At 53.9% G+C, this 69,243-nt stretch overlaps 3 protein-coding genes across 6 annotated transcripts; 2 read left to right on the top strand and 1 right to left on the bottom strand.

Moving 5' to 3' along the window:
• The first annotated feature begins 13,638 nt into the window (after positions 1-13,638).
• RGS19 (regulator of G protein signaling 19) lies at positions 13,639-29,195 on the top strand. The gene is made up of 6 exons (XM_050314147.1): positions 13,639-13,706; positions 25,253-25,392; positions 25,555-25,691; positions 27,566-27,640; positions 27,749-27,983; positions 28,557-29,195. The coding sequence occupies exons 3-6, from the start codon at positions 25,591-25,593 to the stop codon at positions 28,743-28,745; spliced, it is 600 nt and encodes a 199-aa protein (XP_050170104.1). The 5' UTR covers positions 13,639-13,706; positions 25,253-25,392; positions 25,555-25,590; the 3' UTR covers positions 28,746-29,195.
• Positions 29,196-32,403: 3,208 nt separating this feature from the next.
• On the bottom strand, positions 32,404-46,078 carry TCEA2 (transcription elongation factor A2). Of its 4 annotated transcripts, none has more exons than XM_050314145.1 (11): positions 45,877-46,005; positions 44,394-44,591; positions 43,434-43,496; positions 42,796-42,901; positions 41,645-41,735; positions 37,097-37,230; positions 36,286-36,342; positions 35,430-35,584; positions 34,932-35,078; positions 33,294-33,365; positions 32,404-32,712 (listed from the first exon to the last, which is right to left on the bottom strand). In XM_050314145.1, exons 3-11 carry the CDS (start codon positions 43,485-43,487, stop codon positions 32,704-32,706), a joined length of 825 nt encoding a protein of 274 aa, XP_050170102.1. In that variant the 5' UTR covers positions 43,488-43,496; positions 44,394-44,591; positions 45,877-46,005; the 3' UTR covers positions 32,404-32,703. The 4 variants fall into 4 exon arrangements, with proteins under 4 accessions (XP_050170102.1, XP_050170103.1, XP_050170101.1 ...); XM_050314146.1 differs by having other exon boundaries at positions 44,434-44,591; XM_050314144.1 differs by lacking the exon at positions 44,394-44,591 and having other exon boundaries at positions 45,877-46,041.
• Positions 46,079-61,653: 15,575 nt separating this feature from the next.
• Positions 61,654-66,008, top strand: SOX18 (SRY-box transcription factor 18). The gene is made up of 2 exons (XM_050314137.1): positions 61,654-62,277; positions 63,942-66,008. The coding sequence occupies exons 1-2, from the start codon at positions 61,875-61,877 to the stop codon at positions 64,790-64,792; spliced, it is 1,254 nt and encodes a 417-aa protein (XP_050170094.1). The 5' UTR covers positions 61,654-61,874; the 3' UTR covers positions 64,793-66,008.
• The last annotated feature ends 3,235 nt before the right edge of the window (positions 66,009-69,243 follow it).

The following is a 69,243-nucleotide window of genomic DNA, read 5'->3' as shown; positions in this document are numbered from 1 at the left end:
ATTTCCTGTGATAATAATAGTTTCTGGTTACCACAGGGTGTCACATATTTATTACAAATTCCAGTTTCTAAGAACTAAACGATTGTGCCTCGGGCTGCTCTTCGTGTGAAACTTGACAGGTTTGGTTCACATGGCTTGGTGAAAACAATCTCAGCTCTCAGACTTCCTCCATGGGTTTATATTCATTCTCCCTGTGTCTTTCAGTTCTGGCAGCCACCTCGTCACATTTGAGCCATAATATCTGTGTTTAATCCACCTGGAGTATAATTTTGACCTGCAGTCGTTGGTCACCTTGTGTTAATCTGCAGTCAGCTGTGTTTTACACTGAGGGTTGAAACCAGGAGCTAGACTGCAGGGTTTATTCTAGAATACTGGAGAGACTCCAAGGAACCTGTTTCAGTAGCAACAAGCTAAATTCAACAGTAGTTTCTGTTTTACACAGACTGTTTTCAGAAGTTCTTGGTCTAACTCTGCCTGGCTGGGCTTGTCTGTCGTGATGACATCCTAAATGTGAGACCCCTGTGTTTGTGTGATAGGGCTTTCTGCAAGAGCTGTGGCTTCCCAGCTGCCATGAATGCTGCAGGTACATGTCAGCAGCAGCAAGGGATGAGCAGAAGAACTCCCTGACTCCCAGTTTTAACATGGGTGCTGAGTTTGCAACCTTCAGTCAGCTAATTAGCATTTGTGGCTTCAGTAAAACGAGAACTGCGCTACTCGGGATCTTCCCAGGCCTCTTACAGGGATCAGCTGGTTGATGTATGTGAAAGGTTAGAATATATATAATGCTTTTTGAGCAACACATGTGTTGGGCTGTCTTGATCTCTTGAGCAATTGATAGCCAGTGGCTCGTACCTTCTCCGTTGCTCTCAGCCAGAAGCAATCAGCACAGGCAAGGCAGCACAGAGCATCTCGGGGCTTTTTATACTTGGCAAGGTCATGGCAGCCTCTCGTGGCTTTGACTCATGCCCTCAGCTCACACTGCAGCTGGGACGGCCCCTCAGCGTTTGGACTGAGCCTGAACCACAGTTCCAGGAATGCTGCCTGGCCCGGCTTCCCCACTGCTCTGAACTGGGGAGCTGTGCTGATTTATTCTGGCCAGCGCCTGCCTGCCCAATTCCTTCCTTACATTTCAGTTTGGTTTAGGTCCCAGCCTGTCTTGGAATTGAGGAGGGCTACGAATCTCTCAGGATGCACTTGACAAGCTGACACGATCCGAGCTACTGAAACAAAACACCAGCCTCGACAGACTTTCCCTGTGATCCCTGAGCATTTGCAATCTTCCTGTTTTACTTTGTAGGCAAAATTATTCCCTGTTAAGTTACGTTTCTGCTGCAGGTATTCTGCTTGCACCCAGAGACAGGTTTTCTCAGAACTTGAAAACAATGTTCTTTAATCAAATGAATTGGACTTTGACTCTCATGAGTGGCAGGGACTAAGTACACTGTGCCTGTAATGCCCCATCTGTCTTTTCTGAAGCTGTTACAGAGCACAGCCAGAGGACCTTTGGGCTCATGAAACCTGCACTAAAAATAGTAATTACTGGGAAACAAAGGGGACAACCTGACCCCACAGCTGGCAGTCTTAGTACAACAGCAGTGGTACATAATTGCCTGCATATTTCTAAACTACACTTGAGCAGCTTCCAGGAGCTTCCAAGCAGAGATGCATGCACAGCTCTGGCAGATGGTTTCTCCTCACAGGACAGAGTGCTCCTTGGACTAGCCAGGCCCCATCCCAAACATGGAGCAGGCTGTTTGGCATGTTGCAGCTCAACTACCTGCAAAATAGCTCAAGTGGACCAGACCTGACCCTTTTGCCTGACAGCAGAGGATTTGAACAGAACAGTGAAGCTCTAAATAACTCTGATGAAATAAGACTGGGTCATTTTAAGAGTGGTGGTAGAAATCCCAGTGTAGATGAGGGTACCATATTATATCAGCAGTGAATGGATGTCCTGCAGTTCAGGCAGAGAAAATGGGCTCAGTACAAGAAATGACAAAGGTTTGACTTTGCGAGGGTTAAAGGACAGGTCAGCATCAAAGCCACGAGCATCTTCAGAGCCTGACAGCAGCACTTTTATTCACTGGCTGAAGTAAAGAAGCTATTGGCACCCTTAATTAGTACTAATATCAGTTGACCTCTTCTAGCCACTCCCTCGGCCAGATGGCCTTTATATTTTTTCATGTAATTAATACCAGCTAACTCAAAAAACCTCTGTCCTCATACACAAACGTAATTCTGTAATCTTCCTCCTTTTCTCTCCTTTAGGCTGCTTTGCTACTCACATCTGCAATAAAGATGACTTCAAGACAGAGAGGCTCACACACACACTGGAGGACTATTCCTAAACCAAAAGCATCCCTCTGTTCAACACAGCCCAGGAGAGGGCAAGGTATGTGGTATTCGCCGAGCCCACTGCTGAGAAAATGAAAACCATGCTGGCCTCCCACATCTTCATGATGGATAACAGGTACTTCAGAAGCCAAGCTCAGCATAGACAAAGAGCAAAAGAAAGAGGCCTGGGTTGTCAGGCTGCTCAGAACTGCAGAAGCCCAAAATCACCTTGAAACCTGAGACTCTGCTCTCGGGAGCTGGGACTAAGTTAACCATCAGAGGATCTCTCAGCAGGGATCAGGCTGTTAGCAGTGAGAGAGAGGGCTAATGAATGCAGTGTGTCAATCAGACTTGTTCAGCCTATCCCAAAATGTCACTTTTCAGATGCTCTCTGCGTGATTAGAACCAGGGAGAGCAGAAATAAAAAGTACATTTCATTTTTCACTGTGTGCTTAAGTTTATCCATTGCATTTCATGGGGGGACACTCTCTAATTCATATTGTGAAGTGGCATTAAACGGAGGGAAAACATTTCTGTAAGTGTTTGTTTAGGGAAAAATTCTCTTTCCTTACCTTAGAGAAGAAAGGAAATTTGAAATGGAAGGTCATACCACAGTTCTCTGGTCCCTTATACCAGGTTTGAGCACTAGTGGATCACTTAGCAGGACAAATTCAATCCAGATCATGCCTGGGCACACAAAGAGGTTTCTGTTGAATTATCCAGAGTCCATAACACAGCGTTTGTGCTGGCTCTATGCCGGCAGCAGGAAGAAAGACAATATCTAATCTGGCATAAAGCCTACCAACACAGACTTCATGTCATAACTTCTTGAACAGTTTTGAATGGGATCAGTGCCTTGGGTTGTGTAGTCTAGTATTTTGTACCCAGGAGCCCTAAAGCTGGGTTTTTCCTATCATTTTTGCCGTGCTTAAAGTGTTCCTCCATAAAATTTTCACCTATTATGAGAGACCCTTATCCCATTTGCGTCCTTGTTGTAATCCATGGCAGTGCTGTACTACATGTAATGCATATTTGCATTTCACAGCCTTTCGCAGTTGCTCCCGAGGTTCTGCAGATCTGTATGTAAATGTTGTGTGTACATTTTGTGTAATTGTGTGTAAATTTTGCAATGCAAACATCCCAGCTGTTTGCTCGACCGGGCCAACAGATGCACACGAGCTGTCATTTGCTTGTGCAGCTCCTCTATTGTTACCCTCGCAGCCATGGGAACTGTCAGGGCTGACCCCTCAATCCATCTTTATAATGTTCATTAGTGGCACCTGATTTCTGAAGGCACCTTCTTCTCCATGGCTCCACACTTCAGAACTTGAGTTGGAAAGACTGTGCTTTGCTCTCATTCCCGGAAGGTGCTGTTTTCTAAGAAAGCTGATGGAGTGCCAGGCTTGCCATTCCCTGAGAAAACTTGGAAGAATCTACTCTCTGAGCTGTTTTACCTGCTGACACTTCTCATCCAGTCAGTTCTACCAAAGTAATCCTTCTAATTTACTGCCACAGGCTGGAGTTTGTGTAGTCTTTGGGAGAAAACTCACACTGGAAAAGTTGCTTATTTTAGAACCCACAGCCTCGAGGAAGATATTTTCCCCTAATCCTAAACTAAATGATATCATACTTGGCTAGTGCTGTAACCATGGTACTGAAGTTATTTATGACTCTGAAATTAATGCTATAGTTAGCAACACTGGAACAGGGTTTCTTCTATGCTACTGTCCAACTGCCTCCCTCCCCTCAGCCCGAGGCTACACTGGAAAGCAAGACAGAGTGTCTCCAGAGGGTCTTTAATTTGCTGTAAACAATGTCAGCCTTTGCTGATTTCCAAAACTTGGCAACACACAAGTGGATATGTACAAAGATGCGTCTTCTAAGCAAAACAAAGCACTTGGCTATGTTTTTATTGGTCTTATTTTGTGAGGGGATTTATTTGGGTTTTGTTTGTTTTAGTTCTTAAAGTAAATGTTAATTTCCGCGAAAGGACCTGGAACCCCAGTGCACGGAGCCAGGGCTGGCAGGAGGAGGGAGAGCTTTTTTTTTCTTTTTACACTATTCAACAGCTCTAACATTGGGGAATCACCACGAGGGCAAAGAGGAGAGCTCAGCTTTTATGCCTGGGTCACTCTGCAAGTCACCTCATCGAAATGGATACGTTGTGTATACAACATGTCTGGGGACCAAACCAACATTATTCCAGTTCTGATCCCTCCTCAAAGATCCCAGGGAAGGTTGGGAAGAGTCCAGCAAAGTAGAACAGAGGAAACATAGAAAACCACACCATGCTAAATCCCTCCTGGTCAAAGATCAGGCAGCTCTCCACTTCCACGGCACTGCTCAGGATTGCTCACAGACATGTCCTGAGGCTCAGATGACAGTCTGGGGACCAAGACACCTCTCTGCTCTTGGAGGGGACTCATGCCAGCAGCAGGAGCTTCTGCATGCCTCACACAGTCAGGGATTGAAGAAAAACATAAAACAAGACTGCAATAAAAGCACTGAAATAGAAACTTAAAGGGCAAAATGAAAAAAAAATTAAAAAAAGTAAAACAGGAGAGAAAGGAGAGACAGAGTCAAGAAGTATGAAGAAGTTGACAGGATCCTGCTCTGGGATGCAAGGGCAGCCCATCCACTGATCCATGACCAAAGGCAGTCTGAGTGAGTTAAGCTCAGGTTACAGTGTAGGCAAGTCCCTTCCTCAGTGCCTGTTCTGGGACAGCAGACTGAGAGACAGATACAGCACAGCATTCCTGGACACTCATGCCACTATCACGCTTCCATTTAATGTAACTACCTGACTTCATGTCAGATCTGCCACCTGAATTAACCTTTTTATGCTGCCTCAGAACACCAGTTGACAGAGCAGTCTAATTCTGCTTATGCCAAGAATAAGGAGGAGCCAAATAGTTACCCCTGGATTTAGGGCCTTCCAGATACTCTGGCCTTGGGCCCTTGGAAGAAAGAAGAAAGTCTCAAGGCCTTCACTGAGAAGTAGATAAGGAATTCTGGGAAAATTTATTGGGTGAGAATGTAGCATTTATTTGGAGTTTCAGTTTTATTTTGGTTTACAGTCTAAACTTCCAATTCCCAGAGCCACGATTCTCCCATTGCCTTCATGGGATTTATAGTGGAGTCACTTGACAGGGTTTTGATATGTCTAACATGTTTCTTTGTTTTTTTCCTTTTTAAATTTTTTCTCCTTTTGATGACAGGCAAAATCTGACATCCTGCCAGCAAACTGCCATAGGCACTTTGAGATTGGAGGCATTTCTCCTGCCCCAAAAGAGCATTAAAAAAAACCTGGCTGATAACTTGGACGGGGTTCAGGTATGTTTGTGCACATACCAGCAGTTTAAAGTGATTTCTTTTACTATCTTATCTGTCCATTTCTGGTTTTAAAGGGGAGGAAGTTTGGCAGGCAATGCACTCTTGGAATGCACTCAGTAAACCATGGGCAAGAGAAGTGAAGAGCATAAACAGAAATAACCATAGGTACAGCAGCTGGGAGCCTGACTGCTGCCTTCTATTCCTGGCTTTACCCATGACTCAGTTGGTGACCTTAGAAAGCCACTTCACCTCTCCATGCTCCAGCTTTCTCACAGGCAAAATCACCCATGTCACAGGTCACCCCAGGCAGAGGGAGACTCTGTGTCTCCCAGATGGGTGTTTTTTGGAGGAAAAGCCTCATCCTACGGCCTCTGCCAGACCCAGACCCTTCCACCACGCAGGATCAGGCCGTGGTGCCTCTCTGCCCGAGGGGAGCTGGCAACTTTACCCGAGTGCATTTTGTGAAGGAAAAGCACTACAACAAAACGTTGCTAATTATAGCATGACAGCCTACAACACATTCCTGCTCTGGACAGAACTCTGCTATCAGCCAGCTTAATTATACAGTACCTTTGCCCAACTCCCTCATCATTAATTGTGGCCAAAGCACTGAGCAAAGCCAATTTGCTGCTTGCTCTCCGTTTCTCCTTATCCAAGACCAGTTCCTTGACAGCTAGACCGTGAGACTGTTATGCCAGGCTGTTTCTGCTCCCCTGCCTGTGCTTCCCCCCCAGCAGTTGTAAACATGTCTCTCCACTTTGTTCCTGCCCGCCTGGAGCAGATTCCTGGGATGTTAATGCCAGATACAGCCCTGCTCTGGGACGGGCAGTCCCATGGTCGGAGCAGGATGGAGCTGTGCTGAACCTGCAAACACCCTGCAATGGACAGCTGGAAATGCAGACCCTGCTTTTGCAAGAAAGGCTTTTTAGTGGTGCTTGGGAGTCTCCCACACTGGTCAGTCGGAGGGGTGTCCCTCCATACATCTCAACCCCAAGGCTCTATCCATGGGGCAGTGCCAGGAGAGCCAAATGCACGAGCAGGAAAGCCAAAGCAAAATTCCCAGAGCCCACATAGGCTGTCAGCCCCTCTGCGTGCATCAGGACCAGCAGCAGCACAAAGACATCCTGGATCAATCTAATTTCTGTATAAAAACAGGAAGCTGCCCCTCCCTTCGCCAAAGCAGAGGAAGAGCTGCATGGCTTGTATCTGTATCAGCGAGAAAAGGGGTAGGGAAGGAGCAAACAGCTCCTTTCATCTTATCCAGGAGCGTGTCAGAAAGAGAGGCCTCAGTCAATTTTTAGGGATATTTTTAAATCTGTCCCCAAGACAGGCCTTGGACAACAGTGAGAGGTTCTCTGCTCCAACAGGGTGCAGATCAGACCAGCACAGACCTCTCCTGACACCCATTTCCAGCAGCAGAAGCAAATGGGGGGTTGGCAACATGCAGCAGGGCAGGGATGCCTCTCCAAAACACTCAGGGCACTTCATGTGGGGCCTCTGTTTCAATTTTAGTGTGGGCTCATGGCAGCTGAACCCCAGCTGATGGTTCTTAGTGACCCAAAGGAAATGAATCCTCACACACAAGCCCGACAACCCTCCCCTCCTCCTCCAGCTCTCACAGCAGGGAAAGCAGAGATTGGTTCAAGACTGAGAAAAATAAACCCTTTCCCTTCAGAAACAGCTCTTCCCACACTGGATCAGGCATTGCAAGGCAGAGGGGAGGTTCTTATTTTTGACTCCTTTAATTCTGTAAGGAGAACATCTTAAAGAGTGCAGGGATGCCTCTGCCCCACATCCATTACAGAAAGACAAGGGGGAAGTGAGAAAACACCTGCATTCTTCCTTCTTGTCTCTATTCCCCTCGATTGAAGTAAATCTCCCAACTGACACAATTTGGGAACTCTCATCTGAGCTAACATTTCCTCAGGGCACAGCACCCTGCTCTCCTTTACTCCATCATCTCACACGCAGCATCTTACTCATGTAAGATGCAAATATAAATCCTGCAGCTTAGCTGTGTTTGTCCTGGAAGTGCATGCATGTCAGTCAGGCTGTAATCACAGCTTTACCCATTTCAGTGTCACCCGATCAATGAGAAATGAGGGTTGCGTGGTGTTAAACCACAAACCACGTACAAAAATCATTGTTCTGCATGTCGGAGCTGTTCTCAGCTTAGCATGCAACTGAGAAACCTCAAAGTCATGAGCAACTTTTCCTGACAACGAGTCCTGGACCTGTTTTCTCTGTTCAAACGGAAATATCAGGATATTTGTTCACACAAGTCATAACCATTGTTTTCTTTGTCTGCTGTCTTGTAGTCAGCAGGTCATGTACACTGGTGTTTACATATGTCCACAGAGGAATCCACCTGCAAACAAAGAACTGCAACAGAAGTTGTGGTTTTGTTATTACCGCTCCAGACTGAGATGGTGTGAGAAAAACACTTTCCAGTTCAGACAGAGGAAATGGAAAGCACTAAGATTCATTACTTTGCTATTCAACAGACCAGATTTCTAATGAACTCTGTGTACCAAACGATTTAGAGAGGAGGAAGCAACAGAGAGTTGTTCTTCATGCCAGCAGAATAAAAACAGGATAATGTAGTTCTTGGGGTAGATTATACGGCTGAGAGTATCTTCCCTCTTATGCAAATTATTTTCTTTTCATTAAAGACACTTGACTTCTCAAACCTTCCCCTCAGATACGCTCTTCCCATCTCTAATCATCAGAATCACCTTCCCCCTGCAGCCCAAGAGTGGAGACTTTCCACTAGTTTCCCACACACCTGCAAGAGCAGCAACACACTGGATTTGGTCCAACTTTTTCCATTGTCCATCCTGTGGTCAGGGAAAGCTGCCCAGACCTCCTCTGCCTGCCTTAATTTCAGCCAGAAGTAACAAGAGGAGACCAGCCACCTCAGTTTTGCCCTTACTGTCACCACTTCCAACTTTTTTCTGACATACTTCATAACAAGTGTTCAGCCACCTCTCAAACACTGATGAGAGTTTGAGAGAAAGTCTGTAGCTCACTGAGAGGGTCAGGTGAGAACCATGGTGATAATAAGGATTTTAGTGCCCTCCAAGACACTACCAGCTCGTGCCACTCAACAGCAGGGCTGATGATTTGCAGTGATTCCTTCAAGGAGGGCATCTCTACACCACCACCAGGCAGGTTTGGGGGCCTTTGGACCCATCCTGGAACACCAGCATTAGCCCATTTGGCCAAGACTTCTGCTAAGCTCCTTCTCCCTCCCAGTTTGGCACTGGAAAGCAAACAAACAGCTCTGGGAGCTGCAGAATTTGCAGAGTCTGGCTTTCAGCAGGCTGGCATCTCCTGGGGGACCGACCTGGGTGCCTGAGAGGGCACAAAGTGACTGAAGCTTTTCCCACGGTTTGGGCACTGATCAAATGTCAGCTCCATGCGGATTCTCTGCTGTCTAATAAGGTCTGACAGCATGTGTTGGTTTTTCTCACAGTTGCAGCCCTGGCAAGGTCATTCTTTGCCCAGCTGTTTGTAATGGCAGGAACTGAGCTCTAACTAGTGTCGGGTTTTGATAAAACTGGCCAAAGGGTTAAAAAAAAATTTTAAAGAGAAGAATTTGGAATGAGTGGGCTGATATACAGTGTGATTGCATAAGCTCTGGTACATTAGAAAATCAAAGTAATTGATCTTCTTCCTTCTAAATGTGATAGAATTTGGAGCTGGGCTGTTCCTGGTAGTGCAAAATCCTCTTTTAAACTTTGCTCTATGACCTGCGGAGAGCAACACTCCAGAATGTCAAGCTGTTGCTTTATCTTCAAGCCTGAGTACAGGAGATACAATCTTTGCACTTCAGGCCCCTGTGGAAAAAACATGACCCCAACCAGAATGACTCTTAAGTCAGCATGTGAGCAGCCACGGGGAGCCAGAGTGATAGGCAGGTTTTAGCACACCTGATAACTAAGGTAGAGATCAGGATGGGACATGTGGCTCTGACACTCCCCAGGAAGCTTTGAGGCTTTAATAAAGTAAGTAAAGGCTATAAAGGGTACCTATAAAGGTATTTCTCTAAAGGGAATAACTTAGCTGTGGTGGGACTGCACAGCTCAAACCAGTTGTTCTGCAAAGACAGCTCCACGACTGTGGTGCACAGGGAGGATTTACAACCCCGAGCAGGGCTGGTTCTCCAGAGCAGCTCTGCTTCCTGCACCCACACATGCCAGCAGCCCCTGTGCACACACAAGAGCATCACCTCTCTGTGTCCTCATGTGCCCTCAGCAGACAGGAGATGCATATTCAGGGACAGGATGAACACGATGTTTGCAATCTCACTGTGGGCTGACAGCACAGAGTTGCTTCTCCTTGACCTCCCACTTGGACCACAGTAGCTCCCTCAGAGCCCAGTCCCAGGTACATCTCCTTTGGTTACACCAGTCCAAACACGCTCTGCTGCTTGGAAAGCTTCAAAAAGCCCAGATAGTTGATGGGAGAAAGAGGTTTTTCTAAAGCAAAGCATCTCTGCAGCCTTGATCCATCCAGCTTCATCACCTGCTGGACTCTTAAGGAGCACAGAAGCTGGAAACACCCTGGGAGGGATCAGCCCATTCTGCTGCTGCAGCCAGGCTGATATTGCAGAACACTCTGGAGATGGGATTGAGCAACTGTTGACAGGATTTCTCCATCAAATAGTGCTTTTCAGATCTGTTGGGAGCCTTGGTGTATCTCAGTCCTGACACAGGCTGACTCCTTTCAGATATTCATCAAAAGAGGCTTCCTGCTTCTGAGCATCCTGCCTGGAATTACTGGACTTCTTCTCTTTGAAGAGAAAAACAAGCTCAGCAGGTGTTTGCCTTGTGCTGTACTCACAGCTCCCTGCTGCCTGTGGCAGACTTCACCTCTGCTCACCCAGCACCTTCTTAGAATCATGGAATCAGAACGCAACAGAATTGCTTGGAAAGTCCTCTAAGATCACTGAGTCAAACCCTTACCCCAGGACAGCCAAGACTACCACTAAACCATGTCCCCATGTGCCACATCTACATATCTTTTAAATCTCTTCAGGGATGGTGACTCCACTGCCCTGGGCAGCCTGTCCCAATGCTAGACAACCCTTTCTGTGAAGAAATTTTCCCTAATATCCAACCTAAACCTCCCTTGTGCAACTTGAGGTTATTTCCTCTGGTCCTGCCACTTGTCACCTGGGAGAAGACATCAAACCCCACCTGGGTCCAGTCTCCTTTCAGAACCTGGCAGAGAGTGAGAAAGTCTTCCCTGAGCCTCCTTTTCTCCAGGCGGAGCCCCCCAGTTCCCTCAACTGCTCCTCATCAGATTTGTGCTTCAGCCCCTTCCCCTTCTCTGGACACACTCCAGCACCTCAGTGGCATTCGTTTCATCAGGAGCTCAAAACTGAACGCAGGATATGAGTTGTGGCCCCAGCAATGCCCAGCACAGGGGGTCAGTCACTGTCCTGGTCCTGCTGGCCAGGTCTGAGACCACCCAGCAACGCCATCAGAAAAGTAGGGAACGGAGAGCCCATAGAGTTCCTGCTGTCAATACCGACGATCTCCGTTCGGATGCGCCTGTCGGGTACCCGAGGAACGCGGCCGCAGCTCCCGGGATGATGCGCGGCCGCCCCGCGCTCCTGAGCCGGAGCTGCTCCGCTCCGCGGTGGGTCCGCCCCCGACTCCCCGGGACCGGCGGGAGCGAGAACCCCCGAAGCGCCGGGGACCCCCGAACCGCAGGGGATCCCCGAACCGCAGGGGATCCCCGAACCGCCCGGTCCCCCCGAGACCCCCCCGGGGCCGCCGCCGGCCGCGCTCCCGGCGGAGTCGGGCGGCACCTGCGGGCAGGTCCCGCTACTGCAGCGGCGGGCGCGGGGCTGGGACCGGCGGGACCGGTCCCGTGGGGAGCGGGTGCGGTAACGATGTGGCGGAGGAGAAGGGGAAGGGGGCTCCGGGCAGCCCTCCGCCCCCACTCGACTGCCACCTTCCAGCTCAGACACAGCTCGACCCAGGCTGCCGCTCTCCCCGCCGGTGCCTCCGGGCGCGGCGGGATGCTGCCCGTTCTTTCCGGGAGCTCCTGCTCCCACCTCAGGGTGGAGCGGGGGGAAAAGCAGCTTTCCAGACCCGGAGAAGTGTTCTCCCTATTGATCGGATGATTTCCAGCTGCTAGAAAAGACGAGAGGCCAAGCTGCCGCACCCTGAGCGCCCAGTGCTGGCTGTTCACTGACAGCGGGTGGTTTGGGAGCACCAAGCATTTGTTCTCAATCCATACTTTTTTCTTTTCTTTTCTATTCTTTTTTTTTTTTTTTTTTAAGAAAAATATGTTTTCTTTTCATCATCTGAAGGAACAGACTAGGTGGAGAATCATAAGGAATCACAAGCCCTAATCATAAAATCCTGGAACCCTAGAATGGTTTGGGTTGGAAGGCACCTCTTCTCTTTCCAACTCATCTCTTTCCAGCTCATCTCTTTCCAACCCCCTGCCATGGGACACCTTCCACTAGATCAGGTTGCTCCAAGCCCTGACCAGCCTGGCCTTGAGCACTTCCAGGAATGGGGCAAATGTCCATGAGGATTTCTAAAAATCCCAAGCACACACTACAAAGCAGTTCCTGAAGGCGTGGGAGCCTTTATGGGCATTCGTGAGCTTCCAGTTAAATGAATCGCTAAAGAAAATCAGGAGAGCTGGTGGCCCGGTCACACAGCAGGAGGGGGCAGCCTGGCAGTCACAACTGCACACTGGAGCTGCTCTGAAGCTTTCGAGAAGTTGCAATCAGAGGAAGGACCCTGCTTTGTCCACAGAGGTCCCTGGGCAGGCCCCCACTGGGTGAAAGCTGTGTAGATCCCGCTGCAGTGAGCTGGCTGGGTGAAAAGAGGAAAATCTGGAGAACTGGACTGGGCAGGTTGAAAATGTGGGAGGTCTGTCCAACCCTGCTGTGCAGAGGTAGCAGGGCTCAGCTCAGAGACACTGATTGCATGGGTGAGGGCTGGGGCGGTGTTTTCAGCACAGCAGTCACACTTGGGGCCTATTTTAAACACATTCCCCACGTTGCAGAGTGCACGTCTCGAGGATTGAAATAGACGGTGGTTTGATCATTGCCTCTCCCAGGGAAATGGTTTTTAATGAAGTTCTAAATAATAAAGTGGGATAATTTCCCTGGCTGGCAAGATCATGAAATTTTTATGCCTCCTTTCTCTCCCAAAGTTGTATCACCCTTTATTTTTAGTGATGTTTAATCACTCCTTTTGAGGAAAAAAAACCACAACAACTGAGAAACCACTGATATAGGGAAAGCTGCTCCTGGGCAGGGACCCTTAGGTGGGAAGCAGTTTGGGGGCAGCTCCACAGGCAGCCCTTGCCCACATCCCAAGGATGGGCGAGCACCCCACAGGGGCAGAGGGGACCCCCAGTGCTGGTGCAGGGTGACAGTATTGGCTGCATGATGTTGGTGCCTGGTGCTGGTGCTGGGTGTCAATATTCGGTACTGGGTGCTGATGCAGGGGGCCAGTATTGAGTGCATGATGCTGGTGCCTGTTGCTGGTGCCGGGTGTGATCACTGGGGGCTGTTACTGGGTGCCAGTACTGGGTGCATGGTGCTGGTGTGGGTACTAGAACCAGGTATATCATTCTGGTCCTGTGCTCCACTATTTGACACTGGGTGCTGGTGCAGGGTGCGACTACTGGGTACACGGCGCTGGTACTGGGTACCAGTTTACACGATGGGTGACAGCAGTGGGTGCCTGAGGCTGGTGCTGGGTGCCCATGCGGGCACCGTGGCTGTGCGCGGTGTGGGTGTGGGATCGTGTGTGTGTGTCTCCCTCTCTCTCTCCCCCTCTCTCTCGTGTGTGTGCGTGTGCTGTGTGTGCCGTGAGGAAGTGCCAGGGCTGCAATCGCTTTCGGAAGTGGCCGGCGGGGCCGGGCCGGAGCCTGCGCAGTGCCGGCGCCGCCGCCGCTCCGCTCCCGCTGCCGCTCCCTCTCCCTCCGGTGCCCAGCCCGGCGGCAGCGCAGCGGCGGCGCCCGGGGGCGGCGGCGGCGGCGGCGGCGCGGATGCCCGGCCCGTGAGTACCCCGCGCCCCGGACCGGGGATGCCGCGGATGGGGCGGGGAGAGGAGGGGGGCACACAGACGCACACACACACATACACTCACACACACACACACACGCGTGCCCATCGCCCCTTGCCTCGCCCGGTGCCCAGCCCAGCCTCGCTCCCCCGGCGGACCCCGCTCTGCCCACCCCCTCCTTCTCTGCGCGCTCCCGGGCATCCTCCTTCCTCCTGCACGGCTTCCCCCACCCCACCCCCCCAACACGCACCGAGCCCCGCGGAGGATGGAGAGCCCTGCCTCTGTGTGTGTGTGTATGTGTCTGTCTGTCTGTCCGTGCGTCCGTGTGTCCGGCTGCTGCCTGTCACCGGCCCCGTGTGCGAGCGCTGGGGCGGGGGGATGCTCCGTGGGGACCGGCCGGCGAGGCGGGGGGGACCCCGAGCTCCGAGCAGGGAGCGGGCACTCCCCGCCGCATCCCCCCGGGGGAGGGCAGGGCTCCTGCCAGGAGAAGGAGGAGGAGGATGGAGAGGGGGAAGGAGGGGGGCACTCTCCAGCCGCAGGGCCGGCTGCACCGGGGTTTGCCCAGCCCGGGGCGGAGGTTGCAGGGAGGATCTCCCCCGGAGGCCTCCCCGGCTCTCCTGCACCCACAGGTGGGTGCCAGGGCGGCGCCGGAGCATCCACGCAGGGATGGCCAGGCAGGTTCGCTGCCCATGCAGCTCACTGTTCGCCCATGCAGAGGGTGCTGAGCCTCCTCAGGGCAATGGGGAGCCCTGACCTGGCCGTCCAGGGCTCGGGGAGCACCGGGGCTGGGAGAGGTTGGCTGAGGTCAGGGCAGGCGTGAGCTCAGGTCCCCGCCGTGTCCTCCAGCAGTGGCATGGCCAAGAGTTGGCCAGAGGGACCTGCCTCGGTGGTGCCTGGGACACGGCTGTCCCCCACTGGGACGTGACATGCAACCATCACCCAACACGAGCCCATCACGTGGGCAGCGTCGCGGGATGCCACGGCTTGGCGCCGTGTTCCCGCAGCCGAGGGATGGAGAGGTCCAGGCGCGGCCACCGGAGCTGCTCCGCCTGTGGATCGCTGTGCGTGCGTCCCTGGGCACGGAGAGGTTCCCTCGGGAAGCTCCCTCTCCCCGCCACTTCCATGAGGCTGCTCTGGCACGGATCCATGGCCTTATTTAAGAAACTAAACAAAAAGTGTGAAGCGAGTGGGAGGGATTCCCCTGCTTCGAGGGGAGTTCATTCCCCTCTGCATGCATCTCCATCCCTGTCAATAGACACACTCATCCCGTGTCACGCTGGATGAGCGAAGCCGTGGCACTTGCTGGCCTGTTGGATATGGTTTTCTTTGGGAAAACGGGTCGCCCCAGTGGGCACATATTTCAGAGTATCTCCCAAGGGAGAGCGCCACATCAGATTTCCCTACAAGGATTTTAGCTGCTCCGCATCAGCCCTTCCCCACAAATGACTCAAGCCACTAATCAAAATACAGTCGTGTTCTTCAGCAATTAAACAAACTCCACCTCGCAGGATTATAGTGGAGAAGCAGGAGTTTAGTGACAGGAATACAACTCAATCAGGGTGCAGGCCCGGCTTGATATTGTTATTAAAAAAAAGAAGGAACCGAAGGCAAATAATCGGATAATTCGACTCAAACCCAGAAAGGGTAAGGGAGAAAAATACCTTGGTGGGGTAGTTAGTGCTGAGTCTGCCCAAGGTGCTGGAGCAGCACATCCCAGCCGCCTCTGGAAGTGCATCATCTCCCATCTTTGCTGAGCTTTGGTTCTAGACTCACTTTTATGATTGGTCTTGGGCTCCAGCATCAAGTTTCAGCTGGGCTGGTATGAAGGGGGTGCTCAGGGCTCTTCCTTGTGAGCAACAGGTCCACACTGGCAAAGAAGCAACTGTGTCATTCCTCAACCTCTGTGGAGTGTGAGCTTGAGCTGGTGTGGCTTTTCCTCCTTTTTTTCCACATTTTTATCCTCTGGGTAAAATATAATTTTGGAAAGTCAGCTGAAGGGGAGGTAAGAGCCACGCTTGGTGCTGGTGTCACTCCTGAGCCATCCTACAGTCTACCCTACCTTTCCCCTCCTGCTCCTCCTGCTCCTTGGATCAGTTCCTGCACCACCTCCCTGGCCATGCCTGAGCACCCCAAAAAAAAGCAGAGTGGCCAGGGCAGAGCAAGGCCAGCAGGCATCACTGCTGGCATGCCACATGCTCTCAGGGTTTGGCATGCTGGGCTCTGGTGTGGAATAACAGCAGATTCCAGGTGATCCAGTGCCCATGGCCTTCGCCGAGACATCCTATTGCTAAGTTCCTTATTCATCTGCACATCTCTCTGCATTTCCTTTACAGAAGCTGTTCAGAGAGGGGGAGATATGAAGACAGGTTTTTATATACACTATTTCATAGCTACCTCCTATTCTGGGGAGAGGAAAAGATCTTGGACCTTATCAGTTGTTATTTGCATCGCCCAATGTGTTACAACACGGGTTTTGCCTGTAGGGAGTACAGGATAGGTGAAGAACACCTGACATTTTCTGTGGTGTGAGAAGGGAAAGAACTGAACTTGCAGGGACTCCAAGCACCCTGTCACAGACTGGGAAGCAGCTCTGAGGTGCCATCACTGCCCCTGCTCTGGCAGCTCAGGGAACAGGCATCCAGCCCCACAGGCATCTCCCTATTCACACCATTCCGGTCCAGCGCCACACAAGCCTCCTTCAGCTCATTCCTATCAGTGTTGGGCTCAGCCAGCCCATCTCCTTCCCCAGCTGCTTCTCCATGGCTTGCCCCATGTAGCACAGGGGTGGTGACCTGCAGAAAGCCCCGAATCCTCACTTGCCATCCAAAAGTGTGATGGTAACTCCAATAACCCCACCGGCTGGCTCTCCCCTCTACACCCACAGGTTTGAGGACATCCATAACTTTTCACTGGGATAGAACATCTTAAATCCAGCTGTGCATGCTCTGTAGGAGGCATTGGCTGTGCTGGTCCACGAGGCATGGGGTGAGTTCCCTGTGGCACTGCCCACTCTGCTCGGGAGCTGCTGGGACCTGGGGACAGAGGAACTGGTGGCTTTGGGGTAAAACTATAGTGAAGGCAGAATCCTGGCTCTGTCTGGATCCTGACTGCTGTGTAAAACAAGGCAGCAACCCTGGAGTTCTGATCGACCTTTCACCCTTCTGCGAAAGCACTCCCTGGGAGCGTGGAGAATTATGTTATTTCTGTTATTTTTGGCAGGAAATCCACTGGGTTCCTTCTTCAAAGGGGACCACTAACAAAACCCCTGCCTGTGATTTTTCCCCCTCCCCAGTCACTGTGGTGGGCATGGAGGGTGATGCCCCAGCCCACCCCATCGGCTCCTCCGGGTCTGTGTGACCTCAGCCATCCCAGATTAGTGTACCAGGAGAGACCGGGGAGCAACTCTGCCACTCACCCATCCTGCAAAAGCTCCTGCCCTTGGCCATTTCGTGGAAGCAGAGATTTAACCAGGGGGAGGGTGGAGCAGCAATGAAAACAACAACAAAGACCTTTGGGGTTCAGCTTTACCATTCATCTTAGACATGGAAAAAAGGGGGTTTCCTGACAGCAGGAAAATGTATGGTTGAGTTTTAGAACAAGCCACCCTTCCAGTTCTCTAACCACTTGGAAACAGCCTCGGTTGACCTTTTCAGGGCTCTTAACTCCAGCTGTGGAGACCTGCTGGGTTTGGGGGCCCAGGTTTGCCACACTCCAGACTCGCTTGTCAGCACTTGCCTACTCTGAAGGCAGAAACACTGTGGAGGCTCAGGCAACAACAGGGTGGGCACAGGGGATCTACACAGCCCCCAGCATCCCTGTGGATGGCCATGGCTCTGGGTGCAGGGGACAGGCTGTGGGTGCATTGGCAGCTTGCTCCCAAAGCTGGAGGTACTACTGGTTCTGTCTAGAGGGGTCAGCAAAGGAGTTTGGGGTGAGGGCTTGGGTTTTCCAGTTCCCCCCAGCTCCTGCAGGCTTGAACCCAACCAGGGCTGCAGTTTCCTCTGGCAGAAGGTGAATGCCCAAGTAGCATTTCAGGGCAAAGGGCAGGAGGAGAGCAAACAGGTACATATTGGCATTAGCAGGCAGGAGTCCTGGAAAAGGAAAGGAAAGCTTCACGCTAGCCTGGAAAAAAACAAGGAAAGATCCTGCCTGAGCACCTGGTGTGGGTTTCCCCACAGGGAGAGAGCTGACAAAGGGGATTTGGGGCCAGGGAAATGTATTGCTGTGATAGCAGTGCATGTTCTCTGACAGTACTCGAACCCTGTAGCATCCCCGGGGCTCGGGGAAGGGCATCTCTCACTGGCATCCCCTGCAAGGCCCATTCCTTCCATCTGAGCCCAGAATGCCTGCAATGGGCATCCACCATGGCCAGACTCCTGCACCCCAGCCGTTTTCTGCAGCTCTGTCTGGCAGCAGTGGGATGCAGCAGCTGCACTGCCTGGCACTGCCCCAGGGCCAGGGGCCACCTCTGTGACATGAGGCCACACAGGGTGACAGTGCTTCCTTCCTCCCCGCTCTGCCAGCTCCTCCCCAGGGTGACAGAGCTGAGCCCTGCCATCATTCTTCCCCTTTGGTTGGGGTTTAAAGAACCAGGGCAGCCGGTCTCAGAGGACACAAATTGCTGACAGTGCTCCCTGTTCCTTCTCACAGCCGGGGCAGGGCAGAGCCTCACTGCTGTCCTGGCACTGTGATCACAGCACAGGGGTCACTTGTGACCCTTGGGATGCTCCAGAACTTGAGACAGGGCATCAGGTCACCAGATGCCCATTACCCTGGGTATTTACCTGCAGGATGGTCTCCTAGGAGGCTCATCCTGCAGTCCCCACTGTTTTAACATAGGATCAAAGTCTGATGCGGGAGGAAGTTTTCTGGTGCAAGTGAAAGCTCAACTCTGCAAGCTCTGGTCCGGGGACCCGTGGTGGCACTGGGGCTGGGCCTAGGCACTCACCAGAGAGGAGTGACACCTGCCTGAAGGCAGACCTCAGAAGGCAGCAGCACCTGCAGCTGCCCAGGCAAATAAACCATGGTGGGCAAATGCCCCGGGGTGCAGCATTTGGGAGATGCTGCCCCTTGTCCCCAGCCGTCCTGCTGGTATGGCCCCGGCCTGGCCGGTCCCTCTGCTGGTTGAGCCAGCTGCTGGTCTCAGCCCTGCCCTGACCACATCAATGCCACGCAGGGCCACGCTTTGGGCAGGGAGTGTGGCTGGAGAGCAGGGCCAGACCTGTCCTTGGCGTGGTCAGACCCACCTCCTGCCTGTGCCAGCACACACTCCCAAACCACCTCATGCCCAGATGGTGCCTCCCATGCAGGGCTCCGGATGCAGCCGGCGGGATTTGGTCTCATGCTGGGGCTTGGGGGGAAAATCAGTTGCATTGGGAGGTCTGGGAGCCATGGTAAGTGAGCTCTTTGGTTCAGCATTTCCCTGTGTCCCTCCTTTTCATCCCAATCCCACCTTGATTCTCCATCTGGTTCCTTGTTTCCTTGAAAGGTGCAATTCCTCGTAGTATCCTCAGTCATCCTAGCACCCCTCCTAGAACCCTTATCCTCCAGATTACCACTGTCCCATGATCCCAGGGGGTCGTGATGCTGCCCACACTGCCATGTGCTGAGATAGGAACGTGCAGCTCCTGGTCTGGCAGCACCCCATGGACAGAGAACACCCCACCACCCACCCCGCTCAGCTCTCACCCCGGCTATGCCAATGCCATATCCCTCCCTTTTCTCTCCTCTTCCCCCCCATCAGCCACCAGGCTTCATCCAGACTGTTTAGCCCCTGCTGAGTATCGATCACTGATTTCTCCTTTCCCATGGATCATTTCTGAAGGCGGAACAGGCGTCTGCCTTAACGCCACAATACCTCTACTAATAGAAACATAGTTGTCAGGGCTTGCAGGCTTGCCTTATTAAACCATCCAGCTGATTGGGGCGGGTGCTATTTTTATGCTATAAAATAATCAACTCTGTTTCAGTGCCAAAGTTGGGGTCGGGGGGTGGGTGCTGGCAGCGCTGTGCTCGTCGTGCCACCCAGCAGCTGCTGTGCCAGGACAGAGCCACAGGTCTGTTCTGCTCAGCAGGTGCTGGAGAGGCTCATGTGGTCCTTATTGGAGGGCTCATGGTGGGATTTGGCTTGGAGGATGCTTGAGCAGAAGTGCACTGGGAGCAGAGGAGATGGTTGGTCTGGAGAAGGACACCATCCTGGCAGGAGAGGCGCCCATGGGGCAGTCAACCCTCACGGTGCAAAGGACCAGGGAAGATGTTGGGACACACTGCAGCATCTCGCAGTTCTCATTGGCAGGACCTGCCTTCCCAGTCTCTGGGAATGGCAGAAAAATCACTGCAGGGCAGAAGATCTCTCCAAAGGCATCCACTGGCTGCCGACACCTCCTCCACCCCGTGCGCGGGCACATCTGCGGCGTTATCAGTGCCACGCGCTCTCAGGGCAGTGAGGACATGGCAGGGTGCACCCACATGAGCATCACCCACCCCCTCATCCCAGCAGGACCCAGGGAGCCCACCCAGCCACTGGTGGGATCGCTGGCACTTCCACGCTGGTAGTATTGGGGTCAGCCCAGCCCCATCCCGCAGAGCCAGGGGGCTCAAGCCCTCAACCTCTTTAATCTTTTTTCGAGTAGATTGCTAAAGGGGGGGTTGAAAACGAGGTCTAAAAATAACTCCTAAAACTTCCTGTGCTGCTGGCAGGTGGCTGGGACAGGCTGTGGGGGCGGGAGGCAGCTGTGGGGCTCAGCAGCGGTGTCTCAGTGGTTACCCCGAGGGTAACCCCGGCTGAAAGGTCCTGGGAGGTGCCAGCCCCCTGTCACCCACCCTGACTGCCTGCTGGGCTGCCTCGCCTCTGATTGTTACTCGGTGGCTGGTTTCAGCCAAATTTGGCAGAGATCAGAGGTGCTGGGACCTCCTGGGAGAATGCCAGGGAGGGGGTGGGGAAGCTGCAGGCTGGGCTGAGCCCTTATTAGACACTGGAGAATCCAGCGGCGCGCGGGCGGCTGGGGAGGCCAAGCTCTCCTCGCGCTGATCCAGCGTGGCTGGTCTCACAGGTGATGGGTGTTTGCAGCTCCTCCCAGGCATGGAGAGGGGCTGGATCCGGCATTGCTTCCCACTGAGGCATCACTGGCCTGTGACAGGGACTTGGCCAGGGATGGTGTCTCTGCTAGCATTGGGGGTGTGTACATCACCCCCACCCAAATGATCTCTGTGGGGGTCTGTGATGAGCAGCAAAGCTGCCATCCCAGTTTTGACCCATAAAATATGAAGGGATATTCCTGGGGTGAGGAATGGCCAGAGGCAGCCAAAGAACAAAAGGTACAAAACTACCCTTGGTGCCAGTGAGCTTGGGGTGCCAGAGGCTTCCTCATGGGAGCGTGGCTGCATTCTGGCAGCCCCCAGCTCTCAGAGCTGGCCCTGCCTGGCAGCAGCAAACAGATTCCTGGAAAACCATCCGGGAAATAAATGAGGTTCAGGTGCCCTGAGAAGCAAAGCCCAGCTGAGCACCAGGTGAGCACCAGGTGGGCAGCAGCAAGGGCTGAGAGGTGATGGCAGAGGAAGGAGCTGCTGAAGCAGAGGGTGACTTTGGGGTGATGAGGACGTTTCTATCCAGATGCTGCCGTTGTCCCCATCTGGACGTTTCCGTCTAGATGGGATGGAAACGTCCAGATGGGGACAACGGCAGCACAGGTGCCTTGGGTTTTGGGTGCCAGTGGTTGCAGACTTAGAAAGAGAGGAGATAACAGCCCGAGTCCCTGGGAAGGCAAGGGAGGCAAGCGGCTGAGCCTAACAGAGCACTGGGGCGAGCTGATAGTGGGCACATGCCACAGCCCCAGGGGAGTGTGGGGGAGGTGCCATCGTCCCCCTTCCTCTTTCTCTCGTTTTCTCCCCTTTTCCACCTGTGGTGAGACCGTGGGAGTGAGGGGCAGCCGCCAGCAGAGACCACAAGGGGTGTTGATCGCTGGTGTGTGCTGGGACTGGAGCGTCCTCCGCCCACAGCAATGCCGAGGGTGAATTTAATCAAGAAAACAGAGGTTGGGCATCTGATTTCTCTCTCTTCTGTTTCTTTTTTTTTTTTTTTTCCTGAAGAGGAAAAAAACCAAACAACTTTGTTTGTGAGTCACTCTTGGCGGAGGGAGCGGGGCTGCACTCTGTGCGGCAGGCTGGCACATCCCACCTCACACGGACGAGGCTGCCGGGAGACACTGCCGGCCACTCTGACTCAGCCCACCCTCAGGCACAGCCCTTTGCCTCAATGCCCACCTCGCTGCCGGTGTCTGCACCCCACGGGCAGTGCCATAGGCACCGGGGACACCGGTGGGAAGCACTGTTGCTTTGAAGTAGCCTCGGCTGGTCACCAAGAACCAGCCCATGTCCACCCTGGGGACATATCCTTGCCAGTCTCTCCTTGGCAGAGCTGCTTCCTTGGTCATGGGGTTGTTCCAGCACCAGCATGCCAGGGTTATCTCTGAGATGCCGCTGTCAGTGCCAGTCCTGGCTGGGAAGCCCTCGTGCCTGTGGTAGCTGCCGGATCCATCCAAGGGCTGGGAAGCAGGAGGCTGACCTAGCAGCAAGAGGCTGAGCTGGCTCAGCCACTGGTGGGACCCACTCCTGCCCTGTCAGGACTGGTGGCCTGTGATGGAGCAGCAAGGAGAGCAGCCGGGCTGGGCCGGGGCTTTCCCAAAAAAGGCCTGAACTCTACAGTTGAGTTTGCCACTTCCCTTACCACTCCCTTTCCTGTGAGAGGATGTGTTCGGCCGCTTTTCTTTTCTCTTTCTCTCTTCTTTTCTCCCCCACCTCCCTGCCCGCAGATCCGGCGCTCCTGGCAATGCCACACGCCCCCTGAGCTGGCCGGGGTCACCCTGGCTGGCACCCGCCGCCACCACGGGATGGCCAGGCTGCAGGTACGGACACGGCACGGCAGGTCCCCCCACACTGCCCTGCCCTCCCAGCACGGGGGTCAGTGCAGGCTGTGCTGGGGGTGCCCCTGCACCCAGGTGGGCACTGGTTTGTGCCCCACACTGCAGAGGTGGGGGTGGCTGGAGGGGGATGAAGCACTGCTCAGGGCTCCAGCCCTGGCCAGGGTGCTGGGGGAATGTGGGGTGCGTGGAGAAGTATCATCCTCAGGGCCAGTATTTGCCATCACTTTGGTGTGGGCTGCCTGGGCACCACAACGCCACAGTTCCCACTGCAGCTGGCACAGGGTGACTTTGGCGTCTGCTTTGCCTGAGGTGAGCAGGGCACAGCGTGCTTTGTGTGCAGGTGAATGGGATAGAGCTGTCCTGGCACCTCGGCAAGGCCATGTGGGAGGTTTCCCTTTAACAGCGATTTTGGGGAAGGTTCGTCTTGTCTGATTGTGTGGTGGGGTCCCGTCTGCATTTGGCGAGAGGACAGTGTGGTGCCAGACTCGTGGGCATGTCCCAGGCGCATGAGTTGGCACAGCCGAGGGAAACTGGGACTCCCAGGCTCATGGGGGCCTCAGGGAGCTCAGCGAGGGAGGCTTTTGGGGCGTCCCTTCTTCTCTCTGTGGGGAAACAGTCGCCTTTTTGTCATCCTTCCTCTTTTTGCAGCCTCGTGCGCATGCCCTCGTCTTCCCTCCGGCACTCACAGGCTCTGCCACCCGCCAGGACTTCCCTATCTGCTGGCCCTGGCAGCCCCACGGGGGTGGCTGGCACCAGGGCAGCTGGTAACAGTCCCATGGCACACGGCCCCCGCCGACGTGGTGAGGTGGGGTGTGTTGTGAGTGTCGAGGGGGGCACAGACGGTGCTGGGAAACCATCCCTGCAAATCTGGAGCGTGATGCCAGTGCCCTTCAGTGCCAGTCAGAATGTGCTGGCATTGCCCTTTAGTGCCAGTCCAGATGTGCTGGTGCCAGCATCGCCTCTTGGTGCCATGGGACAGAGTTCCTTTGAAGCCCCACAGCTCCCTCCTCCCTGTTCCCTGTGGCACAGCCCACGCAGTCGAGATGGCCCTGGGTGTGTGCCTCGGCATCCACGACGGGCTTATCCTGCTCCTGGCAGGGTGCTGAGTGCACCCTTCGGCATGGGGAGGGGAGGCTCCATACAGAGGGATGGTGCCCAGTCCTGCTGCCTCTCCAGGGTGTGTTGGCTCAGCCCCTTGCAGGTCAGCTCCGGCCACGGAGTGAAGCAAAGTACCTGGGAGTCCCCCAGAGCAAAGCCACACGCTGGCCTCACATGCCTGTACCTCAGTCACTCCCAGTCCTCCCATTGCACACCCAAGGGCCATGGCAGAGCCAGGGTGGGCTGGGAAGGAGCAGGGTTTTCCCAGCCTTCAAGGTTTCCTCCTGCTCAACCCATTCCCACAGTCTCGACACCAGTTGCTGTCATTGGTGCCGCAGCCCCGGCAGCACCGAGTGCCTTGGGGTGAGCTGTGGAATGTGGGAGGGCAGCAGGAAGGAGGGTGCCAGGGGTGGAAGAGGGTTGGGCCAGGGGGAGCAAAGGAAAGGGAAAAAGCGGGGAGTTAAATGGACCTGAGGGCAGCAGAGGGTGAGAGGGAGCAGAGCTGCTGCTGAACTGGGCGACAAAGTCACAGCCATCCTGCCAGCACTCGGGGCTATAAATAGGGACAATTGGAGTGAAACACAGACTCTCTCCTTTTTCGTTCCTGCAGGAGCACTGGGAGGGTTTGTGAGGGCCCGGGAAAATGCTGCTGGGTGATGGCCATGCTGGGACAGGGGGGGCCACACTGCCAGGACTCAGTGGGGGTTCTGGGGACAGCTCTGTCCCCAGCTGGGACCCACACCCTGGCTCTGTTCCCCTGCTGAGTCCACAGCAGGACTCAGACTTGAGGTGATGAGACCTGGGGCAGCTCAAAGTGGGGATGCTGGGGCTGAGATGTCTGGGGGTCTGCCTGCCTGTTGGCCCTGCTCCCATTCCTTCCTTCTGACAGGGAACAGACTGATTGCTGCCCATCACCCTTGGCAGGGCACAGAGAGGCAGAGCCAGCTGTGCCCGTGTCCTCACCACTGCCCACGCAGAGGTGGGTGCTGAGCCCAGTGCCCAGCATTGCTCCTGCCCAGGAGCATCCCTGCTCCAGGCTGAGCAAGCAGTGCAGGCAGGGGCCATAGGATAAGGTTTGGTTTAACACTGGGAGCTGTGAAAACTCCCCACCACCACCCCATTTCCTTCCACTCACATGATGTCGTGGAGTAGCTCCGACTTCCCCATCCCGTGCCTGAAGGCACCAGGGGGTCCAGCCACACTTCCCCACAGCACGAGGCACGGCCAGGGATGTGCAAGGCCAGCACTGAGCCCCACACCCTGCCCAGCCCCACTGCTGCCTGCAGCAGGCCCCACAGCATCCCCAAACCGTGGGAGGGGATCCCAGGCAGGGCAGGGGTCTGGCAAAGCATCTCCCTATGTGTTTCCTCTTCTACTTTCCTTCTGCCTTCCTTTTCCTGTGCTTTGCCTGCTGCCCTGCCCCAGCTCGCCACCTGCCCAGGGCTTTCCTTGGCACGGAGCAGCCCCTGAGCGCTCAAGGCTGGCGGTTCCACTGAAGTAACGTGGTTCCTCTCCCCACAGGCTCCATCCAGGAGGCGGCAGGGACGTTAGCCGGGGGGTCTGGGCACGGCTCACCCGCAGGCTGGGAGGAGTGGAGAGCGGCACAACAGCCCCCAGAGCACGAACCGACCCCGTCCACCGTGTATGAGGCTGGGACGCAGGTGAGGGTGACTGACCCAGGGCCGGGGTGGCAAGCAGGGGCCAAAACTGAATCAGAGCAAGTCACTGCACAGGGGTGCCCCATGAACCTCTGTGTGCTTGCACGTGGTGGGGGCTGATTGTGGACAGCTCGCTCACCTGCTCCCTGCCCTCCTGCCTTCCAGTACGCAGGACCCGCGTCCGCAGAGACACCCCTTCCGATGTCCCGACATGAGACTTCTCCGACAACGGTGCAACCCGCCAGCAACCACCGCCCCAACGCCTGCTGCTTCTGCTGGTGCTGCTGCTGCAGCTGCTCATGGTACGTCCCACCCCAGCCCAGGCTCCTGTGGGGCCAGTGAGCATCGCCCACCCACCTCGTCATCCTTAATTCAGGGGTCCCGTAGGCAGCGGTGATCACAGAATCATAGGAAGGCTTGGGTTGGAAGGGATCTTAAAGACCATCCAGTTCCAGCCGTGTTCCATGAGCAGGGACACCTTGCACTGGACCAGGTTGCTCCAAGCCCTGTCCAACCTGGCCTTGAACATTTCCAGGGATGCAGGGATTGCACGAGTGTTGCTGCTCCTCTGTGCTTTGTGCAGCACCAAGTGCTTGGACGTGGCTCCTGCCCAAGCAGGCAGCCAGGTCTGAGGGAGATGGGGTCCCACAGCAGCCCCCACTGCTGGATTCTCTGCAGCCCAGGTGTAGCACCCATGCCATGGGCAGTGGGTGCAGGAGGGCAGCTGGGATGGAGCCAGCCCCACTCACTGAGCCTCCAGACTACTTGTGTGCTCATTGGGTTGGGAGCTGAGAGCAGAACAGGCATGTGGTTAGGCAGGTGTAAACTCCAGGTGCCCTGAAGCAGATGGGCATCAGTGGAACTGTGGCATGGGGCTCTCCCCAGCACAGAGCCCCAGTGAGCCTGAGCTGAGCCTGAGTGCACCATGACTCCTATCCATCAGCCAAATCTTTTAGAATACATAGAGCAGAAAGCAGCAGTGGGACCCCATGGTGCTGCACTGGTGGTCTCCAGGAAGGGATGTCTCTAGTCCATGTGAGCCCTCTGGGAAGCTCTGCCTTGGAGCAGAAGGTGCAGCATCCAGCCCTGCCCTTCCAGCACTACCCAAAGCCAAGGATTTAACCAGCTGCTTGCCTCCAGCTGTATCTCCTGTCCTCACTGAGGATCCACAGTTCCTTATTCTCTGGATAGCCCATCTGCTCTTCATCTTCAGCATCTGCTTGCTTAGAGATTGCTGATGGTTGCGGGCTTTGCAGCAGCTTTGGGCTTTATGGCCATTGAGAGCTGTGAGGAACAAACCCTGGAGCTGAACCCTGTGCATCTCCTTCCTGGACACTGCCCTGGGCTCAGTGGCATTTGGCCAAGGGCAATGTCCCTTCCCTGTGAGCAGAGATGGGACAGAATCCCAGGGAGGTTGCATCCTGTATCCCCTTCCCAGAGCAAGCAGTGCCGGGTGGCAGCCACGCTGGGGCTCAGGCACAGCAGGCAGCGAGCCCTGGGGGTGGCACAGGCAGGGACATGCCTGCAGCTTTGCCCACCCCAGCCGCCCACGCTGGGGCAGAGGTTTGCACAGTCAGTCCTGTGCGAGCAGCGAGGGACGGTGTCGCAAGCAGGAAGGGCTGTGGTCAGTGCCGGGCGCCAAAATTCAAGGGCCTGAGGGAAGTTGGTTGATGGCCGCTCTCCGCTTGTGCCACTGGCCCCCTGGGGGCTAGGGGCAGCGGGGACAAGGGACACCAGCATCTCCCAGCCCCACCACCTCCATCCCACGATCTGCCCTCGGGCTGAACCGGTGCTGGGGTGTCACCAATGGACCCTTGTTTATTTATTGGTGTGACAGTTCACAGCGGCTTTGCCGTGGGCTGATCCGGCACTGACCTCTGCCGGCTGCTGCGTCCACTCCGGCTCGGCTCAGTCCTGGCACACATCCCTGGCACGCAGCCCTGGCACGGGGCCCAGGCGGAGGAGCGGGAGCGGGGCCATGGCATTGCCGGAGCGCAGGGACACCCTCTCATGGTGACAGCAAAACTGCACGAGGGAGCCAGGGTGGCACCGGGGCAGTGGGTGAGGGGAGGGGATGGGTGGGGGATGCTGGTGCCCACAGAGGAGATTCAGGGGTCAAGGTGGGGGTCTGTGAGTGCCCCCAATGCCCCTGACTACCTTTCTGTCTCCCCGTTAGGAACGAGGACCGGGAGCGAGCATGGAGGGCATCCCGGGAGACCAAACTGGAGACCATCCCTAACTGTGAAGCGTGGTGAGTGCAGGGGCAGTGCCGTGGAGGGGGGAGCAGCATGGCACCGTCCCTTCTGCCCTCCCTGGCCAGCTGTAACGCTGTGTCCTTGCCTTCCCCTGGATCTGTCAGTGCCAAACCCACGCCGGAGGAGGTGCAGGGCTGGGCACAGTCTTTCGACAAGCTGATGAAGAGCCCGGCGGGGCGCAACGTCTTCCGGGAGTTTTTGCGGACTGAGTACAGCGAGGAGAACATGCTCTTCTGGCTGGCGTGTGAGGAGCTCAAAACCGAGTGCAACAAGCACACCATTGACGAGAAGGCCAGGATGATCTACGAGGATTACATCTCCATCCTCTCTCCCAAGGAGGTACGAGGCAGAGCCCCTGAGGGGGTGGCTCGGACTAAAATGAGGCTGGGGAGGATTCTTAGGGAGAGGGCTCTGTCCCAGCTGCCGCCACAGCCCTGTGACAGTTTGGGGATGAGTTTGGCAGGGTAACGGCAGTAGGGAGAGGAGCCTTGGCCCCGCAAAATCCTCAGGACGCAGCCGGCCGTGGGATCACAGGCCAGGTTGTGCTGCAGGGCCGAGACCTCACGAGGGCACCATCGGGCCGAGGAGATGCTGCTGCATCCCGGCCTGCGGCATCGCCGAAGTGGGAGCACCCAGGGCGGGAGCACCCCCACCCGCCTCCCTGTGCCCAGCTGGGGGACAAGGCAGGGGACCCAGAGAGCTCCCTGGTCCTCCCTGCAACCTTCCGTAAACCACCCCAGTTCTGGGGCCAGTATCACCCAGGATGGAGCTCACCGTGGTCTTCCCACGTCTGGCACACAGTGCTGTACTGATACTCAATTTCCCACGAGAGCTGGTGCAGGGGTGGGTGCTGGGTCTGGGGGCTCGTCCTTGGGTGTCCCCCAGCCCCCAATTTCTCTCCCTGCCGCCCAGGTGAGCCTGGACTCGCGGGTGCGGGAAGTCATCAACCGGAAGATGCAGGAGCCGTCCTCGCACACCTTCGACGACGCACAGCTCCAGATCTACACGCTGATGCACAGAGACTCCTACCCCCGCTTCCTGAACTCTGCCATATACAAATCGCTGCTCCAGAGCGTCTCCCACTCCTCCTCGGAGTCCTAAGGGCGCCCACCGGCCGCGGGGACACTGGTGGGGACACAGTGGCTGGGGGGCCTCGGTGCCTTCTCACCTCCGCCACCCTCCCTGCCGGCCCCCACGAAGTTTTTAGCTTTTTACCTATGAACTGTCTCCCCGGTGTCTGGGCCATGCTCCAGGACTGTCCCCGAGGCACAGCCCGGGCCAGCTCGTACTACTGAACCCCTGCCCCGTCCCCACCGCTGGCCGGAGCAAGCTGGGGGAGCTCATGGGAGAGCGCCTGGGACTCAGTTTCCCCCGCACCCTGTTTTGAAGAGGTCACTTTATCCCATCTCCACCACACCTCGGGACACGGCACATCCCCATTTCCCACCTGAGACCCAGCTGGGGACTGAGTTGGGTTTTTTTTTTTTTTTGAGGTGGGGGGGGAGGTCGATTGTTTTGTGTGTTTTGTTTTTTTTTTACTTTTAATTTTAAATGCTCTTTGGGTTGGCTTTTACTGGGGGACTCGAGGGGCGGGAGGGGGGTTTGACAAGTGTGTCTGTACATATAAAAACTTGTCAGGTTTACATCACTCGGTCTGTTTTAGGTGGCCCAAGGGGTGGGGGGCAGCACTGCAGCCTGTGTTCCTGTCAGATATGGATGGAGCAGAGGGCAGGGTTCTGAGGGGCCAGAAAAGACCGTGGGGATATGCTCAGCAGGTGGGCAGGGGGTACCCTACAGCTGCCTCCCCCACCAGTCCCCGTCATACATCAGCACTGCTCCAGCCCCAGAACATCACATGCCATCACCCTAAATCCAGAGCATGCTGCATCCTTGGTTCAGGGACCTGAGAAATAGGGAAAACACCTGTGCAGGTGTGGTTTGCTCTCCTGCAGAACCCACAGGCACCAGGAGCCCTGAGTGGCTGGCCCACATCTGCCCCACCTGGGGGGAGAAGGCCAGGGATCTGCCCTGGTCCCTTGGAAGCAGCTTGGCACCAAGCAGTGACCTGGGCTCCACCCAGGATGGGAAATGGCACAGGGAAGATACAGAATATCCATGTGTTTTTGTACAGCACAAGGAATGGTTTACTGGAGCCCCAGCACACAGGATTCAAACACGTCCGTCCCTGCCTTCCACGCTGAAATGAAGCCAATGCAAGGGTTTTGATGCTGGTCTTTTGCTTTTCCTGACCCACCACAGCAGTTTCCTATTTATCCACCCATTCCCCTCCTTCTCTCTTTGGCCCTTCCACAGAAAAAAGAGTACTGGTTCTTTTTACTGAAGATATTTTTTAAACAAACAAATTCTTTTAGCTTTTTTTTTTTTTCTTGTGGGGTGGTTGTTTTGTTGGGGTTTCTTTTTTTTTGGTTTCCTTCCTTCCTCATGGCATGACTGTGTGGAAATTCATGTCAGTAAATTTAGTTTTCTCTGCCAAGCTGGAAATACAGTTCAAGAAAATGTATTTTTGAGAGAGACCAGCAATGGTTTGCTAGGAATGTCGGTATTGTTGTTATTATTGGCAAGTTTTCCCCCACCAGTGCCCAGTCTGCACCCCTACAGCATCCCCACCCTGCACAGGGAAGGCTTTAGTTATGAGTGCCTGGTTTATTTTGTGAATAAGGAAAATAGTCTCAAAATGGGGCCCCAGCTTTAGGGTTGAAGGTTGAACATCCCTGAAGCTGTTCAAGAGCATGGCAGGGGGGTCAGTCCTTCCACACTATGGAGGTCTTGGCCCAGGGAAGACCCCGCTGCCACCAGATAACCTAGTTTTTCTCCTGCTCCCAATCCCAGCACTTTTAGTCACCTTATAAGCAGATCTTTACTTCCGAAACACCTCTTTATCCAGTGGCCTTGCCCTCCCTGGCTCTCTGTGTTATCCCAGAAAATGACACTGTAAAATGACACAGTACTTTTCCCTCACTCCTGCTTGGGACTCTCCATGCCTAATTCAGGATTGTCAACCAGCTGTACCCAAATTCAACCCAGCTCCTCACAGGAACACAAGAAGAAAGGCAACAGCCACTGGTAAAGAGCTGCCTCCTGCTCCCAGCACACGAGCCAGTGCCGTGGCCAGTGTGGGTTTAGGATCCTGAAGCTTTTTTTCGGCATCACTGCGAGGACGCTGCTCCCTCCCAAGCCTGGCTCGAATAATCCCATTCACCACAAGACTCGTGAGGCTTAAAGGAGTTGTCAGCGTCTTTGAATCTTTTTCCTTCTTGGGAGACTTGGCTGCACCCTGTAAAGTGAAAGCCCTGAGCGAAGGATGCTGGTGGGATCCCTGCCTCCGGAGCAGCGCAGCCCTCAAAGGGGCTGTGAGCACGTTTTCCGCTGCTTTCATGTGGCCACTTACTCCTCTCCAAACATCTCCGAGGTCTCTGCTCAATGTCTGCTGTCTGGCGTGCTGGGAAACCAGTGGAAATACTTGTTTTTCATTCTGAGAGAGGGAAGCAGTGCCATGAGATGTGACTGCAAATGCTCCTGCCCTGCTGGCCAGCTCAAGAGCTGCGGTGCCCAGCACTGCTCCCAAGTGCCTTGCTGGGGTCCCCCAGATTGCTGCCTCACCCCAGGCTATGAAGGCTATGAAAAGCAGGGAAGAAGGATTTTAAGTCTCTGTGAAAGCTCTTGTGAGCTCACATGGAATTTCCCCACCAGGTTCTAATTACCTCCCAGAAGGAGCCTGATTCCCTTCACAGTAGGTCCCCTTCACAGGGTCACATCTGCAGATGCGGCACCTGGGGCTGGCTTTGCTACTGGATCCTTTCCTTATCTCACCCCTTCCAAGTACCAGTTCTGAGTTCACTTCAAACCTCTTCTGTTTCTACAGCCAAGTGCTAACAGCTAATCCCCACCTCCTCCAGATCCAAGCCTCTGGAAAATCTCCTGTATTTGCAGTATTTTCACTCCTCCTGAGCCTCTTCAGCAAGCCCCTCTGAAAATCTAGGATGCTTTTCTGTCATCAAGCAAAGAGCAGAGCACAAACAAGCAGGAAAGTGCCTGGGACTCCATTTGAACCCTCCCACTGGCCCCTGAATCCCCTCCACCTTCTTTACTGATGGCTTCTCCCTCCATCAAGATTAACTGTTCCCAGGATGCCAGCATGATGGCTGTGGGGAGCAGGCAGCCTTGGGGAGCAGCCTTCTGGGAAGCAGCAGGAACAGCAAAAGGCTGCTGGACCTTCCCTGTAACTGCCCTGGCCTTCCCTGCTCCCAGTCTGAGCTGAGGGAGCTCTTGGCTACAAGGGTCTCCTTCTGCAGACAGATGGAATCCCAGGAAAAGCTTCCTCCCTGTCCTGCTTCCACAAATCAACAGTTTGGGGTGGGGTTTTTTGGGGCTGTTGTCACCCTCTTTCAGTCTCTTCAGGCAGCACATTCTCACCTTTGCTGCAGCTGATGCTGTTGGCCTTTAAAGGCTCGAGATGCCAAGGAATCACTGCAAAATCAAGAGAATGCTGCCAAGGTGGAAAGCAGCATCTGATCTGTGCCCCAGAAGCTGTGTTCTGTCAACAGTACTGCCCACCCAGCCACCCCAGGGCTTGGCCCAGGGGTTTAGATTCGATGAGCTGACAGGAACAAACCTTCACGTGCTGAGGATGTACCTACAAGTCACATCTCACTTTCTGGTGCTCCAATCAGTCCTCATCCATCATGTCAAGCTCCCACACGGTTCCACACCCCGAAAAGCAAAAGTGCTGCGCACACAGTTGAAATAAAAAGTCAGAAACTGACAAAAATGTTTAATATTAGTTTTGAAGAGGAAGTGACCGTACTCGCTTGGATGAGAAAAATAACGACTGGGCGTGTTTAGTGAGCTCTCCTGCCAACCTGTCAGCCCAGCCAGGGCTGTGGCTCTCCGCGAGGCCCCCAGGCCTCCCCGCTGCTGCTCTCTCAGCGCGTGACAATGCAAACTCACTGGGACACAAAACACAATTGCCGTGGGAGCCGGCGCGTGGAGGCTGCGCGCGGGGCCGCGCTCGGCTGCCGCTCTCGGGCCGTGGCACATGTCAGCAGAACTGCAAGAGAAGGGAGTTGAAACCCCGGTTAGAAACCTCGCTGCCGAGGGGAGCTGCGGGTCGTGCTGCCTAGAGGAAGGTAAGGATCCAGGTGAGGGGCTTGTTTCAGAGGCTGGCAAGGGCTCGGGGGGTTCTCAGAAGCAGGGGCCAAAGGGTGCTCCTGTTTGAATCTCTCGGCTGTGGCTCTTTGGCACTTTGTAGTGGCGTCATTTCTGCTCGCCACCGAGCAGGAGATTCCTGCTCATCCCCGAGCTCTGTGCGCAGCGTGGAAGAGCAGTTTTGAAATCCCGAGTGTCATCACCACCATCTCTCAGAGGGAGCATGGAAAGCACTGTGAAGCTGATCGTGGAAGAAGGGGTGTGATGAGGGAGCAGGGAATGTGGAAGTGAGACTTGCCCCCAGCTGGTCTGCAGAGATGGGATGAGCCCAGGAGCTCTTGCCCCTCTGCTGGGAGGGAAGATCACTCGCTAGAGCCAGTGAGAGTTTGGCAAACACCTCTGAGCAGCAGCTGAGTGCCTGCAGCACGGTGGGTGCAGCCCCCCTAACACCCCTCAGTGCCATTCATAGCCTTGGTGCGCTACCTTCCAGCGATTCCCACACTCGTTGCACACGACGAAGGTGGTCATGGGCTCATCGGAGCTGCGGGTCTGCACCTGGGGAGGACAGGAGGGAAGTGAGAGCCCAGCATCACACGTGGCCCCTGGAAGGCACAGGGAGCTCCCCCCCTCCCTCCAGCCTCCAGGGATTCATGCTGGGGTCACAAACTCAATGTGACCGAGACTTGGGAGGGGAAAAAGGAGCTTTCCTGTAAAACAAATCTGGTTGTTCTGTTATTCACAGATAGACCTGTACATACATCATGACCCCTCTACAGCCTGACACTCCCTGAGTGATGTGTTTTGGGGCAGCAGAATTCCCTCCTCACTCTCTCTGCTGCCCATTCCTCGTGGGTGGATCCAGAGATGGATGTGTCCAACAGCCAATCCCTCCCCAAACTGTCCCCCAGGAAGGGACATGGCCAAGCAGTGAGATGACAAAACCCTCAGCCCCAAAACCGTACTCCACAGCCACACATAAAAAAGCACTCAAGCCATTCCCATTTACAGACCAGTCCTACATCCTGGCCTCACAGGAACACACTCTGGGTTACCAGGTTCTGCACATTTCCAGTCTGGTTTGTATTTGAGCCATTAAGGAACTCCAATATTTAACCCAGATGTGATTGCTGCCTCTGACTGGCTCTTGCCAGAAACACATACTTTACTAAATATCAGATTTTCATGGCATTTGAACCCCAGAAGGCAGATCTACACTGAAAACACTGGCACTCCTGCACAAGTCAAGCAGCAGGACTGTGCCGAGGGGTAATTATGGTCATCTACGTGTGTAATTACCCAATATGTCACAGTATTTGCATGATGCAAATTAAACATTCTTGCAAGCATGCTGAAAAGCTAAATTCTGTAATTCTCCCCCAGCACTACTGCCTGCCTTCCAACGTGCTGATAAACACCAGTTCATCTGCTTGGGTCTTAGAGCATCTCATCACCCACTGGTGACTTCACTGGAAAACCAATAAAAATACAGAAACCCTCCAGATATTTCCATTTAGAAGACACTGTTGTGTCCTGCCCCAATACCAGGCAGTTGGACTCCAGTTATCTCCTGATGCCTGGCACAAACATGGGAACTAAGAAGCACTGGGGATGCACAAGGCTACCAGCAGCTGGCTGTAGAGAAGAAAAATCCTCTGCCTGCTCACATCACTGCTTCATGTATTCCTTTTGTTTCACCTGTTTCATGCTGCTTGATTTTAGTTAAGTTGGGATTTGTCCAACTGCAGGTTACCTACATTCTTAATTTGCACTTTCAATACCATGTCTGCCTTGGTTTCTGCAGACTCCTCTACGCTACCCACTCCTTTCTCGTCTGAGTCCCAGCATTCCCAGCACCTGCTTTCAATGTAGAGCACCGCTGTACTTCTGAAAAGCTTCCTTGTGGCTCCACAACTCTTGTACAAATGAGCCAAAAGGACTTTCACAAGCTCCAAGGAAACATGTGCAAAAGCACATTTTAGAGAGCCTCGAGGGCCCTGTCCACCAGTGGCAACGTTTGTGCCTGCAGGGCCTGTCCCAGGGCAGCACGAGCTCGTGGCCATGACAGATCATGTCCTGTGCAGAGGTCAGTGGTGTGGAGGCTGTAGGAGCAGGAAGACTAACCTGGGTGTAGGTGCAGTTCTTCTTCTTGCATTTCCCACAGGTGAAGAGGTCAGTCTGCGTCCCTCCTGTCTTGGCCATCTGATGTTCCCGGATTGCTTCTTTTGTCATGGCTTTCCTGATCTCTTTCAGCTCGTTACTGGCCATTTCCTTAAAAAAAAAAAAAAAAAAAAGGCAATAAAAAAATCACATCTGTCCAGTTTTACTACCACACCCACTACAGTGAAAGCAGCCAACAGGACAGGGTGGCCTGACAGAAGGGCATTAACACACAAAGCCTTCATTCCTGGTTTCTGGTTCACACCCAGGCCCCAGTGATGATCTGAAGGCTCAACAGACTACTCTTCACACTGCAAACCCCACTGCTAGCTCGCTCCACGCACTCTGGCAGCAGCTACTGAGAAATCTGCAACCCTGGAAGCAGCCCAGCCCTTTGCCTCCAGCCAAACCTCAGGACATTCTCCCTCCAAGAAGCAAACCCTGCTCCTCGGGCTTCCTCACCTCCGAGGTCATCACCGCGATCTGCTCGGGGGTGATGGCCCCACACAGCACGTTCTTTTTCAGCTCAGGATTTTTGGAGTCCTTCAGGTTGGAGATGCGGCTCCTCACCCGGTTTTTGTATTTCATGTCGGTGTTCTTGACATCTTGGTAAATGCGTACGGGGCAGTCAAGGAGCCTGCAATCAACCCAGAGGCCTCAAGCACTTCCCAGCCACCCATGAAGAGCAGGGAGTGTTACCCACCGGCAGGACATAGATGAAGGTGCTGGGACCCAACAGCAGCATCTGCTCTGGGAGGTCAGTGCTGGATTTGAGAGCTAGTTTATATCAGAGTCCAGCAGGTTCCAGTTTGGGATTTTTCACTGTGCTGGAAATGGTTATGCTCAGGTTCTTCAACCTGCTCTTTCTCTTAAAAAGGCAGCCACAAACCCCTTCACTGAGAGAGCCCAGCTGTACCTCCTACCCTACACCCCCCAAACCAAGCAAACTCCCGGCTTATATCACACCTACATGGAACTTGATCCTCATTGCTCCATCCTTTCCACTGCTTTTGTCTAGATCAGCACACTCTCCTTAACAAGGAGCACAGGGAAGCTGCATATATTTGGAAACAGAGTGAAAAGCAGGAAAGAGCACACTGATGGTAAGGACAAACTAGGGATTACAGTCCCTGAGCTCCCAGCACCACACAGGTGGTTCCTTAGTGACCCAGGACTCAGCCAAGCAGAGCTGGAACCAGACCCAGAATGCTGACAAGTTGCAGCAGAACATTTACACAGACAGTTTCTCCTTTGAGCACACAGATTTCACTCCTGGAGGCACGCAGGCCCTCGAGGAAGGGCTGTACAGTAAGGATATACTCTTCAATCTGGGCTGCTATGTGCTCGCAGTCAGCACCGATGGCGATGTAGTCGTCTGTAAGACAGGATGAACAGGAGATCAGGGGCTTCCAGCCAGGCCAGGGCTCCCCAGGCTCAGCTTTTCTGAGACACAAATCTGGACAATTTGCTATTTTGATTTACGTGCTCCTTCCACTAAATGCCATCTTGCTCTAGCTACTCTCTAACCTTTTGGAAAAGGGTAGTGATGAAAACAGATTAATCCAGGCAGTCTGTGCATTGTGCCTCTCTAGGATATGGACTGCACAAGACAAAGCTAACAAGAACCTTGGCCACAGAACTAAAGTTTTCCAGTATATTCTTGGTATAATTGAAATCAAACATATATAGGTGGGAATTGAGTACCATCAAATAAGATACTGGTGTCAGGGAGAAGCAGGTCTACACAGACCAACACTGTGGCAGGGCCTGGAAATGCAGAGCATTGGGATCAAGCCTTCCTTTCTCATCTCACCTCAGAACTCCAGATCACCCCCTGGTGCAGAGCAGAAGACCCCAGGTAACCCATGTTCTTAACACCCACTGCCTGACACACTGTTGTGCCTCCAGCTCAAGCCAGGTCCCTGTGCAAGTGTCTGAAAAAGCAGCCAGTTCACCAAAGGGGTGACCAGTGGCTAGACTGAGCTGCTGGCAATAATCCTTTGACAAGGCTGCTCCAGAATGGCGTATTTTAACTGAGCTGGCACTGGCTTACATGCAGAAGTCTCTGTCAGAATGCTGCAGGAGCTGTGAAGCACTTCAGGCAGTGCAGGGCTCCCCCCAGCACTTACCATCAGCCTGCAGGGCTGCTGTCAGCATCTCTCTGCATTTGTTGCGGACAGCGTCGCACGTGATGGGCGCCGGAGGGAAAGTGGTGATTTTGGGGGTGGTCGGAGTCTTCGGAGGCTCCTGCCTTTTGTTGGAGCTAAAAGAAAAACTTCACCTGTCAGAATGTCTCAGTTCGGGCCACTGAGAGCAGAGAGGGGAGCAGCAGGTGTGTGGCCAAGCATCCTGTTGATCACAATACAGAACCAGTCAGAGGGACACAGTGCAAAGAGCTCTGCCCCACATCAGCACAGAGCACAGCACAGCAGCCCAGGCACGAGCTCCCCTGCGGACACTGCTGGCTGCCAGCAGAGGTTCAGTCCATGAACAGCCCTGCCAACCATCTTGTGTTATTCAACATGTATCAGCTGCTGCACCACAGGCCATCAAGCGAAAATATTAGTGTTGGACACCACCAGTAACTCAAATACACTCAGACATCTGAGACCATCAGTGCTCTCTCAGTCTGGCAGGGTAGAGCAGATCCAGGGTACTTCTTTCCTCTCTGACTTTGCAGGACACGAGGCAACACAACTGCTCTCAGCAGAAATCGAGCAGAAAGCACCACTGAAGTTAATCTCATTCTTTAGCAAGATTTCAGCAGCAGGAAAGAGAACAGCTAAACAAAAAAAGCACTCCAGCTCTCTGCAGCCATTAAGGAGTGCAGCATGCTGCCTTCTGAGGCAGAAATCAGAGAAGCCAACACCAGCCCCTCCAGAAGAAGGAGCTGCTGTGCTAAGGAAAAGAAAGAAAAAAAAAAAGAAAATGCCTCCTTCAGCTCTGATATTTTAAAAAAACAAACAATAAAGCACAACACATAAAAGGATCTTCCTTTTTCCTGTAAGCTGAGCAAGACTCTGATTACTCATCTCACAGAACAGCACCCCTACACAGCCACACACAGCTCACACAGGTGCTGGGCTAGCACAGAACTAAGAAATACTGCTCTGCTCTCAAAAATAACTTCACTTCCACCTGCAAGCAATCATGGGCACAGGCAAGGGAATGCAAACACCTGCCTGCTGGGGCTGAGTCAGTCGGATCACCTGCCAGGGGAGCTGGATGGAAACCTGCCTGCACAATGAGCACATGATGTGGGCAGGCTGAGTCACCGCTGCAGGGGCTGCCTGCAGAGAAGGAGCTTCACTGAGCAGCTCAGCTGGGTGTGCACCCATAAAGCCTAACATCTGCACGGGGGGTTAGTCAGCCCTGCAAATGGCTGCTGGTAAAAGATTTGGGCTATTATGATTCACAGATGATTTTCTAGAGCTTTGTTCTCCCCCTTAAATCTAAGCAGCAGAATAGCAATTTTTCTTCAGCAGAGATTGCCCTGGCTTTGGTGATTGGGCTGTAAAATGCACTGTATTTATGGTTCATGCCTGGTAACATTAATACTTTAAAGAGACAAAGGGGAGAAAAAAAAAGAGAAAACCTGATATTTCACCCATGCCATGCTGGCAATGTCTCCTTGAAGATCCAAGTGGCTTGACAATTTTTGTTAAGCTGGGTCACTACTGCCAGTTTGTTGCCATCCAAAATAAATCTGTTATGAACAAGCACTTCCACTACGCTGTCCTGGAAGGGATTAGTCAGCCCACAGAAAAACAGTGCTAAGCTGGAAACCTTCCGATTTTGCTGCCGCACAAACTGAGCCAGACAACTCCAGAGACTTATCCCGGGAGTTTCTGCAGCTAAGGTCATATCCAGCCTGGCTAAAATCCCACAGATCATCACTGGGGCTACTGGATTTCCGCAGTTCAGAACCTGGCCAGGCCCTTTCCAGAAGCATCCCCAGTGAACCCTGAGCAAATTGTTCAGGTCAAACCAAAGCTGAGGATTAATTTCTTGCTCAGATGAAGGAGATGCACTCTAAGAGGGAGATTATACTGTGAGCTTATTGTGTTTCTCTTTGACTAGTAGCTGAATAAAACTGGTTTTTACCAGCTAGTTTTACTTGTCAGCACTGCAGGAGCCTATTAAAGAACAGATTTGTGTCCAAACAGCTCAAAACATTCAACAGTATTTACACTGCAAATGTTAGTAAAAGAAGAAACAACTTAGCCTGTAAATAATCAATTAGATGATGATTTTCTCCCATTTGGGATGTGAAAATTGCCACCAGGTACTTTTGTGCTTAAGAAGCTCCACACAGATCCCAGGAAGCACTCATGGGGGTGTATACACTGAGCATCCACAACTCAGGAATAACCCAGCTGAAAAATCACAGCTGCTCATGTTGCACAAAATAGTTTGGAAAAACGAGACTTCCCAAAGGACAAAGGCAAAAAGTCTAGAAAACCTACCTACAATAAAAGGAAGGACTGAAAGAACTGGGGTGGTTTCTGGCAGGGAAAATTTAAAGGAGACAAGTCCTGAAATTCCTTACAAAATAAGATGGTAGGAAAAAAAGCCTCCATACTTGCTGAAGACAAAAGAATATAAAAATGGTCTTAGCAAGACAGGTTTTGGTTGAGAACGAGTTTCAATCTGTAAAGGTGAGTTATGAATTGGAAATACTGCCAAGGACTGCTGTGGAAATGCCTTGCCCTGAGGTTGTTTAAGGGTTGTCGAAGATGAGCTTAGAAAAAAGCCCATCAGGGACAGCTTGGACAGAGGCTGTGCTGTGCTGGGGAGGGGCAGCAGGAGAAGCTTCCCTGAGAGCTCTTCCAGATTTAAATTTTGTCTGTTTGTCAGCAGTCTAAGGTCTCCCAGAGCAAAATACTGTGTGTGAACTCAGTGAACTCAGTGTGAACTCAGAACACTGACCTTCACCACACACAGTCCTTAAAGCCAGGTCTCCAAATTAATACTTGCAGAGGTAATACTTAATTTTCAGGAAGGTTTTATCTGCAAATGCCATCGACTTAAACATTAAGATTTTTATTCCCTGTAGGTAGAAAAAAGCTAGTCAAGATGCATGGTAATCCCACTCCTGTTAGCTGATGAGGAGAGACACATTCGCCTACATACAGACATGTCATACATGCCCTGAGATGAGAGCTGGGCCCTCACAAATTAGATGAAACAGACTTCTCAGCCATTCCAGAGACATAAAATTATTTATTAAGGTTTAGAGGTTAGTTTATAAATAGACTAGTTGGGAAATAGAGCTCAAACACACCTAGAAGACTTATTTCAGGAAATCCTTGTGGTTCACACTGTTCCTGTTAAACAGGAGAAAGAGCTTGTAAATCTATCCAGGCAACAAAAGTTTATACATTAAAAAAAGGCTATGCTGGAACAAAATGGTGGCAAAGCAGCAGGCAGGGACTGAAAGCAGAACTCAGGGCTGCACTGGAAGAAAATCCCACAGAAAAGCTAAATTCAGGCCACAGTTCCAAAACCTCCTAATAAAGGCAGTTTAGAGAATCCTGGAAAAGAAAAAGCTCCTGCTGCCAGAGACAGAAACACTAGACACAGCCCATTAACATGCACTACTCTGAGGGTCTGAAATTCTACAGCACAACAGAATATGCTTTGGATTAGAGTAATGCAGCATCTAAACTCACAGGTGCCAGCTCCAGGCTGGCTGGCTCAGAGCCTTCAGGTCTTGCAGTGATAGCTCCAGTCACTACAGAGGGATTTCTACATCTGTGCTCCAGAAAGCAAGTTTCAGGCCAAGAGCTGTTCAAGTATTTCTCCCCGATAGGAGAGGAAGGCCTGGCCAAAGTCTATCAGAATAAGAGGCTGAAATATCTGAATACAAGCTGATCTCTCTTTGGTGTCTTGACTGCAGCCTCATCTGAACCAGCTATCACACACTGAGCAACCAGTCAGACTCCATCACAGCCTGTACTTCAAAGAACAAAGACTCTTTGCTGCTAATAAATTACTATTTTTTTAAGGCAGACCAGTGGTTTATTTTGCAGGACTGGAGAATAAGCATTCCTGCCTCTGGAAATTGAGCCTGGCTCAACAGACTGACACCAGGAGCTGGTCAGGGCTCCTGGTCTATGCTACTCTAATCCACTGGCTTCTGTTCATCCTTCACAGCCCGGGGGAGCTTTGCTATTCAGAAGATGGAGGCTGAATACATGTAAAAAGCATCAAGGATTTAAAAAAAAACAAAAAAACAAACAGAAAACTGCAGTATCTGCAGCACATCAAGGCACAGGGGACCATCAGCAGCACAAGCCAGAGAACTCCACTCCACACATCCCACGATACATGACAAAGCAAGGAGGCAGTGGGGTTTTGCCTCTGTGCCCAGAGCCAGGATTTGTGGGTGAAATCACACACATATCCACACAGATCTGGACTCACTCCTGTGCTGCACTGCATCACTGAACTCCATTCTGGCCGGGATGTCTCCCCATGGATATTTCTGCATTACAGTTTATTGACAACATCACACAGATCAATCCTGAAGAAGAAACACTTCCAGTGTCTCTGATCAGGAATTTCACTACAGAAAATTCCCAACTCAGACACTTAAAAATAAAAATTAAAGTAAGGTGCCTTAAGAAAATTTAAATTCTGTAACAGTGTCATCTTTGGTTAAAGGGAAACATTACCTCTGGTCTCTTGAGTTACCAGTCTCCTTGGAGGAAGATGTTGGCAAGGACAGGCTTTTCTTTTTCTCCTCACCTTTTTCTTCAGAAGCATCTACATTCATAAGAAGAGGAATGAGATCAGAACTGGTCTTTGTGCTACAGCCCTGCACACACTCATCAGTGTCTCCACACTGCCTAGTGTTGGCCTAAGACAAGTTATTATTCTCCAAAAAGAATCAGGAGAAAGAATGCCTTTATGGCCTTCCCTGCTTTACAACAGATCCTTTTCTTGCCTCTAAGTAGAACCTAATTCAAACAAAAGCTCTCCTCAACAAACTAGAGAGCAATCACCTTCCCTGCCTGGGAGATAAGCCTCCTCACAAGACATGCCTCATCACAAAAGTTTCTTTCAGAGACACACTGGCTGCTGAGCAGGGATTAGATCAAGTTCTCTCAAGCACCATTAAAAGCAGCGTTTCCAGCCAACACCTCCTGAAGGGCCAGTACGGGCTGGTCCTCTGGGAGTGCAGTTTCTCCTGATTCCCAAGTGCTGCTGAAAGCCAACAGCACAACTCTGGAGAGGACTGTCAGGACACTGTAGAACAACTCTGACACAGAAGTTAACAGTGAAGGTGACAGTCCAGCCAGGACAGGAAAACAGTGACTGTGACGCTCATCCAGCCCAGCAAGAAACAGGGAGCCCATCACTGTGAAAGCTTCCACAGCTGGAAACAGTCCATGTGAATTTATCTACAAGGTGGTAAAGTAAGGGCCTTCTCCAACCCATCACCCAAAACGCATTCCAGCATTCCCCTTTCCAAACTGCTGCACAAGGCTGACAGCACACACTGTGTTAAGTGGGGTGGGAGGGTTCAGGGCACAGATATCATTTCTACAAGTAATGCTGCTAATTATTATATGGACAGGTACATGTTAATAGTCCTGAAGCTCTCAATGTTCTTCCAAGGATGAGCTGGCTAAACAGGAGCTAAATCCAGAGGGATTCATGATAGGACACAAAACTTGAAAGACACGAGGGTGGAATTGTAAAGGCTGATTTGCTAGAATGTTTTATTCAGATCAGTAGATAAGTTCGTCCAAGAAAACCAGCCTCCCACTGAAGCAAGCTCCTTCACAAGCTGAATCTGATAGGAACACACTGATTTCCTTACCTAGAAGTTTCTTCCAAGATTTGATGAGGGATTTGGCAAGCGATATCACTTCTTCATCTGTGCTCTGCTTCCTCAGTGCATTTACCGACATCCCAATGCGGGTGGACTGCAAGAGAACACTCGAATCAATCACTCCAGAACAGATTCATTGTTTGTTTCTACCTGAAATCTGAAATACCCATGGCCAAGTCAAAGTGATGACCAAGATATGAGTTTGCAAGGAATTGCAGAGTGATTCTACCATCCTTACAGCTTTGGAAGAGCAGGATGACACTCTCCAGCTTCTCAAGCCTACCAGAAGAAACATCCAATCACCCACAAACGCCTCCCCTACATAACTCTAAGTGACATTCAAGTACTTTTATGTAACATCTCCTCTTTTTGCAGCCTGAAAACAAGATTTGAGCAGTTACCCATATTTGTCTCATTACCTACGCACAGGTTTCAGGCAGGACATGGTGACCCAGAGCTATTTAACTGCCAGTCCAAAACCCAAGTTCAGCATTATTTGATCGGATTTAATGTTCACTTTGATGTTTTGCATGAGGCAAGAAGTGTGAGGACATCTGTTATTTAAACAACATGTTGAACTCATCCAGATGCAGACTTCAGCTTTTCACCCGACCTGTGCGACTCACCTGCAGCAAATCCAAAGTCATGGGCATACTCTTCAGTTCTTTCAGTAAATCCATTGCACCTTCCTGGAGAGGAAGAGAGAAACAGAGTGAGTGCCTCAGCTTTTAGTAAACAAATGCAACAGCTTGGGAACAGACCCAGAAAGCTGAATTCAAAGGGAAATCCACCAACAAGCGTTCCCTGAAACATCAGAAAGCTTCCTGCTGGGACTGCTGTTCTGGACAGACAGTACATCCTACAACCTGAAAGCAGCTGAATTACTGGAATGGCCAAAAGAGAAGAGGACTGGAGTGCTACAGGTCTTTGCTGGTGCATGAGGCAAAGCTCGCAGCCAGAGCCAGAAGTTTCTACAGCATGAAACTTCATGTAGCTGTTTCCCAGTTTTCATGTTAATACCCTACTCTGCTCAAGACAAGGGCTGACACCAGGAGCAAAGCCATCAAGCTGAGATGCTGAAGAGCTGGCCACTTGAAAATTGTTCTGTGAAGCTTCCTTATGTCATCTCTGCATCCCAGAACCCAGCTCCAGAAAAAAATCTCACCAGGAATCTGCAGATACCTAAAACTGGTAGTCACTCAAGAGTCACTAATGGTAGTCACTAGTCTCACTCCAGCAGATCCTAGCCTGTCTCCATTCATCTGGCTCTTTCCTCCCAACCCCCTTCCCTCAAACAAGGCTTCCAGTGTTCACATTCAGCTCATTTACAACACAGACCACTCCAAGCCCAGTTGCAGCACAAGGCCTGCACAGCCCACGACTGAAGGGAAGCGAAGCCGCCTGCTCTGACAGCCCTGTCCTCAGATCCCATCCTCCCTGTGCAGAAGGGCCGTTTCCCACTGATCCCAGGAAGCAATCCAGCTGCGATCCACCCTACAGAACAGATGCCAAAACCAAAGCATGGTCAAAGCTTTCAGCGTGCACACAAGCAACTCACACCAGCACAAACCACACCGTTACCGTACCCAGAACAACGACCGACTTCCCCCTCAGGCAGTTCCACACCTTTCCGCTCCTCCAGCAGACTCCATCACATCCAGCCCTGAACACACAAAGCGGCCCGGTGATTCCTGTCTCCCTTATCAGAAATGGGGCTGCTTGGGGCTGCAAATGAGGATCCACTCAAAAACTAGAGCAACAAGCAGGTACTCCGGGAAACTGCCCTGCAGGAAGAGTTCTCAGATTAGCCCCCACACAAGGAACGTGCTGCGGGTTCAGCACCATCTCAAACGCCAGCCAGGACGAAACACTGCGTAGCCCTCGTGTTAAGACGCTGCCTCTTCACCAAAGAAGCTGGAAGCAAATTCTGCAAAGCTGCTCCTTTCCTATTTCAGCTCTGGAGCTGAAAGCCTGCCACCAACAAGAACAGACATCCCAGGCTGTGCTTTAGCCCAAACACACTTCCCTGAGTTGATACAGCAGCGACACAAGTGACAGCACTCACCCAACCCATGGCTGGCAGGGACAGTCCAGCATCCAAACCTTCATGTGAGATCAGCACTGAGTATCCCACCATAGGAATACCATACTCCTTTAATCCCTTCCCCTCCTCGCCCATCACCTCCCACCCATCACAGCCCTCCCCGACCCCAGAATCCCTCTCCCCCACCCCACAGACACATACGTACAGCCTCCCTCCATCACAACCCCCTGTCAGCTTCCTGCCTTAGCACTTCCACAACGCTGCTTGTGTTCCCACGAGCAATGACGTCCCCCATTAAGTAGGGAAATACTGGCTACTGCCCCCCCCAGGCAGTGACACCGGTCACAGCTCACCCTGTGAGACCCCCCGGGTGCAGCTTGGCCAGCCCTCCACACTCCAGCAGCCCCACGAGTGAGCAGAAGCGGTGCTGGCAGGGGATGGGGATGCAGGAGGCAAATCCATCAGCACTGGGGTTTTCCCTGAGGACACACTGGAGCCTCAGCATCCCCCAGGGCGGATCCCCCTTCCCTAGGGCTCCCAAAGGAATAGGAAAGGAGGGCCGAGGATGCTCCCCCGGAGGAGAACACCCTGCAGGCAGCACAGGGAGAGCCCCAGGGTGCTGAGAGGTGGGGCCTGGGATGGGGGGTCCCAGAGCACCATAGGGGGAACAAGGAGCTGCACCCCCAGTTATGGGCAGTGGGTGGATCCCACGGCTCCGCAATGGAAGGGGAAGGGAGAAGGAGAGCAGGTCTAGGGGAGGGATGCCCACCCTGATGGGGGGGGAGCCTCTGCTCCAGCCACGACAACGACGGGGGCGGCACCGAGAGAGAGGCCCCCAAACGGGGGCTGGGGAAGGGAAGGACCCTCACAGCGGGCACCGAGGGAGAGGCGGGGGGTCCCTACAGCACGGCGGCGAGGAGGGGACCCCGCCGAGAAGGGGGAGCCGCGGCCGCCAGACAGAGCCCGGGGAAGGGGGCGGCTCCTCACCCCAACCGGGCTGCGGGGGCCCGGCCGCCACCACTCACCGCGTTCTTCTTGGCCACCATCTTGTCCAGGCGCCTGGCGATGCGCACGATCTCGTCCTCCCCGCCCATCGCGCCGCTGCCCGGGGCCGGGGCCGGGGCCGGGGCCGGGGCCGGGGCCGGGGGTCCGGGCGGGGGGAGCTGCAGCCGCTGCCCGGTGCCCACCCCAGCGCCCGGTGCCGCAGTCGGGGCGGGTGCGTGCGGGGCACGACGGGAGTTGTAGTCCTAGAGGGCGCCGGCCCCGCCCGCTGCTATTCGGAGCGGGACTACAACTCCCAGTGCGCTCCGCGCCTGCGCCGCGCTGCCCCGCCCGGCCGCCGCGGGGCGCTGTGGGGGTGCGGTTCGCCCCGGGGTGGGGAGGCTCCGAGCGGGGTCGCGGCTGAGCGACCCTCGGTTCTGCCCGCGGGGCTGTCCCGGGAAACAGCGGGAACAGCCTGTCCCAAACTGCTGGAGCCAGCCCAGAGGAACCCACGGAGATGCTCCGAAGGCTGGAGCACCTCTGCTCTAGAAACAGGCTGAGAGCCGGCACTGTTCAGCTTGGGGAAGAGAAGGCTCCAGGAAGACCTCAGATCCCTTTCCAGTGCCTAAAGAGGCTCCAGGAGAGCTGGAGAGGGACTTTGGACAAGGGCATGGAGTGACAGGGCAGAGGGGAAGGGCTTCTCACTTACAGAGTGCAAGCTTAGATTGGGTATTGGGAATAAATTATTCTTCCCTGGGAGGGTGGTAAGGTCCTGGCACAGGTTGCCCAGAGAAGCTGCAGCTGCTGCTGCATCCCTGGAATTGTTCAAGGCCAAGTTGGACGGGGCTTTTAGCATCCTGGGATAGTGGAAGGTGTCCCTGCCCATGCCAAGTGGGTGGGAATGGATGAGCTTCAAGATCCCTTCCAACTCAAACCGTGCTGTGATTCTCTGACTGTCATCCATGGCTCCACTGAGCGCCTGGAGCAGCGCTAGCCCCGCTCTCCGGATAAACCAAGGCGCTTGGCTGTGCCCTCCGCACGACCCTAGGGACTGAACACCAGTTACCAGCGGGGGTGGCGAGGGGCCGGACGGTTTGGGGGCCCAGGCTGGACCCCCCTGTAGATGGCACTCGTACACTGTGCGAGGGCAGCGCATCCCCCGGGAGCTGCTGCTGAGCGCTGTCGCTCCCTCCAGCTGGCGCCTGGCAGATGGAGAACTCCCATGCTTCCTCCTCCACAGCCGCCTTCACAGCCCTCGCCAAGCACCGACGTTTCGCAGAGAGCCCTGACTGTGCTGGTAAAGAGCGGCCGCGTCCTGCCCCGGCGGGGCTGCAGATCATGTGAAAGCACGGGGATGTGCGACGCGTGGCCTCGGGCTGCACAGTTAGGTCTCGGGAACCAGAACTCACAGCTCTCCGCTCCAACCCATGCTCTGTCCTGGGGCAGCTGAGCCACTGAGGGCAGAATCACAGAATCACAGAATCGTTAGCGCTGGAAGGGACCTCTGAAGATCATCCAGTCCAACTCCCTGGCCAAGCCAGTTTCACCTAGGGCAAGTGACACAGGAACACGTCCAGGTGGGTTATGAATATCTCCAGAGAGGGAAGGATTGAACAGATCAGTGCCAAAGCTCTGCTGGGTGGCTGTTCCCCAAATCTACCCATTAAGTACCTTCAGCTGCCAGCTTGCCGTTCTTTATGGCAGCTCGCACGGAGCTGGACAGACCTCTGGGATCTCCTTGAGCAGGAGCTGCTCCCTGGATATGTGAGACACTTCAGTCCATCCCCAGAACAGCAGAGGTGTCCCCAGACCAAACGTGAGCTCCAGACCCTCTCCCTGGCATGATACCTTGAAACTTCTTGGCTTGTCCCCATGTTTGTGAATGCAAGTTCCCTCCAACCCACTGTCTGGAGCCTCTGCAGCATCTGGAAAGCCTCCAACCCTTGGCAGGGTCTGGCTGCGGAGCGAGGGGGTGCCATTCTGGAGAGGCCCACCTCTGTGAGGGAGGAGGAAACAAGTCCCAACAAGGGGACCTTCTGGAGGCCCTCGGAAGCGGGCAGCTGCCTGTCCCGTGTGTGGGGTCGGGTCACGCCGGTCCTTGGCGTCAGAGACACGCTCGAGCGGCACTGCTGCCACTGTGCCTGTGGTTTGTAACACTGCAACGCGAAGATGGTTCCTGACCACAAGTATGGCCGGGGACGTGTCTCGGATTCCAGAGCGCACAGTCACCGATGCTGAGCGCCATCACCCCATCGCTCCCGGCCTGTGAGCGGGAACCCATCACCCCGCCAGCGCTGGCCCCCCACCGTGGCCACCGGCCTTGCCCAGGCCCCACCACTGCCTGGCTGGCAGCAGGTCCCCAAAGAGCACAATGGTATGAAATCCTCACGCCTGTGGCCCCATCTGCCTGCCAGGCACGTCCCCTGCCCCTTACCCACCCATGGGCATGGGCCGGCTCTGCAGCCTCGACCCTGCCAGCCTGCGGCTCTGCTCTTCCCAAGGGTTAACAGGACAGGCGTTCTGCAGAGCGGGGAGGGTTTCTGGCTGACCTTGGCTGGGACTCAGCGGTGGCGTCGCTCAGCCCGGCCCCCCGAGCGTGGAGCCGGTGGCCCGAGCGCTCCTCGAGCCTGGGTGGAGGTAGATCCAGAGGAAACTCCACCTCCGCGGGAGCCAACCTGCTATTGCAGGAATTCCCAAAGAAATTCCCGCATGGGCTGATCCGTCAGCGGATCCATGAACTTTCTTTTACCTCTTGTGAAAGCAGCTACTTGAATGTGCTAAAAACAGAGCCAGGGCGAGCCCGTCGCTGGAGTGGAGCTCTGGGGAGAGGCTGGGAGGGGGCTTTAGCTGACCCCTGCACACCAAGAGGCACCCTGAAAATCTCTGTATGTGCTGCCTTGCTGGCAGCTGCCCTCAGCAGGCAGAGCTGGGGGAGCCAGGAAAAGTTTCCTGCAAAATAAAGCCCCACAAAATGTCACCTGGCTTTCCTGCTGGGCTGCAGTATTTCCCAAGTGACTCTCAGAAGATTTGTTTGCAGTGGTGGGGCTGGATCAAGTCAGAGGAGCTTTTCTTACTTCCAGTATCCCCAGTAAGTTCAAGTCACCATTATTCATTTTGAAATCAGCCACCAAACTCCACCCTTTCCCTTCTCCCAACTATTGGAGGCTTGGTCCACTTTTGGTAAGGCAGAGATGAGAGGCCCTCCTGGACTCAGCCTTGTCCACCTACCCACCAACCATGAATCCCCCAGGGAAGCTCTGGCCTGAGACACCCCCTAACTTCAGGGGTGCCCACATCTCCAGGACCTCAGCCTGGGGGTCACCACTTGAAGGACTGGCTGTCCCTGGGTGGCACACTGGGCTCTGAGCTGGTAGTGAGTGATCCCATCCAGGGAACAACAGACAGCCAGTAGCTGGTAGAACCCAAGCCAGGAGAAGGGAGCAGCTGCTGTAGGCTTTGCCAGAGCAGCACTTATTTTGGGAAGGGGTTTTGATGCGTCTTCCCTCCTTTTCACCCTTGTGAGCCTGCCTTGGCAGCAGCAGACCACTCCTAACTCTAATCCTCTAACCACACATTGCCAGTCCCAGAATGGAGGAAGGGATCTGCCTTTTCCCCTCCTTGCTGCAGCTGTCTGATGTCCTTAATCTCCTAGCCCTGGCGACATTTGACCCTGGAGGCCAAAATCCTTCACACAAATACTTAGGAAACCTGGCTAATTTGGCATCAGTTGTGTCTTGCATTTCTGACTTGCAGACTATCCTACTTTCTCCTTTGAGGATCCAAGGAACCTCTCCACACCTTGTCTTGTAGACACCAGCCCTCCTAACACGACAGGAAGCATCATGGTTCCCAGGAGATATTGCAGGATTCATCCATGCCACTCTGAAAGAGCAGCCCACAGAATCTCCGTGTCCTCCACTCCCCACAGCCTCCCACTGCATCTGTCCTGGAGCTGCTGGTGAGCAGCCTGTGCCTGGGGACACTGCCATCTGGACCTCCTGGGACAAGTCCTGTACCAGGAAAGGCTCCAGGATTTGGCTACAGTGGGCAGCAGCTGCGAAGGGGAACGTGGCCAGGACCACCCTGTGTGGTAGCCCAGCCTCTGCCACCCTGCAAAACAGGGAGCATGGAAGGGAGGACACAGAGGAGATGATGGCTCCCCTGGGCCCTGCTCATCGCGACTGCCAGGGTGGAGCTTGGACCTCCAGCTTTGCAGATGCTCTTCTGAGACACTTTGGATATTCCCTAAACCTCTTCCTCCTAACAATTTTAATTATACTGGCTGCTGTTCAAAATAATAATGACAGGGAGAGGAGTCAATGCTCAGCAGCAGCCTGTCACGCTTCGCGAGGTGCCCTCGGGGGACACTGGGCTAGACAAGCAGCCAACCCAGACTTGTGCCAGCCAAGTGGGTGCAGGCTGCCACACCAAACCAGCCACCAGTGCACTTTGGGGGTCTGGGCTGCCCTGTGTGAGCGTGAGAGCGTGTGCAGGCACTCAGGTCTCCTTTCTCTCCCCCTCTCTGTCTCCTTTTATTTGCCTCCATAAAACATAGGAAGTTCAAGCCATTCATTTTGCTATTTGTGTCTCCCTCCCCACGCCCCGGTTCCCTCCCTTGCCCCCTGCAGCCTCTCGGCTCGCTGCTTGCCCAGCATCCTTGACCCCGAGAAGTCTGGTGTGTATGCACTTCCCTTTTGGCCCATGGAAAGCGCCACTCTGAACTGGTGCCTTGATAAGTCTGCTGTGGGAAGGCAGGGGCTCCTGGGCTCCCACACAGGGCTTTCCCATGTAGCGTTTCCTATGCTGTCCCTGCTCCCCCGTGCGATCTCCAGACCCGGGCAGTCTCTCCGGATGGCCGTGCCCCTCCCTGGCAGCAGGTCTGTCCCCCATCAGGATCCCGTGACTTGCTCTGTGTCAGAAGCCATGGCATGTGGAAGGAGGCGTCCTCCCGAGGAGGAGGATGGTTGACTGGCTTCTCATGGGCTAAGACAGCACCTCTCAACTCACCTGCAGCAAAAGATTGCAAAGGGCTTGAACCCCCCCAGCCCCTTCCTCTTGGTGCTTTTGCAAGCAGAGCTCTGAAACATATTCCCACAGAGTTTGGGATCAATGGGATCTGTGTCCTATCTGCAAAGAAGCAGGCACATGGCAGAGCAGACAGGACTGGGGTCAAGACCTAAGAGGTGCTGGAGACTGGATTTGACTGACAGAGAGGAGGAAGGAGAGGCTCAGCAAAGAGGGCTGAGACCTTTTCTCTGTAATAACTCCCCTCGACCTGCTTTGCCAAAGAACGAGGCCCTCGTGCCTCAGCTGTGGTCTGATGGTGTGCAAGAGGGCGAAGGCAGCATGGTCCCTGCCTCACTGCCTCCATCACTCCCTTTGAAGCCCCCTGGACACCCCTTTGCCCTGTGCCATCAGGGCCCAGCCGAGCCAGGTCTCCGCGGTTTCGCCCTCTGCTCCCGGCAGTGATGGGAGCACAGATAAGAGCGTTCTCCCGCTTATCGCCCCATCAGCGGCTCTGCAGCGGCTCCGCTGCCCCACCGCCAGCACCGAGCACCGAGCCCTGATCTCATCAGCGCGCCGCACACTTGCAGCTCGAACAATAACCTCCTTCCCTACCCGACACAATTCCCAGAAATGCACAGCCTCCTGCTAAAGCCTCCCTGGGGGAAAGCATGCCAGCCGGCCTGTCGGCACCAGCACGGACATCGCTGCCAGCCGCTGGCAAACGCAGCCTGCTGCGTCCCCGGCGAGGAGGCACCTCTGCAAAAACAAGGGTGTGCTGGGTGGGGTGGAGGGAGAGGCCAAGCTGGAGTCCTTGGGGCCACCCATGAGCTGCCCGTCCTCAGGAAGTACCTCTCCCTCTGGGTGTTCACCACCAGGTGTGTTGCCCAGTCCCAGCCTCTCTGTTTGCAGGCCCTGGTTTGGGTGCTGTCACCCTGATCGCTCCTGGTGCCTGCTGGGGTCACAAAGGGGCCAGGGAGAAAAAACAAGCCTGGGCTGCCTAAACTGGGAGAGTAGAGACAGGTCTCTGGGTACTGCTCACCCCAGCAGGGAACTCCACCCTGGAGAGGTTTTTCTGCATCTCACAGTACCCCTAAGTGACTCCATCTGCCAGAGCCCTTCCTCATCACAGTTGAGTCATTGCTACTGCCTCTTCCAGGTGAAATATCTGGACAGTCAGGCACGCATGGCTGGATGCTCAAGGCAGGTATTTACTCTGCCTCAGCTGAGCTGGGAATGGGAGAGGGCCCCTTAAGCTGGCACAGCCATCCTTTCTTCTAGGGCTTCCTCTGGATCTCACCAGCCAGTCTGCCCATACATGAGGTCAGATATGCCATCCAGGGAGGGGCAGTAGCAGCCCTGCCTGTGCAGGGCCTCAGACCTCACAGGGATGCAGCAGATATGCCAAATCCCCACACAAAAGTTGCAGCCCACACGGATGGGGAGCAGCACCTGGCAGGGCTCAGTGGTGTCCCCAGTGCAGGAGGCCAGCCTTGTGGTGTCCCTTACATGGGATGCATTGTTCATGAAAACACATGGGGAAGTCCAAGGAGGACAGACTCGCTGGCTGCATCGGGCTTCCTGCCTCCTGGCCCCGGCCTCCGCCTGACATCATTGCTCCTGGTGGGAATGGCCACCCTGGCCCCACTCGGTCCCTGACATTAGCCAATAATTTCCTGGCCTCCTGTCCGGCTTTTCAGCCTCCCACAGCCCCCCATGGTGTGGAGGCTTTTGTGCCTGATATATCTGATACGTATATATATATATGTATGCTTGAATCCTGCCACCATGGCATGGCAGCTGGCAAACCTGCATTCTCCTCCTCACTACCATGGGCACAAGGGAGGTGATGCTCTCTGTCACCTCACCATCCACATCTGAGGGTACAGGATGGTACTGAGCCTTGATCCCAATGATCTGTCTGCTTTCCCACCCCTCTGTGAACTGGGTGGCTGGAGACTTTCCACACTGCACTTTGTGTCCTATATTCCTTAAGCACCCTCCCTCTGCCCTCATCAGTGGGTGGCATCGCGGATCAGGACCTTGCCTTGATCCAGGGAGCACAGCACAGCAGCAGGGCTGGGGCACGCTGAGCTGCTGGCATGTAACAGCCCCATGAGCTCCATCCCTGTCATCCTCCCATCCCACTCATCCACCTACAAATTCAGTCCAGACCAGTACTTGTTTTCCAAAAATCCCCTGTTTATAATGACAGAGGCCAGCAAGGCTGAGGAGGAGGAATGTGGGGGGAAACAACATAGGTGTTGGAAGGATGATTCCTTCTGTGAAGTGCAGGAATGCACCATGCACCAGGCCTGTGGAGGCACCGACCTGCTCCCCACCATCCTTATATCTGCCCAACTGACAGCAAGGTCTGGGTGCAGTGTGTGCCGCTTCACCCATCCACCCTGCACACCTGGGGTGGGTTTTTCCAAATGCACAGACTTTGTAGTGAAAATGTGGAGGATCCAGCAAGCCTCAGGCTGCTGCTGCACAGCCTCCCTTGCCTTGCAGCCATGAGGTTTTTTTTTTACCTGGGTGACTCGTCATGAGCAGAGCATAACCTTGGGCTGATGCACTGCAAACCTGCCCTTGTCCAAACACGCTGCCATCAGCATTTTGTTGCAGCTGCTTCCAGTGCTGCTCTAAGAGTTTTTCCTTGCAGCCTAAACCCCCACCGCTGGCTCCGTCCTTCTGGCTCCAGCCCACTGGGGATGGAAGGTTTCTCCTTCCCGAATACAAATATAACTGTAATCTGCTAAACCCTGCTGTTGATCCTGACTGCATCCTCCTGTCCTGAGCTTTCCTACAGTGCCTTTTATACCAGTAATAGCACCAGGCTCCTTCTCCCATCATTGTTGACTCGACAATGAAAACTGTTTGTATTATTGTGTCCCCGAAGCTTTGCCAATAGCACATGTGTCCCGAGCTGATAGCAACAGGCTTTGGCAAGGCTGCAGCTCCATCAGATAAGAGCCTTTAACCTTATTTCTCCAGCTTGAGCGCTCCACGAAGGGCCATTCTGTCGTGAGCTTTTCCTTATCCTCCCCGAGCACTTGCAGATCAGAGTGAGGCTCCTCAGGCCAAGAAGAAGGGTCGCTGGCAAAGGGCAGAGGTGGAGGTGTTCAGGGCAAGCAGCCTGGGAAACATCTCCAGCTTGGGTGAGAGAAGAGCCCTGGGGGGAGATGGGAAGACAGAGCTGCTTTTCCCAGGCAATTTAAGGGCCAAATGCACTGCCGTCCCCTGTCCCCTGCCTTCCTCAGGGACCCGCTCCACCCCGCCGTGCTCCACCTTGGCCCGGCTCCCGCGCACAGCAGGAGCAAAGTGGAGGAGAAACGCTGGAGCCCGGAGGCCCTCGCACGCTCCCGGCTGGCCCGCGAACAAAGCCTTTCCCTTGGAGCCCTTCCCTGCAGCCTCTCTCCTACCCCGGCCCCCGCGGGATCCCCGGCATCGGCACAGCCCTGGGGGTCCACACCACCCTCCTCACCCCACCCTGCATCCCTGTGCCGAACCCCTCCGTGCCTGCTCTCAGCATCCCCGAGCTCCGCTGCTGGGGGATTTCACTGCTGCCTTCTGAGCTGCAGCACAAAGGATGCTCTGAAATCAGAAAGTAAAGAAAACAGTGCTGCCTCTGGTAATGTTTTAAATCTCGTGTTTAGTCCAATTTGTGGGAGGGATGTCACAGTTCTTGGAGTTTTGAGCTGCAAATGCAGCATGTTCCGTTTCCCTTCTGTTAATGCAGTACCAAAAAAGCAAAAGTTGTTCCTCTGCTGGCAGGGAGAGAAAACTCTCAGGTCCTTCTTTTTATTCTTAGTATTATTATTGCAATTATGATTCATCCTTAGTACTATTATTGTAATTATTATTATCATTCTCTCACAGGATAGAAGCACTCTATCAAAATTACCCTGATACATCCTGCCTTTGATGGGGAGATTATTGTCTCCAAAGGGCTCAGGGAGAGGCTGGGCCTGAGGAGAGGCCCCATGCACTGCACAACACATGGGGAAACTGAGGCACAGAGCCACCACAGCATCTACACTGCTGTGAGCCAAAGCTCCTCTCTTCCACTTGTGTCTCCTCGTCTATGTGAAGGTGAGTTTCTCTCAGCAACATCATCATCCTTTCTGCTGAGTGGTGAAAGCCTTGGTGAAGCACAGAGGTGGCCACAAGATCCTGTGCACAATGTGGTGGGCGAAGGTTGTCACTTCCAGGGGTGCTGCAAAGGGCACCCTTTGCTCCAGGGGTGCTGCAAAGGGCTCCTCTTCCTCCAGGCCTTGCTGAGGTGATGCTCGGAAACCAGGCAACCACCTTGCCGGGATACTGTGAGCAAACCAGCCCATGTGTGGAAAACCTGAGCAGAAAACACTGGGCTGGGGCCTGCAGACAAAGCAGGGAGAGGGAAAAGGGGAGAGAGGAGAAGGGAGAGGGAAGCACAGTGCAGCCAGCAGTCATCTGCCATCTGCAGCTGCCCGGTGAGGTAATGCCTTGTGCTAAGTTAAACCATGTCAGGAGCCACAGCAGCTCCTGAGAACAGCAAACCTTTCCCAGATGGAGATGTCCTGTGCTGCTGCATCAGCCTTCCCGGCAAGAAAGAAGATGAGTGACCTTCCTGCTGCCAACTGGGGGGCCTGATGCCCACAGGGGTGACACCAGCCACTCCCTCAGCTCCCGCTCGCCTGCTGCTGGAACTCCATTTTAGGGAACAGCCCTTGCTGTGAGCTCCTGAGGTCTGAGACACACAACTGAGGTGTAATTGCTCTGTTACCTTCCTTCATTCTGCTCCTCTCCCCTGCTCAAAAGTGGCATCCTCATCCACAGTGGTTATCCATGGTGCTTCCAGTTGAATGATGCTCAAGGAACAAGGGATAAGCAGACATCCACTGAGGCCTGGAGGTTGGGAACCCACAGAGCAGCGCCCCGGTGAGAAAAGCGTCTGCAAAGGGGGGCTGCACTTTTCCTGGGGGTCACATTGTCTCCTGGCAGCCCCCAAGGCTGCAGGTGAGGGTTCACCACTCCATGGAGAGGGGCCACAGTAGAGCAGCAACCGGCCGTGGTGCTCGTGGGCACGTGTGGCTGCAGAGCCACAGATGGGCAGCCCTGACCCACCTCCTCAAAAATCCAGGCTCAGAAACCCTCCTAATTGCAGTTTTCCTTTCCCCAGCACCCGAAAGGAGGTCAGGCAGACCGGAGCAGCCAGCCTGAGCACGCAGAGGGAGCAGGATCCCGGTTCTTGGCTGCATCTCCTGCACAGACACCAGCGAACAGCATTTTCTGCCAACTCGAGCGATGGAAGCAGCGAATAACCCTGGCATGCCCAGGCTCTGCACAGCCCAACTGTCGGCCAGCTGCCTGTTCCTGGGAGGATGCAGTGCCACAGGCAGAGAGCATTTTCTTACTGTAATCAAGAAAAGAAATTGTGCCGATCGGAGCAGCTGAATGGCAGCCAAATCTGCTTCTCGGCGGCTTTTCTACACTCTGTATTCATGTATTTGGCATGAGTAGCTCTGCATTGAGGTAATTCATTAATGCTCAACCAAAAATGTGTTTATGGGAGTCTTGAAATAGTTGGTAGAAGTGTAAGACTTTCCTTCCTAAAAGCCCGGGCTCTCTCTGTGATGGGAACCGGGTATTAAAGCCTCGAGTGTTGCTGCAATCAGCTGCCAGGGAAGCGACTCCAGGCAGCGTGAGTGCACTGCACGCTCCAGCACGCTCAGATCCCCTTGTGCCGAAGCCTTTCCCTGGATTTACTCAGGCCATGAGCACCGTGGGTGGGATTTGCAACAGCTCAGCTCATGCTTGGGGTGTGGGTGCTTCAGGTTTCACAGAGAGCAGGTTGAGGAGCAAACGCAGGGTGATGTGGCTGGGAGTGTGGCACTCTGAGCTGGCAGGACCATAACCAGAGAGTCAGGGCTGTGCCTGGGAAGGGCTGTGGCAGGGCAAAGGCAGGGCAAGGGGAGGCAGGACAGCCCTGGAGGCTGCGGCAGCTGTGCCTCTGTGGAGCAAACAGCTTTTTCAGGTTAGCTGTGGGTTTCGCTGCTTGCACAATGGGTATCACTGTTGTTGTTCCAGTTATAATCCTGTATAAACAAGGCTGACCTCTGGTTATTGAAAAGAGCTGAAAATAAAGACAACTTTCTCCGCTTCCTCGGATGCAGTGTCTGATTGCCGGGCTTGGCCGGTGCAATCCTCACCGCGCGCCCGGCTCAGCTCCTGTGGCTGTCAGGGACCTGCCAGCGTGGTTGGCAGCAGGGCAGAGCGGCAATGAACACCTGAGCAGAAAGCCACTGTGGCCCAAGACACCTTCCCTCTGTTCCCGGTGCCCTTCACTTGTCAGAGGGAGCTGGAAGCCAAGAAAAAGAGCAAGAGAGCAGAAAACAGCTGAGCCAGATATTCCCTGGACTGGGACTGGCATAGCCGCTCTATCAACCCCGCTTGGTAACAGTCTGATCGCTGTCTGGGGACAGGGAGGACATGTCACCCTTGCACAGGAACGTGGCTGCAGCCAGGATGCTCCTCGCACGGATGCTGAACCGTGTCTGCCGGCGCCCAGCAGCCCCCGGCTGCCTTGCTCGGCGCTTTCCAGCTCCGCCTGACCCACTGAACTATTTGTGCCCGAGGAAACCGGGCGCTGAGCTGGGCCCTGGAGAAAGGGAGGCTCCGGTGAACACAGCATTTCCCAGCGGATGACTTCAGCCTCCCGGCAGGGCTCACGCACAGCCCCAGCCCGGAGTCCTTTGCTCTCCAGGAAGCGCCTTTCTTTGGGAAGCCTTTGTTCCAGCAAGGCTGGAGCAGCCGCAGCCCCAGGGGAGCCCACAGGATCTACTGGCATGGGGGCACCTCTTGGGGCACTGGAGCAGCCACCAGCCTGGGCAGCCCTGCACAGGTCCCCCCAAATTCCACAAGGAATCCCTACTCCCTTTCAGCCACCCTCATTCTTTCGGAATGAGGAAGCTGGTGTAGGTCACGTCCATCCCACCTGGCTGCACCGCTCAGGGTACCTGTGCAGTGTGGCCTAGCAATAGTTATTAGCTATAATTAATAACAATTCTCTTCCCTTGAAATATCTCATTCATCCAGTCAGACACACCACGACACCAGCCATGCACTGATGCTAATTTGCGATTAATTAATTAGCTGTGTGGACACATCTACAGCTCCATGTGAGCCAGGGAAAGTGGTGCTGGGCACCACAGGAGGGTACAGCACCTACACCCAGGCACCAGGCCCAGGGACTCATCCTGCCCCTCTCCCATCACCTGCTCCCCTTGTGCCCTGCACCCTCTGCAAAATGAGGATAGAAAGCGATTTCCCCATCACATTTTGTGCCCTTGCTGCTGCTGTGACTCAGGGTCCTGCCAGCATCCACCTGCCACCTCTATTATCTGGATGTAAATTTTGAGGGTAAATCCCTTGGATTTGGTTGCACAGCCCCAGCCTGGGGCTCCTGCACCAGCCTGCAGCCATCAGCAGCAGAAACAACCATCAGGCTCAGCCGGCAATTCTCACTTTTCCCTTCTTGCCATCCCCACCAGCCCCACTTCGAGCCCCCAAATCCCCAACACCCCTTGGGATGGTCCAGGCGGTGCCACATCTATTTTTAGGCGGGTGGGAGCTCGGCGTTGGACCTGGCTGGGAGGAACAACCGGGAGCGAGCGGGCAGGCTGGGGGCGGGGAGGGAAAATGCCTTTGTGCTGGGGAGCCGTCCCGCCACGCTTCCTCTGCTAGGTGTGGTGCTGGGCTGTGTGGGATGCTAGGAAGGGAAACCAGGGGCCGGGGTGGGGTCAGCCAGCTGCCAGCTCAATAAAACTGAGGAGGGAAAGAAAAAAAAAAAAGATTAAACTACAGAATACACAACTCCAGAGAGCTGTGTGCCCGACTGGGGTCCAGCTCACCCGACTCCAAGGCCAGTGAGGAGGGTGGGGGGAGAGGTCACTCGGCTGGCATGTGCTGATCCTGGCCGTGCCCAGGGATGCCCAGAGCTTCCTCCCTGGACACTGCTGCACATGCAGCTGGTGAGGAGCCAGTGAGTTGCCAGCACCCCAAGTTGCATCCCCGTGGGTAGCAGGGAGAAAGGAGGGGGTTTATATGTCCATCTCCCTCCCAAGAAAAGCTGTGCCAGGCACAGACCCTGCAACTTCAGCCCAGACCTGGCTGGGTGAAAGGGCTTTCACTGTGCAGAGTGAAGCTCTCCTATTCTGGCTGTGGGGAGAGGAAGTAAAGCAGTGTGGCATTGCCCATGATGGCACGCAGTAAAACCCCTCTATGCCCCTCACAGGCTGGATCAGGTATTTTTTGGGTGCTTTGCACCCAGGCATTTTTGCGTGCTATGCATGCTGCTCCATCCCCCTCGCAGCTCTCCTTCTCCTCTTTCTCCCCTGTTTTGCCTCCAAAAACCATGCCACTTGCCATGGCTCTTTCCCGCATTCCATTTTTCCCCTTTTCCCTTTTTTTTTTTCCTTTTTTTCCCCTTTTTTTTCCTTTTTTTTTCCCTTTTTTTTTTTCCTTAATGATGCAGCACCAACAGCAAATGCACGCATGAGGAACATCCCTACTGCAAGGCTGGGTTTGCAGACCCAGTGTGAGGCTGGATTTCACATGTGCTTGAAGGTCAAAATGCCCAGCGTTTCTGCATGGGCAGAGAAGGTCCCAAACTACCCCATTCCAACAGCAGCACTGCCCTGATCCCGGCCTCTGCACAGGGAGAGCATCCCATGGGGAGGAGGCCCAGCCTGGAGCAGCTGCACAGAGAGCATGGAGAACAAGATGCTCTGCCTGCCCCAGGAGGGTTTACCCCAGCTCACAGCATCATTTCCAGAACAAGCAAAATCAGAGCTGCTCCCACTCCCACCTTGCTGCAGCTCATCCCCACCATGTCACAAATGCCAGCTGGGGGCACTGGTTCCAATCCCAGCTCTGGGACAGTTCTGAGCCCACCCAGAGGCCGAGGATGCTGCCAGGGCCACGAGGGAGGACTTGGAGAGGATGTGACCAGGGAAAGTAGCACATGCTTGGCTGAAGCCTGGGAGAAGGGCCAGGATCAGTATCAGGGGGATGTCCCTGGGGCATCCCCAGCAGCTGCCCAGACTGACTGCTCCAAAGGTTGCTCTCACTTCACCCCACAAGCAACCACAGGCCACGGCCTGAGGGCCCCCAGCTCCCCCAGCACCCACCTTGCTGCTCCCACGGCAGGGACAAAGAACCAAAGCCTCCCTGGGCTCGGCTCTGGCCAACAGCAGGGGCTGCTCCTCCGGCATGGCAATGCTGTGGCTCCCTCTGGATGAGGGAGAGCAGACAGGAGGCTCCTTGAAGCCACATGGGCTCTCCCGTGGACTGGTGCTGATTTGCTCTTGCAAAATATTAATAAGAAGCTCCAGGAACGTGAAGGAAGTCTTGCCCAAAACTTCTGTCGCTCCTGGCTGGTGACTGAAGAATAAGTGAGACACGATTTTTTTTTTTTTTTTTTTTTTTTTTTTTGGAAGGCCTTTGTTTTGTTTAGGGTTAACAGCAGATCGGCATTTCCAAATCACTTCCAGACACACAGAAACCATGGCATGCAATACCCCACGGCTGCGAGAGGCTGGAGCTGGGCTCTTGCGCAACCCGGTGCCCCAAGTCTTCCTAACACCGAGGTTCACATTTCAGGCTGGGGTCTGGGGCACGGCCACAGCCAGAAGGGGTTAGGGGGCAGCTACTCGGAGCTGGGACATCTTTCCCAAGTCAGCCCAATTGCCCAGGGGTGTCAGAGGCCAGGCACAGTGAGCCAGCGCATCTCCTTGACCGCAAACGGATCCCGCAGAGTTCGTAACTCCCCGGTGCCAAGGGCAGGAAGGACCTTCGGACCACCTAACCTGATGCTTGGCGCTGCAAATCCCTGCTGGATGGCAGCCAAGGGAGAGGAGCAGTGACCTGGTGTCAGGGGACGTGCTGCTCCGCCTCGGCTGCCGATGGCAGGGCGCTGTGCCCAAGGCATCAGCACAGCCATGCCAGCCCCAGCAGCTCCAGGGGCTGGTTTTAGCTGCAATCACCTGGCTGCTGGTGAACCCCCCATTCCGCAACCGTCCCCAGAAAACACGTTGCTTTTCATGTGAACGGTGCTTAAAATAAAGGAGCCGTTTCTCCCCCCCCTCTCCCCCCCAGCATTGAAATTCCCACCACAAAATTGCCGGGGGAAGAGGGCTCGCCCCTGCCTTTACCCCAGGGCTGCTCCCGACCCCGGATGGGGAGTGCTGGCCAAAACACACACACGGAATAAGTAATGAGAAAAATAGATGCCGAGCCCTGAGCATCCCTGTGCTCCTGCACACAGCCTGGCAGGCAAATCTGAGCACTTCCCTGCACGGTGGGTGTTGGGAGGCAAGGATTAGGGAACGGAGCAGAAAAGGGGCTTGCAAAATAAATAATAATTTTAATAAAAAAAAAAAAAAGGGAAGACAAAAAGAAAGACATACAGAAAGGCAGGGAGGCATACAGAAAGGCATGAAGAAAGAGAGAGAGGAAAAAAAGAATACGGAAAGAAAGAAAGAGAAGGCAGAGAAAAATGTAGCAACCCTCCTCCTTGGAAGGAAGGGAACTGGGCAGCAGCGTCCCCACCGGTCCCGGCTCGGCCCTCTCCGGGTGGCTCTTCCTGCTGGTGCCTGGGGACGCCCCCCTTCCTCCTCCTCCTCCTCCCCCTCATCTCCTCCTTCTCCTCCTCCTCCCCCTCATCTCCTCCTCCTCCTCTCCCTCTCCTCCTCCTCCTCCTCCTCCCCTCGCCCCGCTGATTGGTCCAGCCCGGCTATATTTTGCCCCTTCCAGCCCAGCATCATCCCAAAAGTTTTTTTTGGGGGGAAAAGGGGGAAAAAAATAAAAAAAAGAGAGGAAAAAGAAAAGAAAAGAAACCAAAACAAACGCAGGCGATCCCGAGTCCCCCGAAGGCAGGCGAGGGAGGCGAGCGGCAGGCGGCTGCTCAGCGGTGCTGGACTCGGTGGGACGCGGCGGGACCCGATTCTCTCTCCGGCACCCGGTCGGGTCTGACACAAAGTGCTGTCCAGCTGGAATGAATATATCTGAGTCTAACTACTGCCGAGAGGAGATATCGCAACCCCGGGGCGACTGTTCATGGGTCACCGCCGCCGTGCCGGCCGCTGAGCCCGGGCTCGCCTTCCCGCGCCCCCCGGGAGCCGCCTCCCCCTCCAGCCGCACGCCCAGCCCCGAGCCCGGCTTCGCCTTCGGCCCCGGCCCCGGCGGCGCGGCCCCCGGCGCGGCCCCCAGCCGCACGCCCAGCCCCGAGCCGGGCTATGGATACAGCCCCCCGGCCGGCCGCCCCGAGGGCAAGGCCGCCGAGGATTCCCGCATCCGCCGGCCCATGAACGCCTTCATGGTCTGGGCGAAGGATGAGCGCAAGCGTCTGGCGCAGCAGAACCCCGACCTGCACAACGCCGTGCTCAGCAAGATGCTGGGTGAGCGGGAGGGGTGCGGGAGGAGGGCTGGGGGTTGAGGGGGATGCGGGGTTACGGGGCTGGGGATGCGGGATGCGAGAGCACGGGGCTGCGGGGTGTGGGAGTATTGGAGCCAGGGATTAGGGGATGCTGGGTTATGGGGCTGGGGATGTGGGGGTGCAGGCTGGGGATGTGGGCTGCAAGAGCACAGGGTTGTGGGATGCAGGGGTCCAGAGCTGGGGACTTGGGGATGTGGGGTGGGGAATTCAGGCTACAAGAGTAAAGGGCTGCGGAATGGGGGTATCGAGCTGAAGACACAGGAATGTGGGGCTACAGGGTTGGGAATACAGAATTGCAGAGGTACAGGGTTGGGAAGGTGACCTGCAAGAGCACAGGGCTGCAAGATGCAGGAGTGCAGAGCTAGGGATGTTGGGGTACAGGGCTGGGGTTGTAGGGATAGGTGGTTATGGGTCAGAGGGTCCAAAGCAGTGGAATGAAGGAATACAGGGTGTATTCCTGTAACTGCAGGGATCCAGGGCAGCGGGATGGAGGAATACAAGGAGTAGATATACAGGAATTCAGCGTTGGGAGTGTGGGATGAAACAGTACTGGGATTTGGGATGTGCGCTGCAAGGATACAGGGCTATGGGATGCAATCTATGAGGATATGAGGCAGCAGGATGTGGGATGCAAGGATATGGGGCTCTACTAGCCAGGCTGCAAGGATATGGGGGTCCAGGAGCTGCACAAAAAGGATGGGGTACTGTGGGATACAGGGATAGGGTGCTGTGGGATATGAAGATGTGGGATGCCGGACTACAGACTGCAAGATTAGAAAGCTGTGGACTGTGAGCTTTAGGGATATGGGTTGAAGGGATACCAAGCTGAAAGCTGCAAGGATGCAGGGCTGCAGGGATGTGGGCTACAAGGATGCAGGGCTGTGGGATCAAGAGTTGTGGGACGTGATGTTAGAGGATGGGGGACTATGGGGTGTGGGATGTGAGAACAGAGCTGTATGTACGAAAGATGCAGGGAAATGGGGCTTCAGGATGCAGAGATGCAGGACTGTGGGGTTCACAGCTGTGGGGATGCAGGATATGGGAATACAGGCTGCAGGATGCGGGATGCACGACTGTAGGATGCGGGATGTGGGAACACGGGAAGCAGGATATGGGTAGATGGACCTGCAGGATGCGGGACTACGGGAAGCAGGATATGGCCAGACGAAGCAGCAGGATGCAGAGACACGGGGCTGCAGGGTGTGGGGATTTGGGATTCAGGATATGGCACTGTGGGGTTTGGGGATGGGTGATTTGGGCTGCAGAGGTGCAGGGCTGTGGAGGTGAGATGCAGGGAAGGAGGCACACTGGGAGCTGGGCTGTGCCATGGGGCAGTGGGAGGCAGAATTCCCAACCCTGGCAGAGGGGTTTCTGCGGCCCCTCCGGGTGTTCTCCCGTTCTCCCCCAGCACTGAAGTGCTGGGCACAGCTGCTGGACATGAGAATAGCCTGGCTGGGGCTCCCATTGCCCAGTTCTTTTTGTGCCAGCGCTGGGACCATACTCAGGTGCCAAACCATCCGAGGGAGCCATTCCCACCCAAGGACTGCCTCCCCCCAGGTGTCCCTGTGCCCTGACCAGTGCTGGGTGGCTGAGCTGTTGTCACAGAGCTTTTCTTTCCCCTTCCAGGCCAGTCGTGGAAAGCGCTGAGCGCCAGCGACAAGCGTCCCTTCGTGGAAGAGGCAGAGCGACTGCGAATCCAGCATCTCCAGGATCACCCCAACTACAAGTACCGCCCAAGGAGAAAGAAGCAAGCCAAGAAAATCAAGAGGATGGAACCCAATATCCTCCTGCATAACCTTTCCCAGCCTTGCAGTGACAACTTCAGCATGAGTCACCATGGCGGCAGCCAGCCGGGCCACCCCCAGCCTCCCCCACTTAACCACTTCAGAGAACTCCACTCCATGGGGTCGGATATTGAAAACTATGGCTTGCCAACTCCTGAGATGTCTCCCTTGGATGTCTTGGAACAGACCGAGCCGGCGTTTTTCCCTCCGCACATGCAGGATGACTGCAACATGATGCCCTTTCGCGGCTACCACCACCATCACCAGATGGAGTTTCCCCAGGAGAAGTGCATGGGGCGGGACGTGGCCGTGCCCTACGCGCAGACCCCCTCACACTTGGCCGAGGCCATGAGGACTCCCCATCCCTCCAGCATATACTACAACCAGATGTGCTCGGGAACTCAGAACGGGCTTTCCGCCCACCTGGGCCAGCTCTCGCCCCCGCCCGAAGCCCACCACATGGAGAGCGTGGATCACTTGAACCAAACCGAGCTCTGGACAGACGTTGACCGCAACGAGTTCGACCAGTATTTGAACATGAGCAGGACTCGTCCCGAAGCCTCGGGACTCCCTTACCATGTCTCCCTGTCCAAAGTGACTCCTAGAAGTATCTCCTGCGAGGAGAGCAGTTTGATATCCGCCCTGTCCGATGCCAGCAGTGCTGTTTACTATAGCCCCTGCATCACCGGTTAGGTTGGTCCCACGGCCCGATGTGCACCAGGAGAGCCCCGACTCTCCTCTAAAAGCAAAAAGCCATCCTCCTTTAACCACGAGCTCCATCATATTTAGAGTATCTCATTAAATGCATCGCTTTCTTGTTTGTTCTCTTTTATTTTGAATTTTTTTTTATTTTATTTTTTTAGAGACAGACCATGCTGAACTCACTGATATACCGTATAACTATATAACACAGATAGACGCCTTTCCCCACCGCGCTCCCTGCTCCAGCCCTCGGCAGGGCACAGCTCTAGCTCCCACGATCTCCAAGGGGCATTTTAAAGCCAATTCCAGTAAATCCTGCCTGAAACAACCACACCAGGATGAACCAAAGTGACCTGCCCCCAGTATTTAACCCAAGGGCAGGCAAACCTGTAGGGGGGGAAACGTTTAGGAAGACTTTGCCGGGGCTGTTAAAGAGTTGGCGCCCATTAGGGGTGGGCTTTAGGACAGTTTTTACTGTATTCTCAGCAATATATTTTAATTGGGCAACAAAACTATATTTTTACTAAGCATTTTTATATATAAAATGGTATTTAATGTCTTTTGGGTTTTTTATTAGACTTTTGAAAAAGAAAACAAGGGATATCCATGAGATCTAAAGCATTTATGTAGCAAAGCTGGATTTAAAAAAAAAACTTAAAAAAAAAAACTAAAAAAAAAAACCAAACCAAAAAAAAAAACGGAGGGGGAGAAAAAAAGGAGATATTTTGTGAAAAGGGAATGAAAATGTAAATATTGTGGAACAATTGACTGGAATTTTGTACAAAAGAAAAATATGACTGCAAACACTTTTATTGTCTAGAACTGTATGGAGAGCAAACTGTTTTATACTGGTTAATTATTAAAACATCTTCATATAATTGTTCCCATCTTGTGTGCTTGTTGTGTGAACACATATTTTCCGCAAATACATGTTGTCCCAACCATTTCCAGATTTCTGTATCCGTTGATTAATGTTTTGACAACCTGGCAAATGTATTAATTTCCAAGCTGCCGCCCGCCCGCCCCGTCAGCCGCCTCGGGCTCCTCGAGCGCGGCTCAGCTCGGCTCGGCTCAGCTCGGCATGGGATGGTGGCCCAGGATGGGATGCTGGCGGCCGCCCCACGGCACCGCACTGTGTCGCCTGGAGATGGTCTCTGCAGGAAAAGCAGCTGTTCTCAGATTTAAATATAATAAAACATGTGATACCCTCCTCCGAAACGAGCCTTGGTGTGGTCATTGCTTTGGCAAGCTGGCAGCGCGTCGCTGCCTGGTCCCCACGGCTCACCCTGTTTCCCCGTGAAACCCCCAAAAATCAGAGCCAGGCTGCTCCAATGCCTTCGCTCCAATCCTCAGAGATGGAAGAAAACCCCATGTGCCTGAGTCTTTCCACCTCCTGGCCTTCACTGGCTGCTTCCCAGGTCCAGCAGTGGCAGGTCTTGCCGAGCAGTCACCATGCCCGGCCAGATCCCGCTCGGAGCTGCTGATGCTTTGCTGGAGCTTCATCTCCCTCCTGTGAATCACTTTGTGATTTACAGTATTTTTTTTTGTTCCATTTGAAAAGGAGGAACAACAATCTGTTGCTTAAAACCCGGTGGCATCCGTTCCTTGAGCGCCGAGTGATTTAAACCAGGCTGATATGGCCAAAAAAGCTATTTAAAAAAAAAAATTTTTTTTTTTTTCAAAAAAATTGAATAGAAGAAGAGTTTTTTTGTTGTTGATGTTGGCAAAGAATTGCCTTTTAGGGGAAATGGATATTTAACAAATGACATTAATTTTCAAGCTTCTCCTAAATTAAATTCACATTAGTGTTAACAGGACTCAATCCTGACTCACTTTTTTTTTGGGTTGTTGTTGAATGTGAAGCGCTAATAAACGGGACCACTCCGGGGGCCGGCGACGCGTTCCCATGGAACGCCACAAAGGCGCTTCATTGTCTTTCCATATACAGTATGTAAAAAGGGGGAATACATGGAAAAATGACCTCACTACCTACACGGGAGGGCTGGCGGGCGCCCGGCGGGTGCCAGAACCCGCGCTGCAGCAAACAAACACAACACCAAATGAGAAGCATCCTGTGCCTGTGCCGCCGATGACTATGAAAGGAAGCAGCCGGCTATGGGCTCCATCCCGCTCCGCTCCCTGAAGCGGCCTGGGAGGAAGGAGGTGAGGGGAGGGGAGGGGGGATGGAAGAAGAAAGCCCTGAGTTATTTTCCAGCCCCCAGCTTCCAGGTACCTTCCAGGCTGGGATGCGGTCACTTCCTGCGGTTCAAAGCAGCGATGCGCAGGCTGGTCCTCGCCCAGCTGCCCGTCGCATCGTGGAGGAAACATTAAGTCATTTTTCTGCAGCAGAAATTCCCTTCTTTCCCCGTGGCTCAGCTTGCCTCAAATCTCAGAGGATGGCTGGGAAACCCATTGGGGGATTTTTGGGCTGTGCTGCAATTTGGGTACAGGGTGTCCTGGATTCAGGTGCTCGGATGGGCACAGACAGGAGCTTCCCAAAGTACCTGCACTGCAAAACTGTTGAAAATGGTTTTTAAATGGAAGGAGGGTCAATGGAGATTAGATATAAGAAGCCCTTTTTTTAGAATGAGGGTAGTGAGGCCCTGGCACAAGTTGCCTAAAGGTGCTGTGGCTACCCCATCCCTGGAAGTGTTCAAGACCAGGTTGGATGGGCTTGGAGAAACTTGGTCTATTGAAAAGTGCCCCTGTCCATATCAGGGAGGTGGAACAAGATGATCTTTAAGGTCCATTTCACCCCAAACTGTTCTGTGATTCATACTCAAGGATGCTGTCATGGATTTACAGCAGATACCAGACTGAAAGCTGTGATGGATGGTGGTTCCCATCCATAAATGCACCAAGGATTCACCATGCTGAAACCCTAGCTGCTGCAAAAGCCCAGTCTCACTGGCCAGCCTTACCCCAGGTCACAGGGAAACAAGAGAGAAGGGAAAGAGGAAAAAAAGCAGAGCAGGGTTTGGGTCAGATACAAGCAGGTAGAAGGACCCATGCCAGACTCTGGGGGATGGCACCTCCTCCCATCATTTGCTGTTCTACGCAGCCTTTTTCACCTAAACTCACTGTTTTGACATCAAGTTTATCAAGAAATGTCCCAAATCAGCTTGTTTTGGGGCTGGTACAGACCCAACAGTGGTTTGGGCAGGCACCTTCCCACAGTGTCAGTGCTGCAGCATCATGGTTTAGCCACAGCCAGGACAGTATTTGTCCCTTTCCAAATCCAGGGTTTGGTGAGGCTGGTCAGTAGAGGGGCTGATCTGGCTCTGTCAGGAAGGCAGAGAGCTCAGCAGACCCTGTGAGGGGTGCTGGCTCCTTGGGAAGGATGCTGGATCCTTGGCAGTCTTTAACCATACCACTAATTTTATATGTTCTTTTTATATTTTCATATATCGGTTATATATTTTATATATTAGTCCTAAGTTTATATATTGTTTTCATACATCCTATATTATTTTTATATTTTGGTACCTTTAACATTGTTATATATTTTTAATATTTCATATATTACTTTCTATGTTTTTAACATCTATATTGTTTTTATCTTTCCCCTGTCCCCTTACAGCCACTCTGGGGCCATGAAACCATCCCCTAGTGTTTTCTTTTGCTTTGTGCCGGTGGCTCAGGTGTGACGTGGGACTGGAAATGGCCAGGGCTGACATAGTTTGGGGATGATTTCACTGCTGTTATGGCTCAGGCTGGGGCTGTTACTGCACAGCCCCTTCCGATTTTTATGACTTAATCTCTCCAAAGCTCGGGGCCGGATGGTTTTGGGCTGGGGAGGAGGAGCGAGGGGCTTTTAGCAGGTCGTTACGGCAGAAATATGGAGAAGGTATTTGACAGGTATATGGAAAATCCAACAGCCCATCCCGCTGGCTTTCCCAGGACTCAGGGAGAGGGGGAGGCAATACCAAGTCCTACGTGGGCTTTATGGGCAGGTGGCATCTGCATTGTGTCCCCTGGGGGTGTGGGGCAGTGGATTCTATCCATGTGTGTGTGTCCCAATACGTGTGTGTGTGTGCAGGCATTTGTGTGAACACACATGCAAGCACGTGTGCATCCATGTGTACATGAACCACTGTGTGCGTCCACGTGTGGATCCACGTGTATCCATGTGTGCATCTGTGTGTATCTATGTGTGCACCTTCGGGTACACATCTGTGTATACACGTGCACATGCATGTGCATCCAAGTGTGTGTGCATCCATATGGGTGTGTGTGCATCCACATGTGTGTGTGCATCCATGTGTGTGTGTGTGCATCCACGTGTGTGTGCATCCGTGTGTGTGCACATCTCCACGCCTGCACATCTGCATCCACACGTGTGCACATGTGTGTGCATACGCCCACATGCACACACGTGTGTCCGTGTGCACGTGTCCATGCATGTGTGTGTGTGTGTGTGTGTGTGTGTGTGTGTGTGTGTG

Source organism: Myiozetetes cayanensis, unplaced genomic scaffold (assembly GCF_022539395.1).
Source record: "Myiozetetes cayanensis isolate MyiCay16 unplaced genomic scaffold, myiCay2020 scf19, whole genome shotgun sequence".
Taxonomy (NCBI): domain Eukaryota; kingdom Metazoa; phylum Chordata; class Aves; order Passeriformes; family Tyrannidae; genus Myiozetetes; species Myiozetetes cayanensis.
This window is presented reverse-complemented; position numbering and strand designations above follow the sequence as displayed.

Coding starts and splice junctions, on each gene's coding strand:
- RGS19 (XM_050314147.1), top strand. CDS start 25,591: ATGTCCCGACATGAGACTTCTCCGACAACGGTGCAACCCGCCAGCAAC. Junction 25,692..27,565: donor TGCTGCTGCAGCTGCTCATG/GTACGTCCCACC, acceptor TCTCCCCGTTAG/GAACGAGGACCGGGAGCGAG. Junction 27,641..27,748: donor ATCCCTAACTGTGAAGCGTG/GTGAGTGCAGGG, acceptor TGGATCTGTCAG/TGCCAAACCCACGCCGGAGG.
- TCEA2 (XM_050314143.1), bottom strand. CDS start 45,945: ATGGGCGGGGAGGACGAGATCGTGCGCATCGCCAGGCGCCTGGACAAG. Junction 36,343..37,096: donor AGCAGCCCTGCAGGCTGATG/GTAAGTGCTGGG, acceptor CCTGTCTTACAG/ACGACTACATCGCCATCGGT. Junction 35,079..35,429: donor TCGCGGTGATGACCTCGGAG/GTGAGGAAGCCC, acceptor TTTTTTTTTAAG/GAAATGGCCAGTAACGAGCT.
- SOX18 (XM_050314137.1), top strand. CDS start 61,875: ATGAATATATCTGAGTCTAACTACTGCCGAGAGGAGATATCGCAACCC. Junction 62,278..63,941: donor CGTGCTCAGCAAGATGCTGG/GTGAGCGGGAGG, acceptor TTCCCCTTCCAG/GCCAGTCGTGGAAAGCGCTG.